General features: G+C 31.6%; 6 protein-coding genes across 7 annotated transcripts; 4 read left to right on the top strand and 2 right to left on the bottom strand.

Moving 5' to 3' along the window:
* The first annotated feature begins 10,824 nt into the window (after positions 1–10,824).
* LOC130811062 (cytochrome P450 76AD1-like) lies at positions 10,825–13,028 on the top strand. The gene is made up of 2 exons (XM_057677219.1): positions 10,825–11,792; positions 12,133–13,028. The coding sequence occupies exons 1-2, from the start codon at positions 10,893–10,895 to the stop codon at positions 12,739–12,741; spliced, it is 1,509 nt and encodes a 502-aa protein (XP_057533202.1). The 5' UTR covers positions 10,825–10,892; the 3' UTR covers positions 12,742–13,028.
* Positions 13,029–31,983: 18,955 nt separating this feature from the next.
* LOC130810662 (uncharacterized) lies at positions 31,984–32,586 on the top strand. The gene has a single exon (XM_057676804.1). The coding sequence runs from the start codon at positions 31,984–31,986 to the stop codon at positions 32,584–32,586; it is 603 nt and encodes a 200-aa protein (XP_057532787.1).
* Positions 32,587–34,854: 2,268 nt separating this feature from the next.
* On the top strand, positions 34,855–41,479 carry LOC130810519 (uncharacterized). Its single transcript, XM_057676617.1, has 5 exons — positions 34,855–35,745; positions 37,079–37,543; positions 37,829–38,206; positions 38,329–38,396; positions 40,985–41,479. The coding sequence occupies exons 1-5, from the start codon at positions 35,089–35,091 to the stop codon at positions 41,190–41,192; spliced, it is 1,776 nt and encodes a 591-aa protein (XP_057532600.1). The 5' UTR covers positions 34,855–35,088; the 3' UTR covers positions 41,193–41,479.
* A 1,845-nt stretch (positions 41,480–43,324) lies between these two features.
* Positions 43,325–50,666, top strand: LOC130811048 (actin-related protein 7-like). Of its 2 annotated transcripts, none has more exons than XM_057677197.1 (7): positions 43,325–43,652; positions 46,914–47,126; positions 47,496–47,637; positions 47,914–48,158; positions 48,644–48,827; positions 50,054–50,121; positions 50,221–50,666. In XM_057677197.1, the coding sequence occupies exons 1-7, from the start codon at positions 43,575–43,577 to the stop codon at positions 50,371–50,373; spliced, it is 1,083 nt and encodes a 360-aa protein (XP_057533180.1). In that variant the 5' UTR covers positions 43,325–43,574; the 3' UTR covers positions 50,374–50,666. The 2 variants fall into 2 exon arrangements, with proteins under 2 accessions (XP_057533180.1, XP_057533181.1); XM_057677198.1 differs by lacking the exon at positions 43,325–43,652 and adding an exon at positions 43,893–44,213.
* A 117-nt stretch (positions 50,667–50,783) lies between these two features.
* LOC130811047 (uncharacterized protein At4g06598-like) lies at positions 50,784–55,570 on the bottom strand. The gene is made up of 6 exons (XM_057677196.1): positions 55,437–55,570; positions 53,021–53,520; positions 52,350–52,628; positions 52,120–52,195; positions 51,852–51,978; positions 50,784–51,157 (listed from the first exon to the last, which is right to left on the bottom strand). The coding sequence occupies exons 2-6, from the start codon at positions 53,428–53,430 to the stop codon at positions 50,943–50,945; spliced, it is 1,107 nt and encodes a 368-aa protein (XP_057533179.1). The 5' UTR covers positions 53,431–53,520; positions 55,437–55,570; the 3' UTR covers positions 50,784–50,942.
* Positions 55,571–57,134: 1,564 nt separating this feature from the next.
* LOC130810439 (ran-binding protein M homolog) lies at positions 57,135–68,609 on the bottom strand. Its single transcript, XM_057676501.1, has 10 exons — positions 68,091–68,609; positions 65,936–66,082; positions 65,662–65,748; positions 65,196–65,241; positions 64,710–64,786; positions 62,388–62,550; positions 61,631–61,699; positions 61,050–61,109; positions 58,140–58,226; positions 57,135–57,636 (listed from the first exon to the last, which is right to left on the bottom strand). The coding sequence occupies exons 1-10, from the start codon at positions 68,444–68,446 to the stop codon at positions 57,355–57,357; spliced, it is 1,374 nt and encodes a 457-aa protein (XP_057532484.1). The 5' UTR covers positions 68,447–68,609; the 3' UTR covers positions 57,135–57,354.
* Between the last annotated feature and the right edge of the window lie 3,480 nt (positions 68,610–72,089).

Here is a 72,089-nt window from a genome sequence, read left to right as displayed (position 1 = left end):
TATTGCCCTACCTTCTTCAGCCTCTGCGCTAATTACATTCATATATACTTCTTCCCTTCTGAAATGCTTGCTATATTTCGGTTATTGGAACTATTTATCATTTAAGCTTATTTTGCATATTGCGGCTAATGTGTAAGCAAAAATATAGTCAAGTGAGATCTTGTTTGAATCGTCCTATCACATATTTTTATAATATTAACTTTTTATAATTTTTAGATGTGTATAGTTGAATTTAAAAATGAACAAAATAACACATCTGATAACGTAAAAAGTCAAATATAACAAGTATAACGGAACGGAGAAAGTATATATATGAATGTTCGGTCGAGTTTGAGATAAAATATATTTAGAATGAATAGTTATTGATATTGTGTGCGTAAATAATATCTCAATTATTTAGTTTTTTTTTTTTTTGAAAAGTCAATTATTTAGTTTTATTGAAAGTAAATTTATTTTAAAAATAAATCTAGTCATATGTAAGATTAAATTAAAATAACTTTAACAGTTTGAGTGTTTTAATTGTACGAATGTCATCAATCATATAGCTAGACAATTTTTTTACTTAACATTGAAATTAAAGGTCATTTATTTATACGATGTTTGTATTGTATGAAAATTAAATATAAAACCCAATTTTAACAATCATAACAAATGTATAATATAAGTGCTAGTTGTTATTAAGAGTCCGAGTTGCCTCATATGTGAATCAAGAATTGAGATCTCATGAATATTAAAAAATTAAACATTGCTTAGAAAGCCAAACAATATACACTTATTTTCTTAAAATAATATATTGCTTAGAAAGCCAAGTAATAGTATTATATCATAATTTTTAAATGAAACGGTCACACGGTAAAATCAAATTTATTATGTTGATCTAATATACACTTATTGTCTTAAAGTGATCACTTATAATTTTAAAGTGATTTTTTTATAGTCGCATTTGATATGCGGATAAAAAGAAATGAAATGAAATGGGTTCAGTGCAAAAAATAGTACCAATAAGTTTTAAACTTATTGATTGTTTGATATTAATATGACAAGGAAAACACTATAGTTATTTCTATTTTTTATTACTCTTAGAAAATAAGAAAAATCAATATAAAGGTAATGATCAATCCAAAGAAATAGAATGAGTTAAATTTTTGTACACAAAAACAATAACTAATAATAAAATGCCTTAACTTATTGCATTATCCAAGTTTAAAAAATTTATATTAAACACACCTTTATAATGATCACTTATAACATTTAAGTAATTACTTACAATTTTAAAGTGATTAATTAGAAAAATTGACTAATTATATGAACTCGTTTCAGAGCAAAATGGTCCATACAAGACATAATGTAATATAATATATATGGTATAATCTTAAATTATATGAATATTATGGAAAGGTGAGATCATACATAAATAGCATAAAAACTAAAATAGTGAAATAGATAATATGAAAGAGGCCAATTGTAGAAATCCAGGCAAGAACCCATGTTATACTTACCTAACTTGTTTATTTAATTAATTATTTGAATGTGACCCAATTAAATAGAGGAATAATTAGCTAACAATCTATGTGGTTCCTTACGCAAATTTGTAAGATGATTCTTAGATCTAAGACTTACAATATAAATATATATAAAATACTTCTTCGACGAAGGTGTCATCTATCTATGTATTTAATTTGCTACACTTTATAATATGGACATTAAGTAAAGTTCACATTATTATTTATTTTCATTTAATAATTATTTTATTAAATTATACAAATTTGACTTGGGGATAATTGAAGTAGTAGTATAACTATATAAGTCTCCTCTATTTATGAAGGTAGGTAGAATATATAAAAGTTACTGCCTCCGTTTTTTTTTATCTTCCACATTACTATAACGGGTAGTTTTAAAAGTTCTTCCACTTTAGAATACTTTTTATTTTTAGAAATTTTTTATCCCACTTTTACCCCTTAAAACCCCCATTTTCTTTTAATGTACCCCTTTTCTTTTATTTATAATTATTTTCTCTCTCATACTTTCAATACAATTATTACTTTACACTACTATTTAATTAAAATAATACCCACTACAACCTTATACTTCCAATACAATCATTATTTCACACTACTATTTAATTAAAATAATACTCACTACAACTCAAAGATTCTATCTTCCTTAATATGTGTGAAAAACCCAAAGTGAAAGATCAAAAAAGAACGGAGGGAGTATATTATAAAAAAACGGAATTTAACCCGTTATAAATATAAGGAGATGATAATATTTTTGTAAATATTTGTAAAAATTAAGAAGATAATATTGTTAAAACTATACCAGAGGCGGGCAGAGGCAAGGGTAGGCCCGGTCATTCGATCCAAACATGCTATATGTTATATTTTTAATCCAATCCCCTCACTTATTTATCACTATAACATAAGGGATAATTTAATACCATAAGACCAAGTAAATTGTTAAAATAGTAGAAATAAAACTTTAGTTTTATTATTCGAACTCTCTACAATATAATTTGCTTTTAGTGGAATATATTTAGTGACATTTAATTTAAATGTCGCTATTTTAAATTGCTAATAGTATATATAGAGGATTTAGTGACATTTATTAGACCCTTTAACAACATATTAAAAAATCACATTAAAATTTTTTACGACATAGGATCTAGTAATATTTCTCACAAATACCACTATAGACTATAGTAACAATTACATATGCCACTAAAGACCAAATAAAGTGTCGCTAAATTACTTTATGGTGGAACTTTAAATAAAAACCAATAATTATTACATTAAAAATATGGATTAGTGACATTTTTTTAATGCTAAATCTAATATCATAAAAAGTTAAATTACTTTATGGTGGAACTTTAAATAAAAACCAATAATTAGTACATTAAAAATATGAATTAATGACATTTTTTAATGCTAAATCTAATATCATAAAAAGTTAAATTTGTTGTAGTGACTTTAAATCTTTATACAAGCTATATATTCAGTATTTTGTTATAATTTATTAGATTTTTCTCTTATATTACGGATTTTTTCAATTTAAATATCGAAAAAATTAATTTATAAATTTAAATATCAGGCACTCTTTTCTTCAATGTTCAAATGAAATATTTAACATCTGAGAATATAGTTGTATATTGAGTATAAATTAGAACACAAGCAAAAACAAGGTGAAATACATAGATGAAGCAATGAGCACGTTCAAATTGCAGATCATTACATGGGTTGCTATTTTTTTGAGACAAATCATGAGTTTTCTGATCAAAACTCCTTTTTTTTACTTATCAAAAGCATGTTCTTCAATATTAACTATTGAGTTAAATGTATCATAAGTGATCAAAAGACCATGAACTTAGGCTAGATAGCTACATTATTACTCTCTTTATCTCACTTAATTTTTATTTTGAATTGTTTTATTTATTTTGCGTTATTTTTTTATTTGACATGGATCCCACCATCTTATCTTAATCTTAACCATGCATTTCAATTTTTTTTTATATCATTTATTCAGTTCATTTTCTGTCTTCATTTAATATTAATTTTTCACAATTTTCCATACTTTCCTTACAAATTACTATTTTTATTGCATTCTTTTCCTTCTAATAGAAATATAATTTTCAAGAAGATATTGCTAGAGTATATATAACATATTTTAGAATTTCAACCATTAGTTTAAATTTTTGACTGAGTTGATTTTTTGACATAATATTAGAAGTCAACTTGATGCAATCTCATCCAACCCTCAAATTCAAGTGGATATTTAGCAAAGTATCTAGAGGACATGTACGTCATTCACAATTCTATCGTTAAGAGCTCTTGTATAAGAAAGTCCGATTAAGTGTATATATATACATATCATGAGGCTTTGTCAGGTCCAATGGGTCAGTTCAAACAAATCCATATATAAAATATTGAATTAAAACCCAATGTTCAACCAAATAAGTCCATAAGCTTTGCTGTGATAAGTGACAAATCTAGCATGATATCACTGAGGTTAGTTGACATCACTTACATCCAAAATTAAATCAAATATTATAGCATGTAAATATATCCGGTATAAATAAATTGATTATCACTCGTTTTTTGAATCCGCCACTGGTAGGGATAGGTCCAAATTGGCTGGACCAAGCTTGCGAGCTAATATAACTCTATGTTACATACCAATTGATAAAACACATTTTTTAAACACTTTTTTACTAGAGGAACTTTATTAATTAAATATTTAATGAGCTATTCTTGTAAGATGATCTCAATACAAAAATTCATGTTATTAATTTGTATATTATTTAGCTATTTAATTCATATATGAGGTATATCTCCTGATAAGACCATCTCATATAAGAATTTCTGATGTTTAATTTACATAAAAGAGTTTTTTCTTATCATTATTCCTCTCTAAAACTCTGGCATTATCACACAATGTTTGATTAAGAATGACAAAAAAAAGACAAGGATACCTTTAGTTACTGTATTATTACTAGTAATTATTGTTAATGAATAATGATGGGTAGAAAAATTAATAGTTTATGAAAGAATGTTTAATGTAGGGGGTCCATGCCCAAACATGCCTTAATACTATTCTGTCATATACTCCTACTTACATTTACTAATTAATGGTAGATTTGAGTAATGAAATAGGAGCATTAAACCAATCACATGCTTCCAGCTTTTCATGTTGTACTTCATGGTACCAAATACCAATTTCATTACCAGTTTCTCAAGTATGATTGGAAGAATAAACCAATCAAGTATTAGATAATTTAGTTATTCTTATGAATCACTGTGATCTCTTGGTGAGACGATTTTCAAATAAGAAGTCTATATACTAGTTGTTTGTATTATTTGGCTATGTACTATGTATGATGTGCATCTCATGGTAAGATCATCTCATACAAGAATTCGTGTAAATGATGTAATAGTTTCTCTCTTATTTGCCTCTCGCACGCACGACATTTAGTTTACATTTTTAAGTTTTAATGATCATCATCATCATCCTACCCAATATATCCCGCTCTTAGAAAACTAAGGCCAGGGTATGGGGAGGGAAAAACGGCGGCAACTCTTACCCATAAAGGTGAGCGCGGCCAAAGGAGTCTCCCGGCTCGAGGAAGATAACGGGACGTGATTACATGTGAAAGATAACATAGAGGCCTATAAAAGGTAGAACCACTACAAAAGGAAAACAAAAAACTAATTGAAAAGAAACGATACAAGCAAGAGGTTAAGGACACTAAAAGGTAGACTGAGAGGACATCAGTAATTTAAGACATGGATATGGTGTCTCCAACTGCTCCTATCCCTAGTAAGGTCCGCAGAGAGGCTTAACTCATGCAAATCAACTTTTATTTGCTCATCCCAAGTTTTTCTGGATCTTCTTGGACTCCTCTTACCCTTTAGTATAATGCTTTCTACCCTCCTCACAAGGGCATCGAAAGTCTTTCTCTGCACATGACCGAACCACCTCAATCTATTTTCGCGCATTTTTCTAGATATAAGGGCTACCCCTAGTTTGTCCCTAAACTCTTGGTTCCTAATTTGATCCATCAATGTGTGCCCACACATCCACCTCAGCATACACATTTCTGTAACTTCCATCTTATGTTCGAAAATCTTCTTTATTGGCCAACATTCGGTCCCATATAGCAGAACAGGTCTAATTGTCGCCCGGTAGAATTTTCCTTTTAACTTGCTTGGGAATTTCTTATCACATAGCACTGCGGTGGCTGCTCGCCACTTGAGTCAACCCGCCTGTATACGATGATTTACATCTCCGTCAATCTCCCCATCCCTTTAAATGATCGATCCCAAATATTTGTACTTGGTTATACTCTTAACAATTGTTTCATCTATGGACACCTCTGGTTCACCTACCGGTGATGTCTCGCTAAATTCACAGCGCAAATACTCGGTCTTCGTACGGCTAATGCGCAATCCTTTGCCTTCTAAAGCTTCCCTCCACTCATCCAGTTTGTTACTGACCTTCTCTCTAGTTTCTACTACCAGTACAATGTCGTCCGCGAAAATCATGCACCACGGTACCGTCTCCCAAATAGATTTAGAAATCTCTTCCATTATGACAGTAAAAATGAAAGGGCTTAGAGACGATCCCTGATGTATTCCCACTTTAACCGGAAAAGGCTATGTTATCTCCACTGGTGTTTGAATGCTAGTCGAAACTTTGTCATATATATCATGCATCGCTTCAATGTACACCTACTACCAGTACAATGTCGTCCGCGAAAATCATGCACCACGGTACCGTCTCCCAAATAGATTTAGAAATCTCTTCCATTATGACAGTAAAAATGAAAGGGCTTAGAGACGATCCCTGATGTATTTCCACTTTAACCGGAAAAGGCTATGTTATCTCCACTGGTGTTTGAATGCTAGTCGAAACTTTGTCATATATATCATGCATCGCTTCAATGTACACTGAAGAGATACCTCTAGCCTTGAGGCTATCCCAGATGACACGTCGTGGTATGCTATCATACGCTTTCTCCAAGTCAATGAACACCATATGCAGATCTTTCTTTCGCTTTCTATATTTCTCCATCAGTCTTCTCAAAACATGAATTGCCTCAATGGTTGACCTTCTTGGCAGAAAGTCGAATTGGTTCTCTCTGATCACCGATTCCTGTCTTATTCTCCCCTTTAATTACTTTTAGAGACTATAACCAATTGATCGTATTGTCTTTTTTCATATGTCCTACTCTTGTGAGAGATCGTCTCTCAAAAAAACAATGACTTAATAAGGAGCATATATGCTAATAATTGTAGTAGTTTAGGTATTCAACCCATGTATAAGATACGTCTCATAGTAAGACCGTCTTACATTGTGACTATTTTATTATGTATTATTAATCAAGGAATTTTATTTAACATCTTTGATTATTAATAAAGAAAATTTAGAATTATTAAACATCAAACCATAATGAATTACATTAAAAGTGTAAATGTAAATATTAAAATGCCTATCAAATATTAAACCATTAAAAATAAATATTTTAAGTTGAAAAATTAATATTATAATAATTTAATTAGATTATTTTAGCTCAACTTAACACTTTGTTTCATAATAAGACCGTCAAAATGAGAATATATGTGAAAATTTGAAAAAAATAAGATTATTTAACAACTTTATTCCAAAAATAAGCTTCGTGAAAACTTTATTCCCAAAATAAGCGTCCGTACATCTAAACCTAGACTTGGTGTAATGTCGCTGTTACTAACAGCGAAATAAAAAAAAAATTAGTAAAGCCTCAAGTCGCTGTTAGTAACAACGACTTTAGGGTTGACTGTTCAACTCCTTAATCTCATAGGTTGGAAAGAGGAAGTAACTGAAATGACGAAGAAAAAGGAGAACCGGAAACTTAAAACGCATTAAGTCGCTGTTACTAACAACGACTTGAGGCTTTAGCGACTTAAGGCTTTACTATTTTTTTTTTTCGCTATTAGTAACAACGACATTACACCAAGCCTAAATTTGAATGTACAGACGCTTATTTTGGGAATAAAGTTTTCAAGGAGCTTGTTTTCAATATATGTAAACTTCTTTAATGTTGTAGACTTGTAATTATGGATATACTAACGTTGGGCCCATAAAGTTGTAATTGACATTATCAAAGGCCCATAATTCTAATGGAGATCGTTGACTTCAGCAACTGATGGTCTCAATCAAAAACATTGAATAAAATAGCATTTTTATCAAAATAATTCTTAAAATAAGCTTTTGGAATTAATTCTAAAAATAAGTGTTTACGTGTCCAAACCTAAGATCAAGGCATGTTCGTTATAAAAGAAAAAATTAGCACGACTTTGTTCGTCGTTACTAACAGCAAACAAAAAGAAGGCAACATCATAACATTTAAAGGAACCAAAAAAATTCTTTTGTTTGTTCATTGTTGATAAGAAACTAACATTTGTTTTTTTTGTCCTATCAAATGTTTTGACACTGTATTTCTTTTGTTCATTGTTAGTAACAGCGAACAAAATGAGTTTTTTTACTAGTTTTTTTATTTGACGTTAATAACAGAGAATAAATATTCAACCTTAACTTTGGCATGAAGATGCTTGTTTTAAAAATTTAAATTTTTCGAAGATTATTTTGAAATTATTTTAAATAATAATCTTATTTTTTCAGATTTTCCTCATAATCATTCGTAGAATGAAAGGGTCCTTTTTAAGTTGTAAGTGTGGGCTTATACCTAGTATATTTAACAGATCATGGGGTATTGCCCTGTTTCACCAATAATCTCATAAATAATTCATAACTCACAACTCATAATTTAATTGAAGATCCATTAATTCTACAAGATCATGGGCTATTACCCTATTTTACAATCTCAAAATATTCACTTATTATTCTGATTGCTTTACGATCTTAAAATAATCAATTTTAATTTCAAATAAAGTTTTGAAATAATCAATTATAATTTTAAAGTGATCAATTAGAGAAATGGGATAATTATATAGGGTTCATTTCATGTAGAGACATTTTCATAGAAGACTTGTTGATTTTACAATATAGAGAAAATTATTTACAAATTTTTGTATGAGGTTATATTATTGTGTGATACACTTTATATATGCTAAACAACTCGGCTTATACAAATTATGAGAATATAGTTACTTGTATAGTGATTGTTTCACTGAATGACGGTATTTCATTAATATTAAAACTCATTTAATTAGGGTTGATCCAATTGGTGATACTTTTGATGCTGAAAAAATATGTAAGTTATGGATGATAATGGATCCAAGAGCTTTGAAATGAATTTACAAATTAACATAAATTGACATAAAGTGGCAATGATGGAAGAAGGTTTTGGAATGAGGAGTATTGTGTTGATATATGATATGCAATTCCATGCTATCTTGTATCATGTCATTAGGATTGTGGAATTGGGCTTGGGGCAGGGGCTGATTCATGGTCAATTAATAGTATCTACTAACAGCATTTAATTTACACAAATTCTTGTGAGAAACGGTCTCTTTAAAAGACCATTTCTAATTTAGTCGGTCTATTATATATTTTTTAAAACATTGTAAATAGGCATTAAGAATGATGTAAATAGACATTTAAGATATTAAAAGTACGCATTAAGGATATGATAAGTAAGCATTAAGAATAATACAAATAACCATTAAGAATACGATAAGCAGGTATTAATCTTTAATGGATTGGACTTAAAATATGTCTCTCAAGAGACTAACTGCATTCAATTATATGTATAAAATTATATATTTAGAGATACTAATATATGTGCTAGTTATATTATATTAGTTGGAGAATCACTATGTTACAGTATTGACTCGGGTCAACCATCATTAAGCATTGGTTTTAATCTAGAAAGAATATTTGCATTTTATAAAGTCTCTTTAAGTTTTGATCAAATTTTAAAGTTCAATATTGTCTGTTTAACGTGTCTCTTAAAGCTCAATCTTGCAGTAACACCGGATCCTTTTCGAATTTTTTTTGGAAATAGTTCGAGGTAAAATTCCACATCGATAAAATAGTGGGTGAGCTAATTTTCCTAGTAACATATAGTTTTGGAAAACAATGAACCTCACCAAGTGTATGTGCCAGTTAATGCTCTTGACCCGTGGGTTTGTGAGCCCAAGCCCACGGGTGTTCCATTTCCACATGAGTGAGCCACAATGATATTATATGACGAATTGTCAAGGCCTAATATGATATCAGAGTTGAAGGCGGCTCCTGGTATGATGTGGCTCACATTTGAAAGGGGGTGTTGGAAATACTTCATATATAAGGCAAGATCTCACATCGATAAAATAGTGAGTTGTTGACTTATATATATATATATATATATATATATATATATATATATATATATATATATATATATATATATATATATATATATATAGTGGATGAGCTAATTCTACTACTACCATATAGTTTGGGAAATAATGAACCTCATCAAGAGTATGTGTAAGTTAATGCTCTTGACCCGTGGGTTTGTGGGCTCAAGCCCACAGATGTCCCGTTTCCACACGAATGAGCCACGATGATATTATGTGACGAATTGTCACTGTCTAATAATCTTGCATTCAATTTCATTGGATAGTATGAAATTATTTTCTATTATAACTTCATTTAACATTTTTACACTTAATCCTGAGTCACTAAAATTAAATTAATTCGTTTTAATTTTAAAAAATAGGATAATATCGTTATAAAAAAGCTGCAATATCTCCCCCAAAGTCAAAAAGAAAATAAATGTTCAATTAGCTTTTATGAGACTTTATCTTACGCACGCATTACGCCATAAAACTCACAAACTCGCAGAGTCATTTGGGAATATAGATTACGCGCACTTTCTGGTAACGATTAATATCACTCTAACAAACATCAAAAGTGACATCGATTGGTGGAAAGAAGTGATCAAGTGACGATTAATGCTGAGGTAAGTTTGCTTGACGACGTTAACGTACCAATATACTCCCTTAGTCCAATTAAATTTGCAATATTTATCATTTTAGTTTATTTTATTTAATTTACATTATTTTTATTTTTAGATAATAATGCATTATTTCCTTTTAATCTCATTTATATATTTTAGTTTTTTTTTTAATTAATCTCATTCATATATTTTAGTTTTTTTTTAATTACTTACTCTTTGTTTCAAACAAAAAGAACAAAGGGAATACTACAAATAAATGGACATCGAAATTGACTATCTATCTTTAATCAAAGTCAATTAGCCAACTATTTCTCCTAGAACATTAAAAAACCTTGTTCAGATTCAGCTTTTTGGTAAAGTTCACTTACTATATATAGATTCAGTGCTTCACCATAAACCTCATCAAACATAAACCAATCACCCAAAATTAATACCAACCAATTATATCCAAAAAAATATGGATTATTACTCAAATTTGTTGATTCTAATCTCATTTTTATGGGTTATATTTCATGTTTTCAAGTTTATTTCATTTATGTCAAAACTCAAAAATAATAGTAAATCAAAATTACCTCCAGGACCTAAACCTGTTCCAATTCTAGGAAACTTATCTCATTTAGGAGATAAACCTCACCGTTATATGGCTAATTTAGTCAAAACGTATGGCCCTTTGATTCATCTTAAATTCGGAAGTATCACAACAATTGTTGTATCTTCCTCCGAAGTAGCCAAAGAAATGTTCCAAAAACACGACCTAATATTAGCTAATAGGCAAGTTTCTGCCGCGGTTCGTGCAAACGAGCACGAAAAATATTCCATAGCATGGTTGCCCGTGTGCCCAAAGTGGCGCATGTTACGAAAAATCTCGGCCATGCAAATATTTTCAATGCAAAGGCTTGGCGCAAGTGAAGCCCTTAGACAAGAAAAGGTATCCAATCTTATTGAGTATGTTGGAGAATGTTGTAAAACCGGGAAAGCTATCGATATTGGTGGAATAGGGTTTACTACTTCGTTAAATTTGTTGTCTAACACGTTCTTTTCGTTCGATTTGGCTAGCTATAACTCGAGTGATGCCGGAGAGTTTAAAGAGGTTGTTTGGAGGATTATGGAGGAAATTGGAAAACCTAATTTGGCTGATTGTTTTCCCATGTTAAGGTTTTTGAGTATTTTATTTGTTAATCGTAAATTAATGGGGTATGGTAATAAATTAAATGAAGTTTTTGAAGATATCATTCAAAAAAGATTGAAAATTTTTGAGGCTAGTAGAAATGATGGTGATGTGTTGGATACACTTATTAGAATCATGAAGGAGAAAGACTCCGAGTTGTTTCTCGATGATATTAAACATCTTCTCATGGTGAGTTTGTCTATTTCACAATTTAAATTGAATAATATAGATAATCGGATTTTGTCTTAGTTGAAATGAAAAAATTATTTTTCAGAAAATATTTTGAGGTTTGATTCTCGTATAGCTCATCCCTTTCCTTAGCCTATCGCCTATCATCAACAATAATTGAATAATATAAAATATGTATAAGAGGATGGTACTTTTAAAGTGATGCAAATTTGCATAGGAATTGGGGTGTTTGGCGTTGATTATTGATTGTTAATTGTTTGTTTAAAGTGATGTAAAACATTATGAAAACCCATGATTAGAGTTCAAGTTATGTGCATCTAATGTATGTATGTGGAAACAGGATTTCTTTACGGCAGGAACTGATACTACTTCAAGTACTTTGGAATGGGCAATGACAGAACTTCTACATAACCCAGAGAAAATGGCAAAGGTTCAATCTGAATTAGAACAAGTTCTAGGCAAGAACAATAAGGTAGTTAGAGAATCAGACATTCCAAATCTTCCTTACGTACAAGCAATAGTGAAAGAAACATTAAGACTACACCCAACAACGGTATTTTTACTACCTCGCAAAGCAAGTAATGATGTTGAATTACATGGATACGTTGTGCCCAAAAATGCACAAATTTTTGTTAATCTTTGGGCTATTTCACGAGATCCTAACCATTGGGTAAATCCAAATTCATTTTCACCAGAAAGATTTTTAGAACACGAAATTGATTGGAAAGGACAAGATTACAATTATTTACCTTTTGGAGGAGGAAGAAGAATATGTCCCGGAGATGCATTCGCGTTTCGAATGCTAAATCTTATGTTGGGGAATCTTCTTCATGGTTTTAATTGGAAGATTGGCGATGGTTTAAGGCCAGAAGATTTGGATATGAATGATAAGTTTGGAATCACTATACAAAAAGCTATATCTTTACGTGCTATTCCAATGCCAAAGTGAAGAAACAAAATATTGTTTATTTATTTATTTAAATTACTTTCTACGTTTTCATTAATTTATCATATTTCAAACAAATAGTTTTCTCATATAATTCTGATCAAAATGTAATAAATAAAATGAAACCAAAGAATTATATAACATGTAAATTTATTATGTCTAACTATACTTCATATTATACTTTAAAAGTGTTTTTTTTTTTAATTTGCTACACTACAAAAATTAAGTGATGATTGTTTGTACTAAATTTAATAGTGAAATATATTTTATCAGAATACTATTACACAAGATAGTAATGATAGCGTATATAATATATATATATTATACTATAATCATCTGGTCAAGCTTTAGATAATATATATTGAGTTGGTTCGTGTTCACATGATAGTATTTGAAGCCAATATAATGAAACATTATGGTTTTGAATCTAATTAGCTTTTCATCTTGAAGTGTAGTATTTGGTGTCAGTATGAGGAAAATATATATATGAGTATATTTTTGTTGCATCTATACTTATAATTTTAAAGACGTTTGTAATCAGTAAGTATTAATTTTCGAATTCTCTTGCAAGAATGTCGACTAATAACTTAGGCCCTGCTTAGTTCACATTTAAAAAGTAAGTAATAAGTTAAAATAAGTTTTAATTAGTAAATATTAGTTTTAATCTGTAAATATTAATAAATATCAAATTTAATCAGTAAATATCAGTTTGAATCAGTAGAACTCAGTTTGAATCAGTAATAAACAATTGTAATGAATAAATAAAAATTAGTTTAAATTAGTAAAATTCAGTTACAATCAGTAAAATTTAATTTCAATCATTAAATATCAGTTTTAATTAGTAAATTATATTTTAATCAGTAAAAATCAAGTAAATTGTTAAAAAAAACAAGTCAATTAAAGAGTATCTTATTCCAATAAATGCTCTTTTGGTAGTTCCTTATAACACCTTCTAAGAGTTTGTGAATGTCAGGCTCCCCAACTAAAGAACCATCAGTTCGCCACCATAATGAAAAAATTAAAGTAAAAATCAAAAACACATTTAACTAAAAACCTCAACAACTAAACAACTATATTATTATACATATAAAATAATAAATAAATATATATAGCTAAAATAAAATAAACAACGACATTATTTTCTTTATATATGTCACTTTACAATAAATAATTTTTTCCTTTAAAATGCAATGATGATCATCATCATTATTAATATTATATTTTATATTGTTATTAAATATGATAATATTATATTGATTTAAATGGATGATTCTTTAAATTAGAGGAGAAATTAATATTTTAATTTATCGTAATAACAATATTAATTTCTTAATTTTCACACCTATGGTAGAAAGAAAATATCATCATATACAACAATAGCATGAAAATAACTAAAACACTTGTATAATAACTACTATACGTTAATCAACACTGTATTATATATTATAGTTTGTTCTTTGTGCATCAGTGTCGTTCTTGACTATTTTTGGGTCTTAGGCAAAAAATAAATAAAAAAAAGACCCTAATAAAGTAAAAAAATCTAATGCTGCAAGTTTGATTCATGTTAGAAATTACTTATACAAATACTGATTTTTAATTACAAGGATTAACTTAATTTGAGCTCCTTCATAAATTGGGCTCTAGACGATTACACCTTAAAACTACTTTTAAAAACGGCCCTATTATGCATATGTTAAACGTAATCATAAAATATTATTTAATTCGTCCTAACATAAATTTGATAATATCAACTTTTTGGTTTTATAAATATTTTTTTTACAATGTAGATTAAAGAAAGAAAAAAATAGTAACGAAAATCAAACTCAGATTTCACATATGAAAAATAGTATACATGCTCGAAGCCGCCAACTAACTCCTTTATAAGTTTATTTTGTGCGCAAATAAATGCAATAATAGCATGATAATAAGAAATCTGTGAATTAATTTGAAGTAGAAAAAGGATACATAGTTGCGTAATTATGCGACAGGCAGTGGCTAATATGAAGACCAAAAGATAGCGGTGGCGTTCCAAATACCCAGCAAAGTCAAAAGATGGGCAGTCAATAAGATAAGATGTGAAAGGATTGGTGCACATTAATATCTTTATTTCTCTCTATATTACAATACTAATAATTAACATAAATATAAAAAAATTTATAGAGAATTAGAGGCGTCTATTTAAATCATCAGATAAATTTCGAGTCAAATACTTTACGTTAATTTAAAATTAAGTTTTATATTTATATTGATTTTTACATAATTATTAATTCCATTTTTTATATCAGAATAAATTGGGTTAATTACAAAATCGGGTAATATAGAGTCATATTTTCTATTTTGTCTAATAAAGACACTATATAAAAGCATACTACAGTAGACAACTTCTTCGAAACGAGAGTTCTATATTGAGAAAGTTCAAAGTCTCGTATTTTGACCCAAACATTAATGCTCACAATTTAACCTACGTGTATATTTGCACACCGGTTATTACCGTAGTTTACTTCCTACATTTCAAAATACTTAAATGTTTATTTTTTTTATGCAGTTTAATACACTAATTTAATACTTAATATCTTAAATTAAATATAAAAAAAATTGTAAAAATTTTAATATTAATAATCTTTACATTGAGACGAATCAAATAAGATTCCGCTTAACTATTTTTACTTATAAATTAAAAACTAATTACAAATTAAGAGTAATAAATAAATAGTGTAATACTTTTAATATTCCAAGTAATTTAAAACATATGAAATATTGACTATCAAATTTCAGTAATTCAATATACCTTCTTATAGCCACTAGTCACTACTAGTGTATTCTTTCATTTCACTATTCCACTATATATTTTATTTTAAAATGCTTAATTTATTTGAAAAATTTATAAATGATACTCTTAATTATTGCTCATTGACTTAAAGTATTTCTTACTATTACTTCCTCTATTACTTAATACTTGCTACATTTCTTTTGCACGTATTTCAAAATATATATTGTTAATAAATATTTTTATTTTGACTAAATGAAAAATTATGAAAATTACATATTTAAAAAATAGGTTTTAGGAAAAATAAAACTAAATCTCATATGACGATGCTATTTCTTATGCATGAGTCGAAATTACCATAACAAGATTGGAGATGAATATTGTTTCAATTCAAATGTAGCGAATATTATATGGAACCAAAGGAAGTATTTAACTTTGTATACCCAAAGAGAAATACTTAACCATAAATACTATACATTTTCATTCGGCTATTTTAAATATTTGAGTCAATGAGCAATAGTCGAGAATATTATTAAAAATTTTTCCATATATTTTTAGGAGTATTATATTACATTTAAAACTTAACAGTGAGAATTCCTTTTTATGTCATTTACAAATCATTATCTTTTAATCATACATAAAAATATTATTCGTTTTATGCAAATTTGAATTTCTTGTATCTCTTTCTCTCACTTATTTCCTTCACAACGATTTACTTCCTTTGTTCCATTTCTATTATACTTCTTCCATTTTAAAATACTCGTATCCATTTGTAATATATTATGTGAAAAAATGTCACTATTATCAGTAGCAAGTATAGTAGAATGTTGGAAATAATTACATGTTATACAAGATCTCACATCGATAAAATAGTGAGTTGTTGACTTGCATACATATTTGATGAGCAAATCTTCCTACTACCATATGGTTTTGGGAAACAATGAACCTCACCAAGTGAATATGCAAGTCAACGCTCATCCCCGTAGGTTTGTGGTTCGAGCCCACGAATGTCCCATGTCCACACGAGTGGGCCACGGTGAGATTAAATGACGAATTGTCACAGCCTAATATGGTTTCAGAGCCGAAGGTGGTTCTTAGTAAGTGTGGCTCACATGTGAGGGGGAGTGTTGGAAATACTTCACATGTGAGCCAAGATCCCACATCGATAAAATAGTAGGTTCTTGACTTGCATATATATTGGATGAGCTAATCTTCCTACTACCATATGGTTTTGGGAAACAATGAACCTTACCAAGTGTATGTGCAACTCAACGCTCATCCCCTTGGGTTTGTGGACCCGAGCCCACGGGTGTCTCGTGTCCACACAAGTGGACCACGGTGAGATTATGTGACGAATTGTCACGGCCTAATATAGAGTAGAGGTAATATATGTTATATTTGACTTTTAATACAATTAAGTAAGTTATTTTAATATTTTATATGTTGAATTTTGCATAACTAAAAAAATTAATATTATAAAAATATAAGATTAGATTATTCATATATATATATATATATATATATATATATATATATATATATATATATATATATATATATATATATATATATATATATATATATATGCATAACTATAATTTATCTAATGGAGTGGATTAGGAGATATGTGATGCAAAGAAGTGCAGCCAAAAGGGAAGGGCTGAGTAATTTTGAAGGAGTGTTGATGTCATCTAACATCAAAATGATTGAAAAAAATGCAAAGGAAATATATGGTTTAAGGGTAATCCCAGTGGATGTGTGAGAGTTTGTGGTGGATGATAGTGACGACTCTTACGTTGTAAACTTGGCCAATAAGACTTGCCATTGTGGAAGCTGAAACCTTATTGGGATCCCTTGTAAACATGCCACGGCTTGTATTGTTCTTAGAAAATTATATGCCAACGAATTTGTCCACGAGGCGTATCTTGTAGAAACGTACGCAAAAACGTATGTCCAAAGTTTTATGGTATGCAAGGACACAAAATGTGGCCCACAACCACTTTAGCCAAACCACTTCCTCCACCATTTCGAAAGATGCCTGGAAGGCCTAACAAGAGGAAAAGAAAGAAGAAAGCTGATGAAGGAAAAGGAGGTACGAAGCCTGTATGTGCTGTTAGAGAATTCAAGCAACGGAGATGTGGTAATTGTGGTGACCTAGGCCACTACAAAAAAGGCTGCAAGAATCCACCCAAACCACCACCAACAAAGATCAAGTCAAAGGGTGGAAGGCCTAAAAAGGGATCTTCTTCTACTCAACAGTCTACAACAAATGATGTGCCTAGCTCCAGTAGTCAACAACAAACGCAAACTGCAGCAGCTGCATCTACTTCATGTGTAATGGATCAAAATAGACAAATATAGAGTTGTATAAGTTATTTACTGTTGAATGTAATGTGTTGAATTAATGTAAGACATATATTAGTATAAGTTTTATGAACCAAGAATGTATTGTGTTGAACTGTATGTAAGCAAATCAGTATATGAACTGAGAATGTACTGTGTTGAATTAAGTTATTGTGTTGAATTAAGTGCAGAAAATTGTTGTGTATGTACATCAGTTGACTAGTGGCTTGTATGGGTATAATATTGTGTTGTGTACATAGACATTAGTGCAGCAATATGTGGTGCAGCAGGAGAATTGAGTCAGTGCAGCAATACTAATGATACAATCAGTGCAGCAGTATGTGGTGCAGCAGGAGTGTCTATTTTGAGAACTTGAACTAAGAACTAGTGCTGCATTTGTTGAAAAAGAAAGCTGAAGAGCATTCTTGAGATCTGGGATTGTGTTTTGAAATTTTTTTTTGCAGCTTATCAGTGTAGCATTGCATACACATGTGTTCTGAATGAGTAAGTTCATCAGTGTTGTGTATATGTAGTGCAGAATCACATCGTTGTTTAAGATCAGTGTTATGTATATGTATGTAAGATCAGTGCAGTTGATCAGTTTTGAATCAGTGCTGAAATTCAGTTTTGAATCAATTTGAAATGGCTACTGAAGTTGATTAGTGCTGAAAATCAATTTTGAATCATTTTTGAGTATGCTGAAGTTGATTAGCAATGCAGTATTACATAGACATACAATCAATGCTGAAAATCAGTGCTGCATTACCGTTCATTAAAACACATTCAGTATACTGAAGTTCATTGGTGCAGCAAGCATTAGTGCAAGTTAATCAGTTTTGAATCAGTGCTGAAATTCAGTTTTGAAACACATTGAAATGCCTACTGAAGTTGATTAGTGTTGAAAATCAGTTTTGAATCAGTTTTGAGTATGCTGAAGTTGATTGGTAATGCAGTATTACATAGACATTGAATCAGTGCTGCAAATTAGTTCATTGAAACACATTGAGTATAGTGAAGTTCATTAGTGCAGCAAGCTTTAGTGCAAGTTGATCAGTTTTGAATCAGTGCTGAAATACAGATTTGAAACACATTGAAAAGGCTATTGATGTTAATTAGTGCAAGCAGTGTGTATACTGATGTTATTGCAAACATCAAGCAAATAGCAAACAGCAAACAACAAACAGCAATACCAAAAAAGAAATCAAATAGACAAAATAAAAACACATTTCATTCATCATAATCATGTTACAAAAGAAATCATCCTTCCATTGCATACCGAAATCACTAATACAAATTCTTAAATAGGTCATAAACTTCATTTACTAGCCTTGATTAAAACAACCAACACCAGCAAAAAACAAAAGAAAAACCCTAATACAAAGCTTGTAATCTAATTTCCATTCTTCCTCTCATTCATTCATTTCTTCTTAATCCTTTTAATTTTTGACATTACTTGTTCTTTTTCATGCTCCAAGCAACAAACCCTTGATGTCAAAATCTTGATTTCGGTTGCTAATTGTCGCTTGTCCTCCACAAGTTTGTTAGTAACTTCTCTTTGCCAAACGGTCATTTTAGGTTCATCAATCCATCTAAACTTTTTGCATACCCTCCAATTTGTATCAGGATCATAAAAAACGCAAGTCTTAAACCTTCTTCCAGGATTTTTCTTGGTCCATGAAACCCTCCTTGCAAAGGGAACTCCATACCCACATTTTTCAGGTATCGAATTTTCGGTTGAAGAAGAAGAAGACATTACTAATTAATTGAAAAAAATTGGGTTCTTTGAATGATTTAGGGATTGGAAATCAAGGAGAAAGAAAGAAAGGAGAAACACCGAGGATGAATGATTTAGGGTTCATCGCTGGAACAAGTAGTAAGAAATGAATCGAAAGAGGCTGAAATGAAGAAGAAGATGGGTTTAAAGAATCACGTGACGGTCAAGTGTTAAAGTTAACGGTCAAAGGCTAAAAACCGTTATAAGGTAGAGTTTTGCAAAGAATTGTATTATATAAGGTAGTTTTTTACAAAAACTTTTACATAAGGTAGTTTTTTAAAAAATAGGGTATAAATTAGGTAGTTTGTTATAATTTTGCCTATATATATATATATATGAACGCATTGTTTAGTTTTATGAACTCATTCGTTGATTAACCAACCCGAGAGCTTACTTGAGGATGAGAAATTAACACTTCATTAGGTAAACTTCCACTCAGAAGTATTAATTTAATTTGTTTTATCCACGTAAAGTGTGGTAAACAATACTGATTAAAGAAAAACATTTACGTAAATGAGAGAAATTAGTCCATTAATATCCTATTGCTTCTCAAGATAATACACTAATTAGTAATTAGTACTCCTTAATTATCTAATCACTATCACTAGTTATATTTTCACATTGAGTCAAATGGAGAATGCGTGGATAGCATAGTGATTGGTGACCAACTGCCTTTAATCCCGTGCCAAGCACGAATCTTAAACATAAACAAAATTAGTTTAAATTATCATCATATTAATTTGTTATGAAAATAATATTTGATGTGTAGAGAAATTAAATGTATCATTTTATATTTTCTAATGAATGTAATATCGAGTATTATAGTAATTACAATTTAATCTTTTGAATATATACTTCTATGTGTATTTTTGTATAAATAATATAATACTACCTTTATTTATATTATGTGTATTATAGTAGCGAGTATAATATAATATCTTAATTTTTTAAACTTATGAGTGATTTTGTGTATTTTTGATGACAAAAGGGAAGATATTTCATAAATGATAGTTTCAATAGATGTACTAGTGTAGGAAAATTTTGTTAATTGAGTAATTAAATGAAACTTATGTATGACGCTTAAGAGTTCTTACATCTTTTGAAAATATAAATTATTTAACATGACATTATATATAGGGTGACAACATCCAATATTTCTTTTTTATATGAAAAACACATATTTTTTTTTGATTGAATAAGAGTTGGAAAATGACAAATGACAAGCTTTTAAAATTTTACCAAAGAAATTTTTTTAATAGGTTAGAATTGTTTACTTGGCACTTTATTATCCTAAATTAACATGATATTTTTCCTTACCTGATTAGCTGATATTTTTCAAAATATGCAAGTCAAGCTTTAATATTCTTCCATGATTTGCTTACCTTATTAGCTGATATTTTTTCCTTTTATATTCTTATATTATTTTTATAATATTCCTTTAAATGATTTAATTGATTGATATTCTTGTATATTACATGTCTAAATATGAAATTTATTCTATCAATTTAATTTAGTGATGCAGTTGACTATTATAGTCTGATCAATTAGACAGGAAAATCTTCAAGCATAGTTTGACACATATTAATAAAATATTTTTTTTAATTTCTCTTTTAGTATATTAGTATAGATAGATAGATAATTTAGTTCCTCAAATTATATTCCGTTTTTATATGTTTTTCTCAAATAGTTTTACGAACTTTAGTGTCAAATTTTGATCATGATTTCTCATCAATTTATATTAAAAAACATATTTATTAGATATCTGATAGATTCGTCTCAACATATATTTTTTAAATATATCAACTTTTTAGATTTTTTTAAAAACTCACTATCAAAATAATTTGACTTTTAAATTTGCATTGGGATCTGCGCGGAAAGAGAATAGGAAGAACAAACGAAAATAGAGGGAGTAATATGGATCAAACTCTCAACTTTGCATGAGTGCTGAATCAATTTAACTATTATTCTATTGCAAGGGTGACGCCATATGAGAGGCTGGCAGGGCTCCAGCTCCCGCAATTTACTTTCGTAGTTGATTCTTATGACCTAACTTCTAGTTGAGCCCAATAAAATTTTCAATTGTATATTGCTAAAATTGAATCATAGTTTCTCGGGTCCCTTTAACTTTTATTTTCTGACTTCGTCCATGTTGTATCGTATTATATTGTATCTTATGTTACATGATTTAACATTGATAGAATTTTTAATTAAATAACCTGAGTTATTGCCTATACTAACCTCGACCTAAATTCTCCCGCTTCTTTTGCTTTTGATTGGTCACTAATGATTTTGATTGCAATGAAATCATGGAATTTTATACGCTTATCAACAAAATTATATGTTTCCATATGAACATGACAATTAATAGTGATTGGAATAATAGAGGATTAAGCTCTAATATCCTTAATAATCATCCATATTTGTCATAAAAATTTGCAGAAAGTTTATAATGTTCCTTTGATCCTTTTCACCGGTCACTTGAATTGAGAGCAAATATTTAAGAGAAAAATAAAAATCAAACTAAGAAAACAAAGTTAGTTAGATAGATGATTAAAGAAATTTAATTGTTAGATATGTGAAAGAATTAATTAGAAGGTAATGAAAAATGGAGAAAATAACAATTAGTCCTTTATGATAGGGTATAAATTTACCTTAGAGGATAGTGGTGGAATTTTTTACCTCTAAATAAGGGTTTGGAGGTTGGGAAAATCCTAACAGTCTATTTGGTAGGTGGTAATAAATCATATTAATAGGAATGAAACTGGTGTAATTTTGGTTGAAAAATCTCTTGGCTACCTTGATGGTCATGCTTGACAACCTTCAAGCATCTCATTTCTTTATGAAATTCATTTCAAATGCGTTACCACTGGGAGGTGGTTTTAGGTGGTCGTAAAAAAAAATTTTTTGCGATCAAAGTTTCAGTACGATGGGAATGATATAAAACTTTTGATGAAATTTTACACTATAAATCATTTTCAATAGCACCATTTAATACCACTAACCAAACGAGCCTTAAGATCAATGATTTTAGACTATAAAATCTCACCAAAAACAATGATCTTGGACTATAACTATGGGGGTAGTCGTTGAAACTTCTGTGGTGGTGGTAGGGGGAGACATGGTGGCAGGCTAGGTGGTCATGGTGGATAGCAGCACCATGTGCAGTGGTGAAATCCTTGGCACCCTTAAAATAATAATAATAATAATAATAATAATAATACTTGGCAATCTAATTTCCAACCTTGGACTACTCCTCCTAGTCCTTATCCATCTCAACATTAGGCTAGGCCCAACTCTTATTTTAATTTGAGCAAACAAAATAATATTAATGTAGATAATGGTCATTTTATCCCTATTAATGATTTTGAAAACACTACTTTATCTTTCCCTAACCCCTCTTTTGTCCTAAAAAATGTTCACCATGCTCCCAAAATTAATTAAAAATCTTATTTACATTCATAAATTTATTATCACCGATAATCATGTTTTTATTACTTTTGACTCGTTTGGTTTCTCTATGAAGGATTTACATATGAAGAGGACTCTCATGAGATGTGATAGTCAAGGTGACCTTTATTCGATCTCCGACATTCAACCTCCATCAAATTCACATTCATCATTTGCTGCTCTTACATCTACTCTTTGGCATGATCATTTGGGTTATCTGGGAACTTCTATCTTAGAAAATAAAATTTTATTTTTTGTCAAAAAATAAAGGACCATATTATTTTAAACAGGCCCATTTACCATCTCAACACATGAAAAGCCCGTCTACTCTTCATGATCACTTTTCTTCTTCCCTTATGCCCACTACTAAAAGCATGATATTTTTAAACCCAATCCTAAATACCATAAAAGTCTTCATACCCAAGCTACAAATCATCTTTACCCAAAAATCCCATAGTGGCTCTCCAAGACCTTAATTCGGAAATGAGAATGACCGAGAAATACAATGCTCTTATTAAAAATAAAATATGGGATTTAGTGCCTCGTCCACCTAATGTTAATGTTCTCTGATCCATTTAGATTTTTAGACTTAAAGATAATTTTGATGGATCTTTTGTATGACATAAAACTCGTCTTGTCGGTGATGGTATTTCCGTAACCCAACATTGTGGAGGATTGTTTTTGCCTCAATCTAAATATGCAGCTGAAATTATGCCCGAGCGGGTATGACCGCACATGTATAACCTGTTCTACTCTAGTGGATACTCAACCAAACTTAGTGCACATTCCAATAAACCATACGAAGATCCCTATTCACATTTTAGTCTTGCTGGAGCTTTACAATACCTTACTTTTTTATATTTTATGTTGTACAACAAATTTGTTTATTTATGCATAGTCCAATGGCATCTCATATGCACGTACTTTGTTGCATACTACGGTATATCAAGGGCACTACACTTCATGGTCTTCATCTTTATCCATCTTCTATATCTTCTCTTATATCTCATATTGATGCGAGTTGGGGTGGTTATTCCAATACACGTCGATCCAGACTATTATGTTTTTCTTGGTGATAACTTGATGTCATGATCGTCCAAACGTCAAGCAACATAGTCTCGTTCTAGTGCTTAAGTTGAATATCGAGGGGTTACTATTGTTGTTTCTGAATCCTATTGCTTAAGAAACTTGCTTCTTGAACTTCATTGTCTTATCTCTAAAGCCACACCATTTTATCGTGATAACATCAGTGTTATATATGTCTCTAGCAATCATGTCCAACATTAATGCACTAAACATGTTGAAATGAACATTCATTTTATTTGCAAAAAAGTAGCACTGTTTAAATTTGAGTTCTTTATGTCTTTTTGAGATACCAAATTGCAGATATTTTTACAAAGAGACTTCCACTTATACTTTCTCAAGATTTTCGTAATAATATCAATATTCACCACCAACCTCCCGCTTCAACTACGAGGATGAATTAGAATAGAATAATATCCCTAGATATTATTAATTCTTTGTATAAGTTTTGTGTTTTGTCTAATATTTTTATATCTTGCAAACTCTTTATTTAGGAATTATATCTTGTAATAATTATACTTTGTATACACCTTTTTATAAGAATAGAATACAGATGAAAATATCTTTTTGTAGAGAGCTTAAATCATTTTTTTCCTTAAAGTTTGCCCTATGTGATAGGATAATATTCCAATTACGCAGCAAGCTCCCAAAAGAGGCTTTTAAGTTTTGGAGGTAAATTCATCTTCATAATATTGACGAAAGAGGGTATGTCAAGGAACTAAATGCTTAAACTAATAGTTGAAGCCTCTTGATATTTATAAACTCTATCATGACATTATACAGATGCCTTTTAGAATAAAAATATGAATACAACTTATGCTCTCCTTTAATTTATTATTAAATACTTTTCTTAAAATAATGAGTGCATGAGATTCAAACTCGTGATTTTGATAATGATCGTAATGATTATTTTGATTGATTTGTAATAACCATGCCCCTAATAATAAAAATGAATTAAAAATAAATTTTAGAATAAAACATAATCAAAAATGAATTTAAAGCTAACTTTTGGATAAATTATAATAAAAAATAAATTTAAAAATGATTTATGAATAACATACAATAAAAAATAAAAAAATAAAAAAACTAATTTTAAAAGAATAAATTTAAAAAATTAATTTCAAAGATATATCATGTGTATGACCACGTGTACCGTCACACCAGAGCAATGACCATGTGTGTAATTACATTAACATGAAGTTCATGTGACCAACAAGTAAAACCTGTTGGTTAAAGCTAACTTCAAAGTTTGTTTTGATGAATGTAGTTATCAATGTTCGACCTAACAAATTATATTTGGCCAAAGTTTAGCGTGTCTTCTGTAGTTTTTCCTTAAATGTAAATCATATTGAGTTTGTTAAAAAATTGTTGAATTTAAGTTAAAAAATTTATGGTCACTCCAATTATTTACATTCGTTTAATTAGCTAGTTAATTTCAAGATTCCTGGTTCAAATTGAGAATCATGGGTTAACCCGTGATTAAAGATATACTCTTTCACTCTTATGACAATCTTTTAATTCTTATCACCTATATGAAGAATTAATTCTCTATTTTCTTACGTGTAAGGATTCTCTACCATACTTGCAAATGAAAAAAGAAAAGTGTACATGGTAGTAACAAAATTTAGTGAAGCACTAACGGTAACATTTCTTTTTCAATTTTTCGCATAGTGACAACAATGTTTTAGATTTATAAAAACCATAGCAAATTAAATATTTGTTAAAAATTATTGAAAAAACAAATATAAATATCTCTAATTATGCATGAATATCTATTATTGTCCCATTTGATTATTGTACGTTTGTCAATACACATATTCAATCATAGATATTTTAAATTGTGTTTAATTATAAATTATAAAACGTTGATGCTAATTAATTTTACTTTGAGACGAATCAAATAAGATCCCTTGATTATGTTTTAACTTCTTGATTTAAAATAAAATACAAATTAAGATTAATCAATAAATAATACTCCTTCCAATTCAAAGCAGATGTTCCATTTGATTATTTGACACCATTTGTCGATCACTTTTAATTTGTATTTTATTCTTAATCCAGATGTCAAAATATAGTCAAATATGATCTTATTTGATTCGTCTGAATGAATATTTTATTAATATTAAATTTTTATAATTATAAATTATGCATAATTAGAATTAGAGATATTAAGATTAAATTATTACATTGAATAAAGAGCTAAAAATAAATGGGGCAATTAATTTGAATCGAATGGAATATAAAAAACACATAAATAAAACAATAGTATAGGAGTAGTAAATATTTCTAGGAGGGAATATATATGACGTTCACTATATAATATATTGATAAAGTAGTATATACAACCTGTTTGAATCTAAAAGCATGATAAAGCTGATTAATCATTAAGAACAACACCCTTAATCCGCACTACTTTTCATCAATAATCCATAAAATAGACTATTAATAGTATTATTTATTCATTACTCTTAATTTGTAATTAGTTTTTAATCTATTAGTTAAAACATAGTCAAATGATATCTTGTTTGATTTTTGTCTCATTGCAAATATTATTAATATCAATTTTTGTAATTTTTTATTATACATAATTAGAGATATTAAGGATTGAATTAGTGCATTGGACTATGTGAAAAAGCAAATGTTGCAAGTAAATTGGAACGGAGGAATTATGTCTCTTTTCCTCCTCCTGTGTGCCTATACTTTCTGCCACGCTAGCTAGTATAACTTAGGGCTGTTCATTAGCGGGTACCTGGAAAGTCGAGTATTTGGTTAGTTGGGTACCTTTTTTAACGCCCCATATCCCTACTCAATTAATGTGGGTACCCGAATTTCGAATACTCGAATAAATCTGGTATCCAATTTTATTTGTGAAGTAATTATTTCTCTGTGTTTTTCACTTGGAAATTAACATTACCGGCATAATTAAGGAATATGATTTCAAAGGGGTTAGGACAACAAGTATAATTGATGGTAGGATTAAGCATTCATTACTAATGCTGTAATGCATTTTGATTGATGAAAGGGCTGGAACAATGATCACTTGAATTCCCAGTTTCAGTTTCTAAATTCTTCAATCTTCATTGATTGGTTTTCAGAATCAAAAGTGTATTCATGTTGGATTATGGCCTTTAGATTAAACAACATGACATAGTCTTCCCTCCCTTGAAATAAGAGTTTGCTTGCAATTCTCCAATCATTATAGCTACAAAATTGAAAATAAAAAGCCAAAATACACATAAAAACAAAAATTTCTCTTTTTAAAGCGGGTTATAATTTTTTTAAAAATTTGGCCCGCCATTTATGATGCAGTTCAATGGGTTTGGTTAAGTGGGTTGGGTTTTTCTAAACACCCCTACTAACTACACCGTTTTGAGAATAGTATTGTCTTTGTTGCTCACTCCTTGAGTCACTGTTTATTTTTTTCAGTCTACATCGTTCAAAACGACGTTAAATATCTTTTTCGATTACATGCTAAAATAATAGCCGAATTATTATTTATTTCAACTGGATTATTGAAAGAGTTTTCCTATAAAGATAATTGTCGACGTCTATTTTTTGAAAAAAATATCATTATGATGATTAAAAACGACGTTAAAGTGCTTAAACACAAGGGTACTATTGGTAGTTAGGAAAGTCAAAGGTGATTAGGGATGTTCAGCGAAAGTCAAAGGCAAAATTAGTAATGGTCAATGATCATTCAAGTTGGTTAAATGTCATTTGGGATTGTCAACGGTCATTAGGTCTGGATGGAGTAGACTTTGATACTTTACTTGCAGCTATTCGTAATAAACAAACTTTAATGCTGTAATTCGCAAAAGCCTTAAATTTGAAGGATGTTATTCGCAAATTACTCAACAAATAAACAAGAGCTAAATTTTCGCTCAATTATACAATCAACTACAAGGATTGAAAATTTTCACGTGGCATCCTTACAATGATTTGCCATCATACAATTAACTAAAATGATTAGAAAATTTCATGTGAATCCTTACAAAGATTTGTCTGTGGAATAATTAAATCAATTAATTGCTATATTTATTAAAGTAAATAATGTAAAATTGAATGACATTATATTTTTATCATATTTCTACTATATTAATTGATTGAAATCATATGATTAACTAAAAGAATTGAAAATTTTCACGTAGCATCCTTACAAAGATTTGCCATGTGAGAATAATTAAATTGATTAATTGCTACATTTATGAACCAAATAAAGTAAAGTTTATTTTATTCTATAACTAGATAGATTTTTGTGTAAAACCCGGATGCTATAAATATTTATTGATATGAATAATAATATTATTTTATAAAATTAATTCATTTACGACATAAACTTAATTATTAAATATTTGTATTTGTTATGATATTATCATTATCAAAGTGAAAAAATAATTTATTATACAATAATAACATACACTCATGTAGTAATTATTGTTGATTAAAAAAAATAAAATTTAAAAGTCTTTAATATTAATAGATAGGAGGGGAAATTTAATTAAAAAAAATAGCCAAATTAGTTAGCTTATTCATTATGTGATAATGATTTATTATTTAAATTAAAATAAAGATTTTCATGTATACTCTTTTTTTGTTTTATATAAGGAAATATAGTATTTCAATAGATTATCATATATAGTTATAGTCAATCAACAAATATTACATGCTCTATTGAGTTAATTATTTCCTTAAATATTAAATTAAATATTAAAAATTTGCCTGTTAATGATAGGAAAAAATGAGGAAAAATTTTTAATGACAATATGACACATATTTCAAGTCGTTTCTTCATTAGTATATTTTATATTTTTTTTATTATTGATTAGTTAGCTTATTCATTATGTGATAATGATTTATTATCTAAATTAAAAAAAGATTTTCATGTATATTTTTTTTTTGTTTTATATAAGAAAATATAGTATTTCAATAGATCATCACATATAGTTATAGTCAATCAACAAATATTACATGCTTTATTGAGTTAATTGTTTCGTAAATATTAAATTAAATATTAAAAATTTTCTTGTTAATGATAAAAAAGAGGGAAATTTTTTAATGACAGTGGAATATGTGTTTCAAGTCTTTTCTTCATTAATATATTTTATTGATTATTGATTTATTGATTATTGATTATTAATATGTCATTATATTTTATCATATTTCTACTATATTGATTGATTAAAATAAAACAATAAAATTTTATTCAACTAAATAAAGAGAAAAATAAGTTGCAACTACCCAATATATGCTAAAAAGATTTAACAAAAACTATAGCGATGTAAATGAAACTAAAAAAGTCAAAATTAAATTGTTAATTATCCACATTTTTTTTATAAACACTCAATCTCTGTTCACCATTAATTCAAAGGGACAAAGTAGTATACTTTGAAAAGTAAAGATTAATGGCTATCATCAAATTACTAAAATATAATTATATTAATTATAAAATTTTCCCACGAAAATTTCAACTTGATAACAATAATATATGATTATATCATTGTTTAAAAATCATAATACTTCCATATCCTAATAACAATAATTTCTTGCATCAACCCGTCTTGTATGAGCCGTCTTACAGTGAGACGGCATATTTCACGGTGAAACTGTCTCGTACAAAAATTTATGTTGGTGCATTGCATTTAGTTTTTATATCAATCTATAAAGACTACTAATGAAGAAACGAGATTGACACATGTCAGACTCTCATTCAATATTTTCCCGCTCAATTATGCTGAGTTGCTGACGTAGCAGTTGATTATTTATTGAAAATCATTTCCTAAAATACTAGAATTTATTTAAGGTGCAGAATAAGATCAAGACAACTTTATTATTTATCAATATGATTTCTATATTATTTTCAAATTGAAATGTGACTAAAATGTTAATCAATATCAATTTTCAATATGATTTCCAATACTATTTCCAAAATAAAAGAAAATAATATTTTAATATAGCAAAATTATTTTCCAAATTTGTTTAATAGCTGTAGAATAATATTGTTTTTAAATTTATAGACAGTGTAAATTTTTGAATAATATTGTGAAATCTGTAGAATAATGTGACTAAAATGTTAATCAATATCATTAATTTGGTAAGTATGTTAAAAATAATACAATATACTAATGAAGAGACGATTAGGACACATGTCGACTTTATAATAAAAAAATTTCGCTCTTTTCTTTTTTGTTATTAGGAAAATATTTTTTAGCATATCATGTAATATCTTTCTGATTAGATTTATTTAATTGATTAATTACAAAAGATTTTAAAACTTTACCTTATTTACTACTCCTCCGTTCTTATTTGATGTTCCACTTTGTGTTTTTCACACAAATTAAGGAAAATGAAATCTTTGGTTGTAGTGGGTATTATTTTAATCAAATAGTAGTGTGAAGTAATGATTGTATTGGAAGTATGAGAGATAAAATATTTATAAATAAAACTAAATGAAAAAAAAAATTCTGATTTATTAATGAAGAGAGAGAACTTTATATTTTGGAGGGAAATAAACAAACTTTCCAAATTAGGAAAATTTGAAGCTTCACAGCAACAAACAAACCCTCCATTCCAAAAAAAACAAAAGAGCCTTGTATTGGGCATTCTATAATTACATGGATTGACATTAATTTTTCATCAAATCTGAAATTACAAGCTTGTAATCCAAAAAAAATGACTTTACATATTCCTAATGACACACTATATTAACAGCTCACAAAATAATAAACCAAAATCAGAAGCAAATCTTGTTCACACAGCCTCAATTCAGTAGCCAAACTTCTTCAAACAGTAAACCAAAATCAGCAGCCAACACTTATTCACACAGCCTCCAATCAGTACCCAAAATTGTTCAAACAGTAAACCAAAATTAGAAGGCAACACTTATTCACAAAGCCTCAAATCAGTAGCCATAATTCTTCAAATTGTAAACCAAAATCAGCAGCCAACACTTATTCACACAGCCTCAAATCAGTAGCCAAAAATTTTTTATTTGCATCATTAGCCTTCAATGGCTTCAGGAATTGAAGATGAGCAACAAGGGGCTTGGTACTTTGGATCGAATTCATACGTTCCTGAGTGTAGTTCTGAATCCGAAGAAGAGCCACAGAATGTGGAACAAATAGGACCACAGCAACAAATTCAGTATAAGCGAAGACTCACGAATGAGTTAAGGCAACTTATTTTGCAAGACTTGTTGTCACTAAAGGTTAGTGACTCACTTCCTTATGGTACATTCAAACGCATAGCTCAAAAATACGGCTACACACATAGAATCATCCGAAATTTATGGAAACGAGCAATACAAACCAAGGAAGCAAACAAACCATACAATGTGGAATCCAAGTTCAAAAATTGTGGAAGAAAAAGAATGGTCATACCACCAAACTTACTTGAGTCTAGACCCATTGGCGAACGCACTTGCATTAGAGATGTTGCAACATGTTTAGATTTGGCACCGTCAACGGTGTGGAGGTTGATAAAAAGAGGCGAGATAAAGGCTCATTCAAATCCATTACACCCGGCTTTAACCGATGCCAACAAAATAAGGAGGGTGGAGTGGATTTTGAGCCTTATCCAAGAAGACACAATTCAAAAACACCCGATTTACAAAGGAATGTACGATTATATTCACATTGACGAGAAGTGGTTTTAATTAACCAAGAAAACGCAAAGGGTTTATTTAGCACACAAAGAAAAAGTCCCATATAGGGCAGCGAAGTCATCAAAGTTCATACCTAAGGCCATGTTCTTAGGGGCCGTTGCTAGGCCTAGATGGAATCGTTTTGGTCAATGCACGTTTGATGGGAAAATTGGAATTTTTCCTTTTATTAATATGGTGCCAGCACAAAGAGATTCAAAGAATCGACCAAGGGGTTCAATTGAAATTAAACCAACCGAATCAGTTAATCAAGAAGTTTATAGGAGTATGCTCATACAACAATTGATTCCAGCTATACTAAGAAAATGGCCAAGTGATGGACCTTTTATTATATTTATTCAACAAGATAATGCAAGGGTTCATATCACAAACGAGGATCCAATATGGCAACAACACAATAGGCAAGGGGGTTTTACTTTCATTCTTACTCAACAACCTCCAAATACTCCGGATTGTAATATTCTAGACTTGGGTTTCTTTAGGAGCATACAATCACTTATGCATAAAAAGATGCCCAAAAACATTACAGAATTAATCACAGCAGTTAAGGATGCATTCGGAGAGTTACATCCAAAGACCTTAACTAATGTGTGGATCTCATTACAACACCATTTAAATGAGATTTTAAAAGTTAAGGGGTCTAATGACTACATACAACCCCACTTTGGAAAGAAGGTTGAAGAAGACAATGGCAGGTTAAGGATTCAAGTGAGAATCCCAACACAATTTGTTAGAGAAGCTGTAGCTTTTCTTAACCCGAACAGGGAACAACAATAAACACAAGCATTAACAGAAAATGAGGATGCTGCACAAACAACAGAGATCATTCAAGAAGCTTATGATCAGGCAGTTGAAGAAACTCAAGGATGACAAACATCAAAGCCCCTCAGTTTATTTTGTTCAAATCATCATTAAAATTGTAGCTTTAAAAACTTAGGAGCAACAAATTGTTAATCACAACCCATGTTAATGATTAGCAAGTCACTTCATTATTTTACATAATTTCAGAAAAAAAGCCCCCTAATTCATCATAGAGGTTATGAAACCTCTCAGATTACAATTTATCATCAACAAATGAAGTAACTGAACATGCTAAAAAATCAAGTGACGGGTAATGGTTTACCAAATGCTACTCAACCAAGTAATCAAAGTAAATTTTTCAGAATTTAGAGGTTCAACAATTTGACATCACAGGGGCTTGTACACATAAAAACAGCAACAAACATCAACCCTAAAACCAGCAACATAATACCAACAGTAGAACCAAAAAAACCCCAAACCAGAAGAACACAATATCAAAAGCAACACAGTTAATCACAAACGAAAAAACAAACATCAAACATAAATACAAGATCATCATAATCCAGCATCAAACAACAACAGATAAAACCAGCTCCAATTTTTTCAAATTTAATTAACCAAAAAAAAAAATAAAACGAAATATCAGAACAACCTTACAATCATTAAGCACGTTTTTTGGGGTTCAATTTTGCCCTAGACGCAATAACATCTTCAGGAGTGTCAGGGACAACCACATTGATGTCATCTTCTTCAAGTACCTTTTCAACAATAGGAGAAGTTGGTGGAGATGCATTATACATAGAAGTTGCATCATCTTCAAGTACCTTTTGATATGCCTCAAGATCTTTTTTTGACCACCTCAAAATTTCATTGGAGTAGGAATGGGAACGACCATTGAGGGAACAAGAACACAACTCACCATAATCGCATAGGCCGTCATAAAGATATGAAGGAATTGTGGAGTCACTCTTAGACTCGTCGTTTTCCATTGAAAATACTTAAAGATTCAACAGGAAGTTAATGGAGGATTCAAGAACAGGGGGAAAGAACAGGGGGCTTAAATTTCGAACCTTCGCCAAAACAAACAAAACTAACCTCAAAATGATGAGAATAAACCGATCTACATTTTAATGCAGTTAAAATGCACTAAAAATGAAGAAGAAACAGGGGGAAAGGCCATGAAAATGGCGTTCATGAAGAGAGAGAAAGGACCGTTTAAGATGAAGAAGGAAGAAATGACCGTTCATGAAGGCAGTAGGGGTCATAATGAAAAATGCAAAGACCAAGAATAGTAATAAATGTATCCGGATGATTCCGGGTACATTAAGATAAAAGAGGGTATTTTAAGGGGTAAAAGTGGGATAAAAAGTTTCCAAAAATAGAAAGTATTCTAAAGTGGAAGAACTTTTTGAAACTATCCGTTATAGTAATGTGGAAGATCAAAAAAGAACGGAGGGAGTACTAACTTTTTGGCATATACAATCATCTAAAATATGAAATATCTTTTAATTACAATGGATCATTATCGAAAAACATATTAATTATTTATGTAAATTAATAATTTTCATTAAAATTAATTTGTAATAAATTAAGAAAAGAAAATAACTTTTAAAGTTTTTCATAAATAATCCTATATATTATTTATATGGCTATATTAAAAAACTGCACAAATTAAATAGATTACACATTAATTATTTAAGTAAATAATAATTAATAATTAAGATAAGATATCGGTGAAATAAATTTCAAATGATAATTTTATCACTTATGTTTGACAAGTTTATAATACATAAATACTTAAATTAAGTTATATGCTAATTATTATAGTAAAAAATATGTTCTTTAGGCTTAAAATATATTTTAAGGTTTTACAAAGACATTGAAAGATTTAAATTATTTTTATATTATTTTTTATGTGTAGAAATTTTCTATTATTTTATGTAATTACTTATAAACTAAGTTATTATTTAGTGTATAATTTTATGGTTATGTTTTATATAATAATATATTAATAATATGAATCTCAATTTAATAGTAATACTTTTACAGTTTTTAAAACAAATCAATTTATAGTTTCAATATACTTAAGAAATTAAGAGTCATATAATAACTTAATTACACATATAAGATTACTAATTTTATATTCAAAAAATTCATTAATCGTGCTTGGCACGGAAATCTATCTTGTATCCTCTAAAACAAGAACTATAGCTTCTCTAATATGGCAAATTGGCAATATGGCAATTGAAGTTTAAGCACGAGTAAAATCTGTATTCATTTTCGAATCGGCCATTTTGTTTATAATTTCGATAAACCCTAATCCATCCGCCGTAACTTTTAACTCAATTCAATTTCCAAACTCTAAAACCCTAATTTTCATTTTCTCTCTCTTCCTCACCCTTTTTTCCTTCTTCTTCCCGCCATTGTTATCCTCTGTGAAAAGCTGTTTTCTTCAGGAGATGCTAGATTTTTATTCAAATGCAGAAATTAGTTTTTCGAAGCCCTCCTGGCTCTCCTCTCCTTCTATGCTCTTCTTCATCTCCTTCCACAATTAATTCCCTATTTCTCAGTCCCATTTTCAAAAACCCTAAATTAATTTCCCTTTCATTTTCTTCTTCTAATTCTGGGCTTTCCACTAAACCTGAATTCATGGCTGTTTCTTCACCACCTACATACTTTAATGTTGTTCCCACGCCTTCTCCTCGACCATTATCTCCTCGCAGTTTTTCTGGAAATTGTCGGATATGTAAATGTTCCCTACTCGACAATATTGGGGGAAACCCGCAAAAGCCATGGGTTGTACTCAAGGAAACGAGAAGTGGGCCTCGTTTAGCTTGGTTGCATACTGTTGCTGGTCGTGGAAATGGGGATGGTAAGATTTTGATGGGAAATGAAGATGATGATGAAAATGAAGATGCAGAGGACACTGAAAACAATGGGGTTGAAAATGAGAATGAGGATACGCCGACAAAGGTACAAAGGAGAAGTAGAAGTTCTGGTAACAGCGGAGTTTCTTTGTTAGCCGGAAATCCTGATTTGCTGACAATTCCGGGCGTTGGACCGAGAAATTTGAGAAAATTGGTGGAAAAAGGCATTGGTGGTGTTGATGACCTTAAACAAATCTACAGAGATAAGGTTATTACTACTGTTCATTTGGAATTTTTAGTTTATTTTTTTTTTCTTGTGTGTTCAATGAATAATTTGATGATTTCTTTATGGCTTGCAATTGATTCTATGCTTGTACTCAGTGTGAGTTGAATTTGGGGGTTCTACTAGCGTAATTTTTAGTTTTTTTGATGGGTACATCGATTATTTTTGTATATTCGTAGAAGTTAGAATTGTATTGTGTATTTGCAATTTAGGATTAAATTTTGTGGATTAAATTTGTTTTGCTTGTGTGCATGTGAATTCATTGAACTTTACTTGTCTTGATGTATTGATGTTTAAACTTTCTTTTGTTGATGAATTTCATAGACTGAACATATGTAGACTGATTAACCTGAATTGAACTTTTGACTTGTGAGTTGTGACCTTTAAGCTTAACTTGTTTGAATGTCTAAGACTTGTTAGGTAAATAGGACAGCATGTTTAAATGATATATGCACGAGGGATTGTGGATAATAGAAGAGTTCGCAGTTGTGTTGAATTTCCTGAACTGTATTCTCTTGGAAGCAATAGACTTATTTATGCAAGTGAAATGCCTTGAATTGAACTTATGTGTACTGCGTGACCTGCATAAAACCTGTGAATTCAAGCTTAACTTCCTCGACTTGACCTTGTTAGCTTGTTTAGATGATGCATCATTGGTTGATATAGGGTAAATTGGAGTGTCTGCAGTTGCTGTAGTGCTTGTCATTGTCATTGTCATTGTCATTGTCGTGGGTTTTAATTTTTACTGCTGCTGGCGTTGTTTGTGTTATGTACTTTGAAATTTAACTGGGTTTGCAGACAACTTTGTTGGGGTGCGAATGAATTTCTTTATTTTTCTAGTGTTCATAAAATTGGTATTTACTTATCAATTTGGTGAAGAAAATTTCTATTCGATAATTGCCAATACTGGGTGTATTGCTGCTAGTAGAATTTACATTTGCCCTTTTGGATAGAGGTGATCGATACAATACTTATGTTATACACCTAAAGCCAACATGGCAGGCATCCATTACTTGTTTCTAGGACCCTCGATATTTCTTTTACCTGAAGAAAATGTCCGTCTTGTTTGATTTTGCTTTAAATTAGTTTTTGAATTTTGTAGTGTATATGGACGTCTTTGGTTGGCTTTTGCCTGGGTGCAATTTTGCGTGAATTCTCAAGTGGAACTCTATTACTGCTTTGCTTATCATATAGAATGCCACTTGTTTCATGTTTTGATTCCTGTCAAACATACCACTTGTTTCACACATTTTGTTTTCGCAATAATCTATTTCTGTTCAAGGAATTTGATTGTGTTATATTGGTTTTTTCTTAACAGTTCTTTGGCAAATCAAGTCAGAAGATGGTTGAATATTTACAGAGTTCTGTCGGTATCATTCACAGAAATCATGCTCAAAGTATAACTACCTTTATTCAAAAGAGTGTAGATGAGGAACTAAAAGAAGATGGGTCTGATTCTGGTGTCAGATCACATAAAAACAGGATCACCTTGTGTGTGGAGGGAAATATCAGTGTTGGAAAAACAACTTTTCTGAAAAGAATAGTTAATGAAACAGTTGAGTTGCAGGATCTTGTTGAGATTGTTCCTGAGCCTATTGATAAATGGCAGGATATTGGGCCTGATCACTTTAATATTCTGGATGCTTTCTACTCTGACCCAAAGCGGTATGCCTACACGTTTCAGAATTATGTTTTTGTTACAAGGGTGATGCAAGAGAGAGATTCATCTGTTGGAATTCAGCCCTTGAGACTGATGGAAAGGAGTGTCTTCAGTGATAGAATGGTACAGACTTCTAAAATTTTATTCTTTTGTTGACAATTACAAATCTTGTTTGTGATGCATATGTGGTATTTAGTAGAAGATTGGTACAATGTCATCTGTAAATGGGAACATTCAGTAGTTGTCTTGATATTCTTGGTTATACAGTGATATGATTGTGACAATATTACGGGATATGTAATCGGGCAGTAATTGATGTCTAGAGTTTGTGAATCATGAATCAGTGGAGAATCACCTCTTTCAGCTGAGTAATATGGATAAATTTATTGTTACTGTTGCCTACTGTAGGTTTTTGTTCGAGCTGTTCATGAAGCAAAATGGATGAATGAGATGGAAATCAGTATCTATGACTCCTGGTTTGATCCTGTCGTTTCATGTTTGCCTGGCCTTATTCCTGATGGCTTTATTTACCTAAGAGCAAGCCCTGACACGTGCCATAAGCGTATGATGCATCGTAAAAGAGATGAAGAAGGTGGAGTAAGCATAGATTATCTGCGTGATCTGCATGAGAAACATGAAAGTTGGCTTTTCCCCTGTGAAAGTGGAAACCATGCACCTGTGTCAGTCAGTAAGCCCTCTTTCCACTTGGATGATGCTGCATATTCAGCTATAAAAGAACGCGTATACTATTTGGAGGGTCCTCACATGCATTCAAGCATTCAGAAGGTAATATCAACATGATCCCTTGGATTAACCGCCTTCTTTTTCTTTATTTTCCCAATTTAGTGCTGCAATTACTTCAAAAAACTTGCAGTTAAGCGAATTTGTTTGTGTTTCTTATTTTGCAGGTTCCTGCATTAATTCTTGACTGTGAAAATGACATAGATTTCAATCGAGATATTGATGCAAAGAGAGAGTAAGACAGCCTCTTTAGTCTTTCATTTTTCCTTGATTGCTCTGTTATCTTAAGTCTTGTTTATCTCTTGATTCATGCAATGCTTCTGTAAGTCTACCATGTTTAGTTGTAGCAAAGTAGTTGTGGTTATGTGCATGTTTTTGAGCATGATTTCTTTTAAAAAATGTCACAAGGATGCTATCAATGTGATCTGTGGTTTTTATTCCCATTGTTTTGCAACATAGCTGCTGTTTCTGTGCTTAATACTAATCCCTTATTTTTCTCTGCATTTGATGAGCCATTAAATCTGAAAACTAGAAGCAAAATATCTCATTTCAAATGCATTGTGATAGTGCTGTGAATTCATTTGTGGAGTTGGTGAAATTGCTGCACTGGTTTATTCATTTGATACCTTAGTATGGCTACATTCCTCAAGGAGAACCATAAAGGCTTATAATTTTGTTAAAGCATTAAACTTATGTTGCATGCTTTGAGCCTTTGAGATTGGGGAGTAGAGGTGTTCAATGGGCTGGATACAGACTGGGCTGGACACAAGTAAAAATGGGTCGGTCTGGATATGGGCTCTATAATCATAATGCAGGCTGAATATGGGCTGGGTTTTAAAACCCATCTTTATCTTTTTTTACACAATATTGATCCTTGACTGCTTATCATAAAACCATATTAATTTAATTTATTACATAAAGGGACATTCTCATCATACATATGTTACTTATGAAAAGAGACATTTTCATTATACACGACTTTAACAAAGTTAAAATGGACAATTGTATTCTTTCTTTAGTCTTCTCCACCTTACATGCACTCAGCATACGAAAACGTCTCCCCCACTGATTCTTCATGACGTTCCAATTGTCATGAACACTTCAGAAAATACTACCATGAAACCTTGAGCGAAACACGAATCCAAAAAGCGAATTAGCTAGCGAATTAGGTAATACTGGATAAGCCATTAACTCTGAAAACAAGAAGTGAAATATCTCATTTCAAATGCATTGGGATAGTGCCGTCAATTCATTTGTGGAGTTGTTGAAATTGCTGCTCTGGTTTATTCATTTGATACCTTATTATTGCTACATTCCTCTAGGAGAACCCATAAAGGTTATATATTTTGTTAAAGCATCACTTATGTTGCATGCTTTAAGGTGATCAACGGGCTGGATACGGACTGGGCTGGTCACAAGTAAAAATGTGCTGGTATGGATACGGGCCCTAAAATCATTATGCTGGCTGTATATGGGCTGGACTTTAAAACCCATCCTGATCTTTTTTTTACTAAATGGTGATCATTCACTGCTTAGCATAAAACCATATAAATTCAATTATTACTTAAAAACATTCTCATTATACATATGCTACTTATGAAAAGAGACATTCTCATAATACATGAGCTTTTAAGACTCTTTAACAAAGTCAAAAAAGACGAAAAAAACAATTGTATTCTTTCTTTAGTCTTCTTCACCTTACATGCGCTTAGCATATGGAAACATCTCCCCCATTGATTCTTCATGACGTTCCAGTTTACATAAACATTTCAGAAAATACTACCATGAAATTGGACTGTTTAGCAAGCAAATCTAAAAAGAAGAATGGAAGTTTACCTTTGGAAACAGAAACATTATGATCGAGATCAATCTCGCAATTAGTGATGGAGATCGAAAATCGAGATTTGAGCAATTGAAGAGAGACAAAGTTATTATATTGAAACAATTTAAGTAGAGGTTGAACAAAATTTTTAGTAATTGGGAATCAAGAGAATTGGGGATAGGATTTATGTTTTGGTGTTGGGTATTATGGCTTGTATTTTGTTAAATATACTAATAATGTAAATAGGGTTTGTTTTATTACTAATATGTATCTTGAATTGCCCTATAGAACTGCGAATCCCTTTCACATGTATCTTGAAAGGTCTGTTGATTGCCGTTTATAAAATCCAGCGTGCCCAAGAAAAAAGACTACGAATCCCTTTCACATTGACCGGCGGGGGTAGCAAAACCCATTTTCATCCCTATTTTAAACTCTTATCAAGCCCAAGCCTCATTTTATACCAAGGCCCTTTCTTGCGCAGCCCTCACTAATCCCTCCTTAAAATGGCCCTATTAAGGTTGAAAATGGGCCCATATCCTCTAGTGGAGGGGGAGAATAAATTGAAAATTTTATTATCTGGTTGGTAATCATGTAACATTTTTTGCTAGTTGATCCGCTTTATTGAATTTGTGATTCGTGTATAATGGCTGAAAAATAGCCCAAAACCAACCAAATTTTTCTGTTTTCGATTTGTGATTCGGGAGGAGATTAAGAAATCATTTGATTGCTGGTTTATTTTATTGAAACTTCTACACTACAAATTGAAGTCACTCATGATCATGAGTCATGGGTTTAGTAGCCTATAGTTCAACACCTTTGAATTTTGTTAGGAAAAAATTATTGGCACGCTTCTTAGTGATGGTGAAATTTGTGAGAAGGGAATAATAATAACAATATCCTGTGCGTGTTTTAGATTAATTTCGGCAAACTGTGCATTCTTGTTTGTACACAACTTAATGATGCCTTTGCATGCTAACCTTTTCAATTTATACTTATTGAAGCTATGCTCGCCAAGTTGCCGAGTTTTTCGAGTTTGTGAAGAAAAACAAAGAGCTTCAACCTCATCCTAAAGCTGGTGAAGAAGCTGGCAAGCAGCAGATTCTGCTTCCTCGTAAGGACGAATTGTGGGTACCCGGAGGCAAACATTTCCCCATGTCGGCCCTCAATTCTTTGGATTTCAGACAGACGATGTCAATGTTTCCCAGCTAGTAGTGTCTCTCCTATCAGTCTTGCTGATGTTATATGTGTGTGAAGAGGCACCAGTTTTGTGTAGTACAATATTTAGCCTTTAGCTGGCGAGTCTCGCCTTTCCGTATTTTGTTCTAACCCTTAACTTTTGTGTTGGGTAGTTTGTAAATAGGGCTGTTTTGGCTATGGATGCTGTGATTCGGGTTAGTGATCGGTTGGATAGTTGGACGCGTAATGTACTTGAAGTGCTTGTTTCATCTTTGGACTTTTGTTCAAGCCTTGTTTATAGTGTATGGTTTGGTTGCGTATCTTTTTCTATTTAGCACAAAAATGCAACTTTCGAATCTGGCTTATTGCCTGCTGCGTATTCTGTCTTGGATAAAAGCTACACTTCACAACAATCTCGGGGACCTAAGGTGGACACAAGAACCAACTCTGAAGCTACACTTCACAACAACACTCTCGACGATCCAATGTAGATACAAGACCCACATTGATGTAACTCGACGTATCAAAGTTGAACTCACAAATAGACTTGAATGCATATCTCTAAACAATGAATCCTATGGAGTTTACTTAATCTTGTGCAACATGAATGTCTTCTAATTATACAATCACAATTTAAATTATTGAAATCATTATCATTGTAAGTGATAGATTAGCTTTTGTATATCCTCGTTTATTTGATATAACTTTCATCGATGTGGTCTTTTGATTTAATGTAGTTTTCATATAAAACTAAATCTAATACGATTGTTGAAAATGTGAGATTGACTTTTTTTTTAACACCGCAAAAAGCTTCATCAACAAATCATTGTTTACTATAAAAAGACATAAAAATCCAATAAATAAATGAAAATAACTCAATAAATAGATACAATTACAAATCATACAATAACTTCACATAGTATGAAGTTTTATATTTTAAAACTTTACAGAAAAATACATTTCTAATGAAGTTTAGTTCTATAATTTTCAATTTCTAGGAAATTCATAATGACCATGTTCAGCATATCACTTTAATTAGCTGAGCTGTTGGTGGTTTAATGATTTTATAACACTACTTTTCAAAAATTGTCATTGTTCGGTAAACAATTTAATATTTATTATAACTGCAATAATAGTTATATTAAAGATACAATTTACAATAGGCCACTGTTTTATCATTATTATAATGAGAATTATAAAAAGCACTTAGAATTACAATTTTCATGAATGTAATAAAATGTGTATCAAGAAATAATTAAAATGTAATAAAATGTAATACGGCCTTTCTCTTGAAAGACCGTCTTTTCTAAAGACGGTTCTCAAAAGCCCAGCCCATTATGTTAATTTAAAAAAAAAATTGACGCGCGCGTGTAAGTTTAATGTGAAAAGTCACATAATATATTTGGAGTTATAACAACATTTATTTGGGGTTATAATATAATATATTTGCTGTTATACCAGCATATATTTGAGGATTATAACATATTTTATTTGGGGTTATAATATAATATATTTGAAACTATAACAATATATATTTTAAGGTTATAACATAGTATATATGAGGTAATAACAACATATATTTGTGGTTATAACATATTACATTTGGGGTTATAATATATATAGTTCGGTATATAATGGTCTGTGTTTGAGGGTATACTAATTTTATAATACCAAATATATTATGTTATAACCCCAAATGTATGTTGTTGTAACTCCATATATATTATATTATTATTTCAAATATAAATTGTTACAACTCTAAATATATTATGTTATAACTGCGAATATATTATATTAAAACCACAAATATATGTTGTTATAACCCCATATATATTATGTTATAACCTCAAATATATGTATTGTTATAACTTTAAATATATTATGTTATAATCCAAAATAAATTATGTTATAAACTCCAAATATATGCTGGTATAACATCAAATATATTATGTTATAACCTCAAATAAATGTTGTTATAACCCAAAATATATTATGTGACTTTTCACATTAAATCTACACGCACGCATCAGATTTTGTTTAAAATTAACATAATGAGCTGGGCTTTTGAGAACCGTCTTTAGAAAAGACGATCTCAAGTAAAAATTGTTGAATGTAATATTATGCAGGAGTTATTCAATTTACTCGTGTTTTACAACAAAATGAAAAAACAATACATTGCACGAAATTATCTAATCTTATAATAATAATACTAATAATTATTTTCAATATGTTACAACTTGTTACAAATAAAAAAATTCGAAAAATTGGAACTTTCAAAATTTAGTTCTTATGTTACAAACTTCACCTTAAAAATGAAAAATCCCAAAAGAATGGTACAAAACTACAAATCGGGTCATAGTATTCGCATTTCGGAGTTCCGCTAGAGAGAGAAAGAGAGTTAGTGAGAGCGTGAAAATGGAAGCAGTGGTAGTCGATGCAGGATCCAAGCTTCTCAAAGCAGGCTTCGCCATTCCCGATCAACCTCCTTCTGTGGTATTTTCTTTTCTTTTTCCCTTAATTTTTTGACGTTCATTAGTTTTTTTCTTTCTGGTAAAATACAAAAAGAATTTTTTAAAATTTTTTTATGCTATAATATTTTTATAATTCATGCAATTTTTTATGCTGTTGAAATTGAAGAAGTTAGAAGAACAATGAAGCATCTGGGATACTGACAAATTAGTGAGTAATTGAGGGGTTTCTCAATTATAAGAGAAAGTGACACTGTGGGTCAATTGATATTTCTTAATTTTTGAGAGGAGCCCACTTTTTTTTGATCAGTAAATAGGATTGAAGTATTGGATTTTTTTTGCCCTCTTTAATGATTGTGGAGTGAACAAATTAACACCAAACACCCAAAGATCAAAGATTAAGTCTCAAGAACAAGCCACACACAAACACCCAAAATAGAATCAATTTTGCAACCCACCAAGAAACCCGATTCAAGCAATCATAACAAAACCTACGCAAAAATTTACGTGGTTCACCCCTAATTGTGCTACGTCTATGGTCTTAGCCTAGATGTCTTTATTGCGTCTTCAAAGGTTCTGCCAATTGGTAAGAGAACAGGGAGTGGAGAGATTTTGTAGAGAGGTTAAGAAAGCATACTCACTAATCTATGTGCTTAGCCCTATTTTATAATACATAGGGTCTAAAACACTTAAATGCAATCCTAAGGAAAAAAAAAAAGAAACTCTTTCTCAACGAACTCAAGCCCATTGTCGGTCTTCAAAGTCTTGATTCCACGCTCCATCTTCTTCTCTATCATTGTCTTCCAATTAATGAAGACACCCATAACCTCATCTTTAGTCTTGATAAAGACACACCCAACCTTTCTTGAGTATTCATCAATGAATGTGACAAGATAACTACCTCCACCCAAAGACACCTTTCTTGATGGACCCCAAAGATCGGAATGCACATAATCAAGAATACCCTTTGTATTGTGGACAACGGGTTTGAAACTCACACATTTGTGGTTCTCATAAACGCAATCTTTGCAAAACGGCAACACTCCAAGCTTCTTCCCACGAAAGACTCCTTTCTTGCTCAACACGTTCATCCCTTGCTCACTCAAATGCCTAAGTCTCATGTGCCAAAGTTTGGTTTCTTGCTCACTCATAGTGGAGGAAGTCACGTTCAGCAAACCGGTAACTAGAGACCCTTGTAACACATACAACCGTCCCACTATGCTACTGTTCATCAAAATTAGTGAAACCCTACAATATCTTCATTACTTCACCTTCACAAGTGCACCTACACCCTACAACATCCAATGTACCCAAGGATATAAGACTTTTCTTCAAACCGGAATCATGTCTAACATCACTAAGCATCCTTATCACCCCGTCATGCATCTTATTAGCAACAGTACCAATGCCCACTACTTTACTAGTGTCTTCATTACCCAAAGTAACTTTCCCACCATCTCCCTTTTCATAGGTAGAAAAGAACTCTTTGTGGGTAGTCATTTGAAAGGAACATCCTGAATTAAGAATCCATTCTTTTCCCCCTTGCACCCATGTGTAACCACCAAGGCTCCACCATTGTCGCTATCATTAACGTAACTAGCATCACCAGGTGTAGATTCCTTCGACTCTTTTGCCTTTTGCAACCTCTTGAACTTCCAACAATCTTTTTTTATGTGTCCCTTTAACTTGAAATAGTCACTTATCTTTGCTTTGTCGGACTTCCTAGACTTTAACCTACTGTTGTTCTTTCCCCCAAAACTACTTTCATTCATTCTTCCCCCCACAAACAACCTTTCATTGGTATCATTCTGTTTTTGAGTCAATTGCTTCTCAATTAGATCTCTTTGAACCAAAGCATTCTTCACATCATCACTACTAAGGTTCTCCCTTCCATATAGAAATGTCTTCCTAATGTTTCATCATCACTACTAAGGTTCTCCCTTTCATATAGAAATGTCTCCCTAAAGTTTTTGTAAGAGGAGGATAAAGAACACAACAAGAATATAACCAAATTTTCATCATCCGCCACCACATCAATGTTGTGTAGATCCATGACTATTGTGCAAAACTCATCCAAATGTGCCTTGAGAGAACCCCCTTCTTTTAAGCCTTAGGTCATACAACCTACTCTTCAACAAGAACCTATTTGTGACACTCTTGGCCATATACAATGACTTAAGTTTGTCCCGAATTCCCTTTGTAGTAGATTCCTTCACAACATCTCTAAGAACTTCATTTGAAGACAAAGTTGAGTTGCACTCTAAGCTTTTGAGTCAATTTCTTCCCACTTAGCATAGTCATCCTTTGGGGCGGCTTTTCCACACCATCCAATGCTCTTTGTACTCCATGTTGCACTAATATAGCTTTCATCTTCATAATTGTTGAAGTTAAAATGTAAAACGAGGCAAAAACCATCCAGATGGTAAGCAACGAGTCATCGCTACAAGCAGTGACTCGTCACTTCCTTCTGGAATGAATTTTGCCAGTTCAGAACACTGGCTACGAGTTGTGGCTTTTGGCGACGACTCGTCGTTTTTTCTGAAAAACATTTATCGTCTATTTTGTTAAAACATATATATATATATATATATATATATATATATATATATATATATATATATATATATATATATATATATATATATATATATATATATATATATATATATATATATATAATTTTATCCTAGTTCTCATATATGATTCTCCTTCATGGACACATACATATGTAGAATTCTTTTGACCAATTTTTTTGACACCTAATCACAACTTTATATTTTTTTCATGAAATTTATGTGTACATTTTATTTATAAGACATTCACAAGCAATAAATCAATAGCTAGCAAATTACACATTTGTCATGAATAATCCATTTTATAATAATTTACTTGATTAAATACACAACAATACATCCTTATACCACAAACAAGAATATGATTTTATCTTATCAATTTGTTATAACTAACAAAACTTATAGAAGTTTATATAGAAAAGATGAAGATATTATGGATTGCTTTAGAACACCAAGTGAGTATAAATGCCTAATTCCCTTGCTCCCTTCCTATATATGCACCGAAATCTATACTCCCATAACACCCCAAAAGTTTCTGAATTTTTGTATTGCTTTGTGATGAGATGCTAATGAAAGGTTTTGGAATTGGGTTTCTATTGTGAGTATCTAAAACATGTAATATCAATTTTTGATAACTCATAAAACCTTTGGTTTAGATTTTGTTGAGTGAGTGTGTCAATGGGATTTATTCTAATTTCTGATTTGTGGTTCAGATCATGCCTACTCAAATGAAGTGTGTGCCAGAGGAAGCAATAAATGATTTAAAGTTATCGGAAGAGATCACCGTTGATCCTATTGTGCGGGGTTTTATCAGTGATTGGGACGCGATGGAAGATTTATTGCACCATCTTGTATATAATAGTCTTGGATGGGAAATCGGGAATGAAGGCCATATATTGTTTGCTGATCCACTATTAACTCCCAAGGTTATTGAAAGTTTTATCTCATTTGATCTTCAAAGTGTGTTATTTTATTATTTGAATATGAATTCCTTCCTTCTTTGTTATATGTTTCTTTTTTGTTTTCCCAAATATATGATATTTCAATTTTTTTTTAATAGTAATGCTATCTTATGCTAGGTGTGTGTTCTTGTTCCTTTGTGCCCCTTGCTAATGCCCTTCACTCGAGTATTAACTACTGCAAACAATCTTCAAAGATAAACGAGTCCCATGCTTATCTTTTTCTGGGTGAAAGTTTTTCCAGTTTTGCACCTTAATATATGAAGGGCTCATACAATTTTTCTTGTCTATATTCATAATTTAATTCTTCCGATGGTTAATATTTGTTTTGTATAGGCAGTGAGAGAACGATTGGTCCAAATGATGTTCGAAAAGTTTAACGTAGCAGGCTTCTATGCTACCGAGCAAGCCGTATTATCACTCTATGCCGCAGGGCGTATTTCTGGTTGCACGGTTGATATTGGTCATGGCAAGATAGGTGTGTTCTAATACTTTCTTTTGCGAAGTAAAGCTCTTGAGTACTTTACCTTTTTGTCCGTCACTTATGCAAGTACTTAATGACTTTGTTCATGCCATATTGGTTGTGAGGATTCATACTGCTAAAATCTTGCCCTTGTGTGCATATATTTGGATACTTGAGCTTGTGCTTTGCTTCTCTGTGCATGTAGGTGCAAGCATGCTAATACATAAATAATTCCAAGTTTCATATAGCGCTAGCATAGTTGATTGAACTTTTGGTTTGTGCAATGCACAGATATTGCTCCGGTTATTGAAGGAGCTGTTCAGCATATTGCCTCCAGAAGATTTGAAATTGGAGGTGCTGATTTAACCAAGCTGCTTGCCGAGAAACTTGGGAATTCTAATCCTATGGTGAATCTCCGTATTGAAGATGTTGAGAAACTTAAAGAGCTATATGGAAGGTGTGCTGAAGATGAACTTGCCTATGAGAAATTCCAGCAATCATGCCCTAATGAACAGCATACTCTACCTGATGGCCAGGTCTGTATACGTTTTTTCATCTTGGTATCCATTTGGATTATGGATTTTGTTCCACGTTTTTAAACAGCTATGCTGTATATAGGTCAGTGTTTCATAGTGAGCATATAACATGCCGTTAGCCCAATGTGAATTGGCTCCTAACTAGGGGGGGTCGGGGGATCAGATGTACGCAAGTTCACCTTATAATAACAAAAAGCTTGTTTCTGATTGACCTTTGATTGAAAACATCTCCCACAACGTCACATAACGAAAAATAAATGATTTAATGACGCTCTACAATTCATTTTATTGTTTTTTTTTTTTAATGTTGACGTCTTATTTTGTTGACAAACTTTTTTACATGTGGTTGACCTTTGCTAGCTCTTCCTAAGTGAGTAATACCAAAACCAATGTTATATCGTAGAATTTGGTTGGCTTGCATTTTCATTTGCATTTGAGATAGTATACTGTGGCATTGATGGTGGTGTTGTACTGATTTCTTCTAGGTAATAAATGTTGGAAAAGAAAAATATGCTGTGGGTGAAGCTCTATTCCACCCTTCCGTATTGGGTTTAGAGGCACATGGCATTGTTGAGCAGCTTGTTCGCTGTATATCATGTGTACCTTCTGAGAATCATCGGCAGTTGCTGGAGAGTACTGTACTATGTGGTGCAACATCCTCCTTGACTGGTAAATTACCACTCACCTTCAATTATGAATTTTGATGTAGCAAGGTGTCTATTTTGCATTATAGTTACGCACAATCTTCTAGTTGAGTATTACTTTGTGATACATTTTTTGCAGTATATTCATTAATTCTAAAATCTTCTTGGTCCAAAGACATGGACACTTTCGTGCAGCTAATCTTTTCTTAGCTGTCCAAATTATTAGGCCACTTACTAATATGATGTAATTTTTTAACATACTATGTTATCCTTCAATTTTAGTGATACCTTTAAATGTATACTCTAATAACCGTTAACTGCCAGAATGGTGGACGTATGAACTAGATATTAGGCCTAGAACAACATGCAAATACCCCAAAGTCATATACTCCTCTTAATAAACTATTAACTTGAATCTGAGCAAAGGACAGTTATGGGAATGTATTTGTAATAAAATGTAATGCTCAAGCTTCTACCAGTTCAACAACAATGCAGAAAATACAGAAAAAGAAGAGAATTAAGAGAAGAAGAAGAAGAGGAAAGGTGCAGAAAGATGGAATGCTTGTATATTATGTGAACTAGATGGTGTGCCTAGCTCAACTCTTTGAGCGGTTGAGTAGCTCCTTAGTGATAGTACACCGTATGATTTATTACAAGCATGAATTTACCAGTAAAATCTATCTCTATATATAGATGATTCATAACAGAAAAAGCATAAATTTCCAGCCCTATTTTGTATGACAGAATTTGTTAGAGTATAGCCCCTACTGAGAATATTCCTTCTGCCAGGTGGATATTTTAACTTCTCTTGTTTCCCATCTTTGCCCTTCTTTTGTAAGTAATGATTGTGCGAGAAGTTTCTGGAATATTCATCACATAAAATTCTTGATTGTATTTGCATTTACCATTGCAAGAATTATATCATCTTTCTCGTGGTGGAAAATTACCACCTGATGCATGGATCAAGATCTTTATATTGTGCCATTAATGCCATTACTAGAACCACTAAGTCATTTCACATTGTAATTACTCTATCCAAGAACTCCTGTAGTAGACTTAAGGTATTGTTTACGGTTTATACCTAGGCTACGTATGTCGTATAGTGTATTTCCTGCAAAACTTTGTTTACAACCTCTTTGTTTTTACAAGTGTAAGGTTGCGTACAAGTACAACCAACTCTCCAAAGCCGCTTAGGTTATTGCGGAATGGTAATGTTTGCTGATCTCTATATGCGTGCTCTGTTACTTGCAGGGTTTGAGAGCAGATTCCAGAAAGAAGCTAATTTGAGCTCATCTGCTATTCATCCTTCGGTGGTGAAGGTACTATTTCGATCTCTATCATATGATATGTTTATTATAATCGAGAATTTCCTTAATTTAACATATGATTCATGCTTTATTTTTCTTATCTGAATACAGCCTCCAGAATACATGCCAGAGAATCTGTCTCAATATTCGGCCTGGGTGGGCGGTGCTATACTCGCCAAAGTTGTCTTCCCTCAAAATCAGCATGTAACCAAGGCAGACTACGATGAAAACGGACCTGCTGTTGTTCACAGGAAATGTTTCTGACTGATATCTTTGGCTGCTGCAGTTTTGCTACTCTGCTTACTACACCTAACACTGACAAAGCGAACAGAGGTTTGAACGAGCAAGAACAAATTATTGAAGTCTATTTATTTACTACCTGTCGGTAGGGATCGTTTTAGAAGCATCATCGTCAAAAAGAGATGTGTCGCGGATTGGTAGCTATGTGATTTATGTATATTGCTTAAACCAACATTAGTTTTTTTAATGTAGCTATTTGATGGAGAGAACCGTGTACCCCTTTTAACTTCAATATTTAGTGAGAATTATATCGCAAAGCGCTAAAGCGGAAATATTACTATAAACGGAATTAAATTAAAATGTAAACATCAATTAGAAATGACGGAAAATTATACAAATATAATATGAAGTCAGTTAAATAAATCAACGCGAGAAATCATCGCTAATATGAATATATGATCTTACAATATATTGCTATTTTAGAGTATCACTTCATAATAAACCTTTCATGTACAATTGCCCCAGTACTACCTACTGTCAATAATCATGTTAATTTACAGAACCCACCAAACCCATTGGTGTAGAGTACTTATTTACTGAGGGGCTCTATGGCTGGCTGCAACAGCCCTTGGAGGATTAAAACCGAGCCTGACAAGTTGAGGATCGAGGTCATTAACACTTCGGCCACGTCGATGAACTGCATGATTCTGCTTTTGAGAGTGTCGATGCCGTTGATGGTTAAAATTTCGCTGCAAATGGTACAAGTATTGAAGCCTACCGAGTTCTTTGTCCAAGATCTGTTGTTCCACTGAGACATGTATGTTTTTGTAAAGCTAAGTAATTTTTGTATTAAGTATAAAAGTCATACGACTTGTATGATCAAAGGAATCAGAAACAACCGAAAAGTCGAATATTTGACACAAACTTAACCATCAAAACAATGAACTAAAGTCTTACCAAAGGTTGAGAATCATCGGTTAGCCCAGTAGTTAAGGACTTTTCCTTTTCATCTTTATGACAAACAGGGAGTATTAAATTCCTCTTCCCTTACCTATAAGGATTTTCTAGCCTACCCCAAATTAAAACGAAAAAAGCTTACCAAGAATGATCTTGAATGGTTTTGCATTTAGAACAAATAAGATCAATCATATTTATTGTGCTGTCTACCCTATACTTTCCCCATTTCCCAAGGTGTCTAGCCCGCTAACACAAGCTGGCTTGACCTGTAAGAGATCTCCGTCTGGACTGACCCTTAACTTATCGTCAAAAGGTGCCAACCTCTTGTTTGTTTCCTGTTTACAAAACACTATCCTCTAAGACGATTCGTTAGTAAACAGTAAACGGTGACATTGGGTTCGATGTTTTCTGATCGATGTAAGCAAAACTTCCATTCAATTAACACAAAAACTCATACAATCAAAAATAGCTTGAAATAGGCAGACGAAAGTGATCTCGTTATACAAAACAGTAACGAGTTGGCCACAAAAAAATGTTGTGCTTACTTGATTTGATAAAATGCTCCTGTGATAAACTGTCTAAACGTTGCTTAAGAGCTCGATTCTCCATCCCTAGTATCATATTTTGCTGATCAAGAAATTCTAGCTGTGCCGATACTTCAGCTCCTGCTGCCTGCATTAGCACATAAACACGTAAGATTGTGCAGTCGATGCAGGGTGCAGACGTTCAATATGTAAATAATCCGACAAGGATACATATAAGAAGAAGTTAGTCGAGTAGACAAGAAAAGGCGAACAAAAAAAACATATGTACCTGCAAAACATGGGCGTTTCTTTCCAGCTCGGCAATGTATTGAAGCTTTCTGACACGAGACCTTCGAGCATTATGCCTACATCGTAACAGAACCTTAGAACTTGAACGCTTTCCTTGCGACCCGTCACAGTTTTTTAGAAATTTAACACGATTACCACAGAAAATTTCTGTTTACGTATTGAATCAGTACGACCTAGCCTAATTTCGGATGAAGAGAACAAATAACTTACTGTTTACGTTTTGCATCAGTATTAAGTGTAGAAACCGGTTTCATGTGGGAGGGATCGCTTCCTGACGAATTTTCTGAGGGAAATGAAGCTTCAGGACCTAGGTTATTGTCCGATTCCTTCGCTGCAGCAAGTCGTATTCTATCTGGTTCAGGTGAACAAGTCATACCCAAGGCCTGACATTCTGCATCTTCCTTAGCATTTATCAATCCATTTGATAACTTAGGATAAGTTGAAGGCGGCAATCGCAGCTTATTATCTTGCAGTCTAGAACCCGGTGCCCTGTTATTAGATATAAGGAAAAGACTATGTAAATAGGGTTGTTACTTGTAACCATATTATTCATTACGGGTCTATTTGGGATTGGCCGTTGGCTGTATTGACTGTTTTGAACAGCTGGGAGTATTGGCTGACTTGATGTAAGTTGTTTAAGTCAGCTATTATGGAGATGTTTGGTAAAAGTTAGGTGTTGGTTGTTGGTTGTAAGCTAAAAGCCAATGAAAAAACCTACTTATGCGTAGTTCTACGGTTTTCGCTTTTAAGCCATTTCCCAAACACATTTTTGTCTATTTGACTAAGTCAAGAGTCAAAAGTCAACCAAAAAGCCATTTGTCAAACACCTCATAACGACAAGTTATTCTAGCTAGTTTATATTGCTCCCAAACTCATAGTACCTGTCAAATGAACCTGGAGGCACACCATAACGACAGTGAACCGGCATCTGAAAATTACAAGCACCATCAGGTCTTCCGAAAGTGTTCCTAGACCACGACTCCTTATCTCTGCAGCTACTTTCAGGAGCGGCTAAGTATCCAGATGAGTCACTTGCTGAACGTCGATGATGAGGTTTGTTAACAGGAGAGTCCGGCTCATTTAGGAGATCTTTAAACCAAGCAGGTGGCTCCTCAGAAAACACATCAGTGGAACCAGTTCTTGGCATGTTATCGACCTGCTTTTCAGTGTGAACCGGACCACAATAGAACAATTGCAAAGAACCTTTCTGAGGCAGAGCCATTCTTTCCCTACATGGTGCGAGTTGGTTGTTCGTGAACCCATTTGGGTTCGGCATATATTCTGTAAGCATTTTTTGATCGACCAAATAGTGTTTAACAAGCACAAAAAGACCCAAATGGCAGTTCTTAAGCACCTTGTCTCTTCTCAGTGTTCAACAATCCTGATTGTATAACAAAAGGCAGATTTTTCATCAAAATAAAGTTTACTATTTGAAACTTTGAGCAATGATATATAACATTCCAGAGATTTATGTTCAAGCCAAATCTATCCACTACTTGCATAAAATCAGTGTTGAGCTTTCATTCGGGTCATCAAGTTGATTTCGTATCATGTGTTTCGGGTCGGTTCAAAATTGGATTTTGTCCATGTTGATCTTTACATATTTTAAAATTTATTTTGAAGTCAGGTCAAGTTGGGTTCGGTTACAAGGTCGGGTAAACATTGGGTCATGGGGTCTGTTTTGAACACCTCGCTTGAGTTTAATAAATTTGTAATGACAACATTTCATTATCCCAATGTGATTAAGTGGCTCCCACCCAGGTGGGATTTGGGAGGGCCGGGTGTACGCAACATTACCCTTGTTCATGATAAATCTAACAAAGAAGTTATTTTCCATTGACCTTTGGTAGCATATGTCATGTGCAACTTCATATAAATAAAGAGTGCACTTGATTTTATAAGTCATTTTACTTTAGATCATTATAATCTAAAGCCAAAAAATTATAAATCTTTGATTCCATCAAAATAATGGACGAAGCCCTAAATTATAACACTAAACAAGCATATGTTCATTGTCTGCGAATTCGAGCACTTTTTTCGCTTTGTCTCCTTAAATGTGCAACACTATATAATAATATAATATAGTAAATTCAAAATGTGGTAAGATGTAGACAACAACAAATTTATTGTCAACATCTTTATCGCAAGCATGTTAGAAACTAATTAAGAAAAATCTAATAAAATCTCCTAAGCTTGCTAGAAGTGTCTAGAATAGTTAAGAAATGAAATTACTCGAATAGTACTATTTACTAACAATTTTTTTTTTGGATTAGTGGGTAGAGGAAGAAAAGAGAAAGGGTGAAATCAAATCCAAAATCTTATTTGAAAAAGTGATACTTGTAGTGTAATTAAAATAAGATTTGTTATGATGTGATTGTTAATTACCGACATAATTTTTTTTTTCTTTTGAATATTATTGACATTAGCTTTTTCACTTTATCAACTATCAAAGCACATTTTTTTAAAAATCATCCTTATTTAAGTAGTAGATTTCAATGGGAATTGGTTTAAATAAACAATCATTCTTGTTAATTAAGATTATAGATAGAATTTCTTATAGATATGCATATATGATATAATATATTGAACACTTTGTGAAATTAAGTAGAGCAATGTTAACAATAATCAAAATTGTTAGTGTTTTTCAATATATTTTAACAATTTTATCTGGGCGAGTATGAAAAACACAAAGTTCTTTAACACGTGTTTTTTCCTCTCTTTCTTTCTCCTACTCATTAATCAGTTTTTCTCAAAATTTTCAATTATCTCTTCTTCTATTAATCTTTAATCAAAATACCAACTTTTAATTTTTGTTAACAATGATCTTAAAGTTTACCGGTTCCGCATGAATTCGAAAAATCGAGAGAGATGTCTATAATTCACTATATAAATGTACACGAAAAGAATGATGGGTTAGGCTTTTATCTCACGTTTATGACAAAAGTTCAATTCTGACCACGTGCATGAGAATTTTCTCTTTTCAAATATTTCTCTAACGTATTCCAAATAAAAAATACATGCAAAATATAGAAGTTCATCAAAATTTTAAAATTGTACCCTTAAAATGCAAATTTCAAAACATAATTTCCCCTACCCTACAAATTATAAGCGATATATAATAAATTCAAAAAATAACACACGTACAAATATTATATTATTCCTAATATGCAAACACAATGTCAATAAATGACCCAACAAATTGTAAGAAAATCATTATTAAAAATGTAATAAATAAAAAAATACACCATAATTAAAACATAAGAAAAAATTTGGAAAATGGGGAAGAAAGAGGAGTACCGGAAAGTGTTAAGGCTGGTTTTCATGGGGGTTTTGGTGGCGGTATATAATCTCTTTATGAGCACCGCCGCTATATTTTTTATTTTTTATTTATTTTTTTTGGGTTTTCTTTTTTATTTTTTTTTCAATTGATGAATTTAATGGCCATTATTTACAAGGAATTAGAAGAAAAAAAGATGGAGAAAATATAGTATTAAAGATGGGTTTTCTCCGCAACCAAAGCTAAACGTTGTAAAGTTTTGGCATTTGTTTTGAGATCCATCATTTTCGTTTTAAAGTTTTCCTTCTTATTTTGTCATCCTAATCTTTTATTTTTATTTGAGGTCTATAATTAAATTAAAAATTGACAAATAGTCAACAAATATTCTACATGTAAGAGGGGATGAAGTTAACCTTTGTTTAGGCGGTGAAAATAGAATGTCTGTTATAACTTATGAGAATAAAAGGAAAAATTCTTAATTACTCGATTAATTGGAGATTCTCAACATATTTATCTATCTATTTATTTTCTATGTAGTATATAAAATAATTAATAAATGACATATTATAATCATATTTATTTATTTTCCACCTAAAAATTTTTAAGGTAGAATTTAAGAAAAATAAAGCATGGTGTATTAAAATAAATATATCAATTTGATTTATATATAAAAAGCTAACACTAATGTTTGAGAAATTAAATTACACCTTCCATGCACAGGAAGTTAAACTTAAACGATACCTATTATAAAAGATAAGAAGAGTTACTCCAATTGTGAAATGAAAATGACAATAGTTATAGGAGATTAGGAGTAAAATAAAAAATAATATTACATAGAAAAATTATTGTTAAATTATGATATCATAAATAATTTAAAAACGTAGTACTTTCTAAATTTATAAATACTCTACCTTTTCTTTATTTTTATGTCAACGTTTGTATTTTCCAAAGCACGATCGATAGTTTGAATGTTTGACCACAAATACACATTTAACAAATATAACAACAATTGTATTGATCACATTTTGGACGTTGACATTTGTTCACAAATTGTTAATTTGTATCGACAATTTAAGTTCTTAGTAAAATTCATAGAAATTTATTAATTATTTGTTTGATACTAAAATATACTCCCTTTGTTTTTTAGAAAAATTCTCACTTGCCATTTAGGGTATTTTATTTGTTATTCTTATGTAAAGTCTTTCTATTTATATCACAAATTTTAGACAAAAATAATCTTATTCATTCCTATTTTAATATTTTTATAATGTTTATGATCTTCGTATATATTCTACTAACTTCATTTTAACTTTTTTATATTTCTTATGGTCCCTATATATTTCCCCCTAACCTTGTAAAAACATTTTTTTATTAATTGTGCTCCGCATATTTTTTCCACTAACTTTCTTTTAATATTATTTTAATGTTTATGACACCAACTTATCTTTTATCAAATTTATTATTCAATTAAATAACAAATCAACTATCTAAAATATTCTATTTTTCTTTTTCTTAGAAGTATTCTATACCATAAGAAGTTCAAGTGACGAAAAGATGTATCTTTGTGCATGATACGTGAATTCCTAGAAAATGTGGAAATTCTAGATTGCAATGACTTAATTATTTTGTTAATCAAAAAGACTCAAAATAACAACTTATTAGGAAGAGAAAAACCTACTTGATCCAATCCATGCATGTCATGAATGGAATTATCAAAATGTATGAAAGGTTATATTTCCATTACTCGTTTGTTATGTTCAATGTAAAGATTCAACATGTAAATTAATATCGACTTTGCCTTCTCTTTTAAAACTTTACAGGGAAGTAAAAAAAAGCCATAGATTCAGTACAAATGTTACGCTTGTTCAAAGCTAGGGCTGACACTCATTTGATTCCTGCTTGCAGCGTCCATCAATACGATCATATATTTCTAAAAATCTAATGTGTGAACTTGTTGACACTGTTTAACACTCGATGTAGATTGAAAGCTTCACCTTGATCTCCATATAAAGATCGTCTTTCCAAGCTGCAAGCAGTTAGCTGCCGCAGTAATTTCTCAAGCTGAGAATGCAAGCAGCTCAGTGATTCTTTCAGCTCAGGATTAGCTGATAAGATCATTGCATTCACAGCATCAGCAACAACTTCACGTTGTGCTTCTCCAAGAAGATGTCCAACCGGGGATTTTGAGGGTTCTTCATAAGCCAACAGGGCAACACATTCCTAGAAGTAAAATGTAAGTTAAGAAATCTCAGAAGGTTCAAGAATCTCAACCACATTTGTACAGAGAAAAAAGAAGGCAGGTTTTCTTAATTAAAAAGGACTTCTAGCCATCTAGGGTAGATGTGTTCATTCATGTGGGGGTGTAGAGTTGGATTTGGAGTTCGGTGTTTCACAACAGATCCTTTTGGCTTTTTGTGTGCCAAGTCAACATACAAGTTCAAGCTTTCTGAGCAGATTACTTGGATCCGGAAAATCAGGGATGGGTTGGGTTGGGTCATACTCATGTTCGGGAAATTGGGTCCAAGATAACCATCTCTATTTCAAGGTGCTGTTTGAAAAGAAATCAAGTACATATAGGAATAGGAGATACAAGTGATACAACTCATCTCAATCTTAAGAAAATAGGCTGGATATCAGATACTAAGCATACATCTCTACATGGTAAACCCAAGGCTAAGCATGCAAATGAATTTGGTCACAAAATAAGTCAAATAAAAAAATACCTTAACAAGTTCTTTATATTCTTCCAGATGAAAATATCTTTCCAGCTCTTTCCTTCCATATGTGATAGCATTTTCCACATTTCCTACCTACATGACAAGGTTGACAACATAAGAATATAGCAGGATGCAAATGAATACATCAGGAAAACAGATTAGGTATTTGTGACAACAGGAGCGCAGGATAAAGTAATCAAATAGATTAGGACAATGAACTCTAGAAATATTGTTGCTGTTTGTAGCATTACTACTTACTAGTCTGAGGAACATAGACTACAGGTCCCATTTCCAAAATGTTTGGGTAAATAGAAAGAAAAGTTTCTCAGAAACTAACAACAAAATCAAGATTTTTCTCAAAAACTACCGAATTTTTTTTTTCAAAAACTACCTTGAAAAGACTATTTCGTTGTTAAAGACTATTAGTTATCGATAGACATTCATATTTGAAATAACTTTTTCTAGGTAGTTTTTGACATAAACCCTATTTTTGTAGATAGTTTCTAATAATTTTTCTTTTATTATATTATACAACAAATTTAACTACATAGGAGGGCCAATGTAGGCCAAATTATATAATATGTCAATTGCACAAGAATTTAGCCTGCAGTTTAGTAATAGCAAACTTGCAAAAGATTTGAGTGAACTAAATCCTCACTTTTGCTATGAAATTGGAAACATTGAGCAACTTAGATCTTCAAAAACTTTTATTCTTTTCTCATTTTTTTCTCATACTCTTTTGACTACACCAAGCTTTGGAATATTGGAATATCTAACAATAAGATGATAATACAAAGAATAGGGGTTCTCCTTTGTGGATATATCTATTCTGAGTCTTCTAACCTTTTTCCTTCTCTTTGCGGAAGGAAAATTTATTTGTCAAAATCTACCTAGGTATTTTTTGATCCTACCTAGAAAATGTTATTTAGATTATCAGTTATTTCTTAGGTAAATTGCAAGTGACTTGCACACATGGTATCAAAACTCAGCCGAGTTAACTCGGAATGCCCGAGTTGACACGGTTTTCCAATAAACCGTTCTGAGATCACGCAATTTGTAACGTCCTTTGGAAAATTGGCGCATTACCACAAATATCGCCCGATGGGGGCGAAATTTTACCCAGAAAGTACACACCAAGAAGGTAAAACTCAAAAAAATAGAAGGAAAAGGTTACAAAACTTACATCTGTTTATTTCAAAGAAAATATTGAAGAAAAAGATCAAAATTCAAAACTCCACCATTAAAGCTTAAAGTTGAAGATGTATGTCAGTGAACAATTCTTGGGAATAATAAAAGTTGGGTTTGAATACTTGTGGGAGATGACTTATTTTTTCAGCTAGTCTCTTGAGAGACTGTCTCTTTGAGAGACATATCTCAAGCCCAGCCCATCAAAGATTAATGCCTACTTACATTACTCTTAATGCTTATTTACCGTATCCTTAATGCCTACTTTCAATATCTTAAGTGTCTATTTACATAATTCTTAATGCCTACTTATAATATTTTAAAAATATATATAATGAGACGGCCCAATTAGAGATGGTCTCTCAAAGAGACCATCACTCACAAGAATTTGTGTTATTTTTTTTTACTTTTTAATTGTTTTGAATAAAAATAAAGCTAATTTTGAAAATATTAAAGGAGGAGTAATTAGAGTATGTTTATAGGTATCACTCAGACCACCAATATAATTTTTTCTCAGCAAAATTATTATTCCCTCCAATTCACAACTATTGTTCCAGTTTCTTATTGGGTAAGTTTATATCAATTGTCCCATTTCCTTTTTTGTCAATGGTTTTTTTAACTTAGTTCACACACGTAATTACGAAAATACTCCCACTTTTACTACTTACCCAATTAATCCAATCACTTAAAAAATCCCAACTACCACCTTTTTGGTGGACCCCATCCACTCTTAATATCCGTGCCCAACCAAATGGGACAATAGTTGTAAATTGGAGGGAGTATTATTTATTTAAAATATAGATTGTCAATAGTCTTGTCTTGTCATATGTATGTTTATTGTTACCAAATGTAATGTGGATAGGTAAAAGAATTTCTTATGTAATACTGAAGGGATTTCTTATATAATTGACTACTTATTCCATTAATTTCATATTTTAAATTTTAGGAAAAATTACTGTGAATAATACAACATTTTGTTAATTTCCCTACAATAATATCAACTATTGATTAACCATGAATAATACCAACTTAGGGGTTTTTTTCCTAGAATAATACCAACTTTAGCTTATTAACTAATTTACCAAATTTTTTTGTCATATAATATCCTATAGTTTGATTTTTAACATGTTAGGTATATTTTAAGGAACACCGTCCAAAGTTGGAATTATTCATGGTTAATTAAAAGTTGGTATTATTGTAGGGAAATAAACAAAAGATTGTATTATTCCTAGTAATTTTCCTAAATTTTATTAATATATGTAATGTCATAATTAACTAATAAATAATAATAAAACATTCAAAGAATATATTTTAAATATATAAATAAATTACCCTGTATAATTATCGCGATCTGTTCCTCGACAACGGAAGTTTTTCCATTCCCGTGACCCACGATCAATCGTAACAAAGAAATAACTTTTTCTTAGTTTTTGATAACAAAAAATTTTCGAGGTAATTTTTGACAAAAACCCTAATTTTGTTCCAAATTGAAATCACCCTTCAAGTTATAACATGGGTCCTGTACTGTAACTATATGATGCTCCCTGGAGGATCACCATGGGTCCTGTACTGTAACTATTTGATACTCCCAAGAGCACAAAACAGAATTAAGATAAGCCAGATATAAATCAAATGAAACACATTTGTACATAATCATGACAACAAACAGCAACAATAGAAAGCATGCAAACAGCTATTAGCATAATTATAAATAGACAAAACAGGTCATACCCGCATCAATTCTATGAAATTTTGAGAATGAAGCAAAAAAGAGACGGGAGAGATTGTATCCTGCAAAAGAAAAAATTGGACCGGAAGCCAATCAATATACTAAGTCCAAACAGAATAAAGGAATAATGATTCATAAAAAGGCATTGCTCACTTATGATACATGCTCACCCTCCTAAGGCAGAAATATCATACTGATTTTATTCCCAGAACTCAGTAGAGCTTAAAATAACAGAAGAAAAACAAGGAAACCGTATTAAATTAATCCAGGAAAGAATTGAGAGAAAATATGAGGAGTCGATGAAGATTGAAAGTCAAATGACTGATTTTACAAGCAGATGCAAACCTATGAAGTTGGGTGAAAACACAAAACCACAATAATAATCCAGCCCCAAACATGTCTAAGAAGGTGATAGTGAGTGCTGCCTCAAGGGTAGCTCAATAGGCAGAATGAGTGAAAGACTATTAAATAAGATAAAGGGTACACAACTCAGAAATCAGTACTACATGTCATGCATATGGAGAACTAGATGTGATAAAATTAACAAAGAGCAATTTCAATTTTAAAAGGCAGACAACCACACCTTAAAAATCTGAGGATACCATTCGCAAAGATTACGAAAAGCAGCATCAATCTGCCCCGTCCTGATCAACTTCATTAACAAAATGAACATGTCAAAGCCATATTTAAAAGAGCATCTGACAACAAGAATGACAACTAAAAAGGTAACAGAGGAATGAAAATAAATCAACCAATGAAATCAAAATATTCTGCAGATCAGGCAACATCAGAAGCAAACATTTGTTTTCAATATCAAAGTAGAAGCATGAATTTGAGTAGCTGTTATAGGCCCTCAAGAGAAGACGATTGATCAAATTTAAGATTAGACCCACTTTGGAAGATTGGACTCAATCCTTTTATTTCAAATACGCTGCAAATAGAAGCATTTTGAGATGGACGAATGCACTACAATCATAAAATCCAATATATATTTGTTTCGAACAATTAACATAATCTGCATGTTCTTATAAGTCATTTTACTTGTTAAACAACTAAATAGATGTTGAAAATTCATCTAACCAGACACTTCTATAAAAACCATTAATGCGATTGGTTAGTCAAATCCATTAATTCAATCCACTATAAGTTGATGTAATGTACTATCAACTATCAAATATCCATTCTCTGGGATACAGGGCCATAGACTTATAAAAGAACGATTAGAAGCAAACACTAGGCCCAGAAAAATAGAAGGTCAAACTCAGCAAAAGCATCAGGTGAAAGAATGGCATGAAGGAAAGAAAATGCCAACCAGGGAGGATATATGTAGATAACAATACCTGACGAAGAGTCTTTCTTTGACTGAGCGCAAACGTGTTATCTTGCTCAACAAACCCATTTTTTTCAGATATGCTGATGGGTGGAACAGAACTACTAGTGGCCATGTCGAACACATTAAGCGTATCTTCATAGCCATAATGTATCAAATATGATCGGACAATTCTGGCATTCCACAAACACAGGTCAGACAATTTCAAAAATTTAGTAAAGGAATCAAATAAGGTCAGACAATTTTGCTCACCAAATGATCAAAATCCGAAAAAAATTGGATGATCATCCATCCCAAATCCCAATCGAGAGAAAAAAAAAGCACACATGGGATGAGTAAGTCCGGAAATACCCATCCCATGGGTGAACCTTTCACCTCCATCCACGTGAAGAGTTTTCCACAAATTTACACTGTATTTTCCGATTTATATAAATTAAATAAAGACACGAATGAACTGCGGATGACAGCCTTAAAATTAAGGCCTTCTGCAAATTGCAGACTCGATGTTTTTTTTTGCGAATTACAGCCACCAAAGTATCAAAGTCTACATCAGTCAGGCCAACTCATCAAATTCCAACTAATTAACCTCATAATGACTGTTGACCATTGCTAATACCTTTGTCTTATTTTTGATTTTATTAAATAAAAAGAAAAAAATCACACAGCCCTTTACACCACCGACCCCCTTCCCCCTCCACCACCTCCCCTTAAACCCCCCTCCCTGGCCACCCCATTCCCACAACCCCTCCCGCTACCCACTCTCTCCACTACAACCCCCTTGTATGAAGTTGAATTTTGGCGATGAAGGTTAAAAGAAAGAAAGCTTGTTCACTAAAGCTGAATTTAGAAACTTCACAAAGATAAAAGGAGGGGGGGGGGCATTAGGGTTTATAATTTCCACCAATTGGTATGATTTCTTGGTAACATTCAACAATTCAACGAATTGAAACAGCAAAGTGACAGTAATTTGCGATGGTTGAAGAAAGATTTAAAGGGAGATTTGAGGAAGAGTGGAGTTAGGGGCGGGGGAGGGGGGGGGGGGCATTTAGGATTGGATAAGTGAAGTGACGAGGAAAAATAAAAGGGAGAGTTGGAGTGGAAATGTGGAATGATTAGAAGGGAGTAAAAAATAGAGGTTTCATGGTGCGCGATGGGGATCTGAGAGAGAGAGAGAAGAAAGGGTAATGGGAGGGATTGTAGGGGAGGCGGTAGGTTGCAGAGAAGGGCTGTAGGGAAGGGTGTTGTAGGAATAGTGTGGCTAGAGACGGGAGTTTCAGAGGAGGAGGTGGACAGGGAAAGGGGGTAGGTGGTGTTAAGGGTAGTGGGAGGGTGGGGTGGTGTAAAGGGTTGTGGAAGGTTTTTTTTTTTTTAATAAAATCAAAAAATTAGAGTGAAAGGTAATTAGGAATGGTCAACAATCATTACAAGGTTAATTAGCCAAATCCAGTGACTGGGCCTTAATGGTGTAGACTTTCATACTTTGGTGACTGTAATTCGCAAAAAAAAAATAATATTAATAATTTAACCTTTTGCTCGTCCGTTGTAAATAATCAAATAATCCAACATTTGCCCTTAGTTCGCTATGAATAGTCCAACTTTTGTCTTAGTTTGACGGCATAACCTATTATTACCTATTATTAGTTATATGGTATGTTGTGGGCAAATATACGGCAAGGATAGATTATTAGAAAATAATCCAAAGGTAGGATTATTCACAGCGGAATGGTAAAAGGTTGAATTATTAATGTCAATTTTTCAAAAAAAGAAAACATTAAGGGTGTAGTTTGCAAAAGGCCTTAAATTTAATATTTGTAGTTTGCAATTCATTCTAAAAACATATACCAAAATTCATAATCTTCTTCAATATAAATAAACGCCCATTTTGCATATATTTATTAAAAAAATCTCTTTTTTCAAGAAAGAAAGTGAATAGTGGTGAGTTTTTTTATCATGAGTGGGATAAAGATGATTTTTTCAACCATGAGATGGAGAAAAAAATCATGAGATAGAATTTTTGTGGGTATTTTACCTATCATTGGAGATACTATGAAGAACACACCGGAGAGGTACATAAGTAGTAAAGAACATAAAGCTGATATTTGTCAAATATAACTAAAAAAGATAATCTACAAGATGACAGTTTAGAAGACAAGAAAAATGTAGTCTTTAGAGCTTTGCAGAAGAAATGCAATGCACCATGAGAGAACACAGATACAAGCGCTTAAGAGTTTAAACAAAGAGCTATCATGTCAATTATATTATCAGAACCAAAAAGAACTTATCCAACAAATGTTCTGTTAGTAATGATCCCTTAAACAAGCAAACCACTTACCCATAACTAACATTCTGTGGTAAAGACATCTTTTCAATCATGCTTTGCTGCTTCAACCTTTCTTCTTCTTCGTGAGCCTAATGGACGGTACAGAGAATAATGAAGATTAATAGTGATCAGAAAGGCACACTAAGGGTAGAAAAGGAAAGCAACCTATTTGAAAGACAAAATTAAGGTTTTAAAAAGGATCAGGTCTGGAAGCTGAAATTCTTGGTCATCGTCAAAAGCACTATACAGAAAGTTCAAGTAATTCAAAACTAAGAAGCATGCACATCAGTGCATGGTAAAAATTATTCTATGACAAATATTATAAGCAGCAGCAGCAACAACCCCTCCGTAGCTTCCCTCCCCCTCTCTTTTTGCAGGTTGGGACGCACATTGGAACATGAACAAGAGTGGCTATATAACTTCAATTAACTTGGTAATTAAATGCAACAATCAACATCAGCACAGTTGAGACATTTGCCTTGCATAAAGAGGGCTCACCTTAACATCAAAAAGGAAGGGTTCCTTCCCAAAGTTGACAGTAACCCTGCACAGTTAAGGGGAAAAAATTATAGCAGTCAATCCCAAAGTTGACAGTAACCCACTTACTGGACAACTTAAAGATACTCATAAAGGTCGTCGAACTGTTTATTTCACACCAACCCAACCCAATAATGATATGTTTGATTAAAAAAAGTTAAGCAAGAAATTCAGTTGTTTAATTGAATGAGTTATACAAGTTTTTTCAAGTTAATAATTTTGACCTTAATCTAACTCATTGAATAACCCATTTAATTAACAGATAGGGTACGGTCGACCCAATTACTTAATTAGATCAAAAATCTCAACCCAAACACGCTTATTTTGAGTTAAGTTCAAGTCGTATTAACAATCAGCTTTAGCTAGACTTGCATCACAGTCAATGTTACTAGATCATTATCAATAGTTTTTTGGAAGGAAAACATACTCTTCATTCTGGCTGTGGACGGCTACCGTTGGAAACAATTGACACTTAACATCTTTGTACACCTTGCCAACAATGGTCCCGTTTTTACTGGAAAAAAAGTCCATGAGCAACAGATACATAAAACAGCAGAAAATAATGACCATGAAATAACACGGAACATAAATCATTTATAGAACGTTATGCTTGCTAGGGAACTAAAAAACTACTTGTAAGCTTCATTAAGATGAATCTTCTACTTTCCTTCTAATGCAAGAGAAAAATTTAGATGTCTTACGTAAAAAATATTTCTTGGGAAGCATAATTGATCCCTCCACCAACTGTATCACCAGTAGTGAATTTTGGGCCAAATTGCTCTCCTTTCCCTTGACTATGATAAAGCAACCCATCATCTCCATGATAGCCATAGCTGTTTAATTCCCACCTGTCCAATTTAAAGGAAGAAAACAAGGCGAATTGAAACTGTTAAACTACAAGCTTCTATCAACCTAACTAGGTCGCACGATAGGGATTGAAAAAGTTCAACAACTAGAACCAAGCCAAGACCTAAACCCATTAATTATTAGTGGACACATACTCAAACCCAAGGTCTGAAAATTTTGGGCCCAAACCAAAACGTTTTGGGTTTGATGGGACAAGGGTACTTAATGGGTCTCAAATTATTCATACTTTGATTGAGCTCGTTGAGATCTAGAAGAAGGGGAACCCAAAGAATGATGTGCTTGTGATTGAACTTTGGTGCCGAATAAACCAAAGTGAGTTCATCGATCATTAATCATAGGAGTAGAAAATTGATTAAGACAAAGAAGTGTCATAACAATCCAAGGAAAAAGTATCTAAGGAAGACTTGAAGGCATGTAGACGTATAGGGTAGAAGCATGTCGAGAGATTTGTTCCACCATCACAAAAAGGTCGAAGCTTCTTTTGGAATAGAGTGGAATGAAGTGTGTTGATAGACGAACAAATGAAATCGGAATTGATATCAATAAAGATAAGAAATGATCAACAATGGAAAGCAAATTTAAATGTTGTCAAGTGACAAACCATATGCTAGTGCAGTAGTCTCATGTATGTCATGTCTAAGGTAAGTATAATTTTGCATGTGTCGTAAGCATAATAAGTTGGTATGAGCCTAAGTTTGGAAGATCAATAAATGGATATTCGTTTTTAACTGCACATCTTTAATAGGACTTTAATTACAACTTCAATGAATGTTGTTCGGCTTGTTGACTCTTACTACACAAAAGAAGTTCACCGTCAAGTCATATCTTCACGCTTTATTCTTGTGCAACAAGTTGGAAGGTCTCTGCAATATAATTAATCTAAAGTACAGTATACCGCCCTTATAAAAACATGAAAAAGGCTATATGGTTGCGAGTTTTTATTATGGACCTTAATGTATGACCATTTTATTCTCAAATAACCAAAGTGTTGTCTTTCGTGCCAACAATGATGCACAACATTTCAAGACTAAACATATTCCAACCAAATACCACTATACATAACAAAATAAAAAAAATTATAAAAAAAAAACACTATTGTTGAAGGAGCAATTAACTCAAGAAAATTATTTTCCTAATTCGGATAATTCAGCTAATACTCACATTGTTATACCCTAATGCTAAGTTTGATCATTGTATGGATTTAATAAGCCTTCAAACGTGCTAGGCTCATGCATGCTAAGACGGAGCATAACCCACTGATTTTGTGAAATTGTAAAATTGCTTATTATGAACCAAAACTTTTGGCCTAATCAACAATTACATGTTTGGTGCTCTCTCTTTCAACTGAAAGCACCAAGGTGTTCTAAACACTTCTAAATTTACCTGGCATGATCAAAATAATCAAAGAAAGAAACAGAGATCTTAAAACTTTGGAGAACATTCTAAATTTTTAACAAACCACTAAATAAATAGGATTTGTGAGATTCATTTCCACAATCAACATCATACAAATACCAATTCCACATAAAAAGAATCCTTACAATCCCACTTTGTACACTGCACACACTTTCACCCTTGTTTTCTTCCATCCACTACTGCATCTACTTTGTAAATTTGTTATTTTCTCCATCATCCTAATATGATAATAATCAGGGTTCTTACAAATACCCTCATTTAATACAGCGCATTTTCATTTTGAGTGTTTCTTCATTCCTTATCTTGTATCAATCCTCTATAAATATCCCAATTCATCCATACTTCCACATATGATTCTACACCTAACCCAAATCAAAAACGCAGTTCACAAACAAGATTTCCAAACCTTCAATAGACATTCCTAACATATAGCGTTTATAAAAATTAAGCAAATCTCAATCAAAAACCACCACCTTCACTCGAAAAACCCAAAATAAAATCATCATTCCAGTTCAATCCAATTCATATAAAATTCGCCAAATAAAATTCAAACCTAAACAACAATCGACTTACCCAGGTTGTCGACGCATCTTGAAATTTTCAGAAGTAAAACCAATAGCAACCTGACCTTTAGTTCCAGCATTCTTTACAGTCATCTCAAAATAATACACGAGTCGTTTCACTGGAGCAGGACAATTGGCTTGAATCACACCGACATCATGACCATGTAAGTTAACATTCGTATATTTCACCGTCAGCTTATCAGTAGAAACTACTAGGAATCCACCGGAACTATTAATGGTATTTAATTCCGTCGGAACAGGTTCGGATTCATCATCATTCATATCAATTTCTTTGCTAGATAAGAAGTTGAGTTTCGCTTGTTTTAAGACGTAATTGCTGATTTGTTCTTGATGATTTGCCACCATTCTTGCTTTTCTTTTCGCAAAACCCTAATTGATCGATGCAAAATTGAGGAGTGTAAGAAATTGGCTGATTGCTTGAAAGGAGGGGAAAATTTAAGATCTGGCCAAATATTTTAACAGTTGAGGAATAAGAGCGGTTAATTTTATTCTGGACGGGTAATAATGTACACCTATAATCTCTCTCTCTCTCTCTCTATATATATATATATATATATATATATAAATTTAATTAATATTTTTGACATATATTTAGAAGATAAAATATATCTCGTTAGATTCGTTTTAATGTATACTTTTTTATTATGTATTTCTAATAATTTTTTAATATGTGTATTTAAAGATATTGAAATTTAAAATTTGCTTTAAAAACCGTGCAAAAATTAAACGAAAGGAGTATATAACTATTACTAAAACAAAATATTGTTGACATCATCACTATTTCATATTGCTTACGTGTCACAACTTCAACAAAAATTTTCCCTCTAAAACTCAATAATGATGTCATTATTATTTTGACTAATATTTATATCTTTGACTTTATTAATTTTTTTAACTATAGCTATAATATTATCTATATTGATTTATTTTAAACTTTTTACGTCACATCATTTAATGTATTCGAAAACCATACATTTTATTTCATTTTTTTCACTTATATATAAAATCTTATCAATTTTATATTTGTTAATGAATATTATTTAATTAGTGTATTGGATATATTTGAGATGATTAAAAGATATAATATATATTAGAATTTTTTTATTTACTTAAATGCAATGCTTAATTCTAATATTTACATATTTTTATGTTAAGTTGATTTTGAAGTGTGTTATTAATAGTTGTAATACTCTATAAATTAAAATATTTATTTTTGTTTGCATAAATTGATATGTTATTTTTTAATTACATATACTCATAATTTTGTATTGTGTACTTCATGTACGAACTATTTGCCCTTTTATTCAAAATAAACAAATAGAAGTATAAATATAATTATGTTAAATATATAATCAATTTTTTTGTCTTTTGTTATAATTTATTTGTCATTAACTAAATTTTCACAATCATCTACACGCATAATGTAAAGTGTGATATAAACCATACAATGTATGTATGTATACAACTATTGAGAGTGAAATGAGATATAACTTTAATGTAAAATTTATTTCTTAAAGTTTTAATTTCTTAAATTATACAAATATGTCGAAAAATTTAATAAAGCCACGCATCGAATAGGCACTATCTCATTTTTTACTTTATTAAAAGTCAACACCTTTTTACTATGTTATCATCTTCATAAATCAAATTTTTAATATTGCCCTTAATTTTTATTAAAAGTCCTCAGTCTAGGCTCACTTACAAATTTTTTGCCTCTTTTTTTGCATTATTTAATAGAAAAATTATCAGAAATAATATGGCCTTTTGCTTATTTCCCTATAATAATACCGACTTTTAATTAATCATGAATAATACCAATTTATAGAGGTGTTTCTCTAGAATATACCTAACATGTTAAAAATCAAACTATAGGTGATTATATGACAAAAAAAATTAGTAAATTAGAAATAGTTAATAAACTAAAATTGATATTATTCTAGGAACCCCCAAAGTTGATATTATTCATAGTTAATTAAAAGTGCGTATTATTGTAGGAAAATTAACAAAATGTTGTATTATTTACGGTAATTTTTCCTTATTTAATTTAAATTTTTTTATTAATATATGCATGACAGCTTTGAGAACTTAAGTGACGATGTACATTATTTGACTATAATTTTTACAGATACACCATTCAAATCAGTTGATGAATTGCATGCTTCGGCGGATGTTAGCTATTGAAATTAATTTCATTTTACTCGTGCGTCGTATAAGCAAAAAGACGGTCTAACTACTATTAGTTTATATCTAGGATGTCATCGTTATGGTAGGTTTGGTGGATCAATTGCATGATTTAGATAAACCCCCTTGATCAGGTTCTTGAAGTAGGGTATGTGGTTGCTACTTGCTAGTATAGCGGAACAAAGTTTAGTCTAAACAGCAAACCAACTCAGACCAAACAGTAATTTTAATATTAGGTCTGGTATTCGGTCTAAGTGGTCTAATTTGTCTTTTTTCAAAAAAAAAAAAATCAAGGTTTACGGTCTAGGCTCAATTTTTTATTTTTCAGGCTAAATCAGACCGCAAACCATACTATGACCGAAAACCATAATTTTTTTAAAAAAAAATAGGTTGCTACCTAGATATTTCGAGATGTACTTATTTTTATATAGTAATAAATACTTGAATGATGTTGATGCAATCAACTAATTACAAATTAGTATATTTGGTGATCATAGATGCGAAATATTTGCATAAAAGCATATATTAATTTGGAAAAAATATAAAAATAAAAAACCGTATATCATATAAGATAAGACCATTGTAGAGCTGTTTTAGAATGGTTTGGTCTAGGCCGATCTAGATCTTAACCGTCCTGACCGATCTGGAAAATTTTCAAACTTGAATTTTTATATTTGGTATGGTATTAGTGTCAGATCAGACCACATCGAATTATGTTCAGTTGTGCATCCCTAGTTGTTGGTTTTATGGTAATAAATACACATGAAAACTAGGGGAAGGACTAAAAATGGTGAAAGTGCATCTTGTTGATAAAGTAAAATCACAATCATTCATTTCTAGTTTACAAAGATGGTCATGTATAAGTATGTAGGTTGATAGCTAATGTTTAAAAAACATATAAGAGAGCTTAGTGCTATCAACATGCAACTTGGCTTTTATAATGACTTCAATCATACATCAATTTCTACATGCGTGCATTAGCTAGGCCCAAATTAGCCATTGTGATTAGGGATGACAATGGGTATTGGACCCGACACGGATCCGTAGATTCATATCCGTTTTCGAAGGTCTAGATCCTAAAAAATTAAACTCGTCGGATCCGGGTCGGATTTAGACCCTTTTGTGTTTCACGGGTCCAAATCCAAATCTCAACAAAATACCCGAACCTGCACCTGTGGATTTGGAGGACCCTTTTTTTTATGAACCCTAAATGTTTCTGGGCTATATACCCAAAGCCCAGTCTAACATTCCTTGTGTTTGTAGAACTGCAAGTTTTTTTAGTGAGAGGCTAAGAGCAGGCTTGTATTCTTAGAATGCCCCTGTTGAAGAAAGATATAAAGAGAGGACATGTGATACTGTATGAGATTAATGATCTCTACTTCTGGATTTTGTCTTACTGAGTAGTTAGAAACGTATTAAGGCATATTAGATCAAACAACACATAAGCATTAGTGCATGAGATGTACTATTGTTTTCTTTATGCTTGTTTATATGTTTTTTTTATGGTTGTTTATATAATTAAATGCAAAAAACAAGCCAGACTCTTTTTGGACCCAGAGCTGGTATTAGATCAGGATATGGGTCCTGAAAATCTAAACCTGCGAAATCTGGACTCAGTCCAAATTCAATCCGTTGGCATCTCTACTTGTGATACGTTAGCAGTCGATCAGCTTCTGTACACGACGTGTGGGCTCACTTAAAAGTTGTAAGGGCACGCTTTAATTAAACCCCGCACGCAACAATACCGTTGCGCACATTCAACTGCATGAGTTTCTATTTGAATGAAGCGCAAGCTTTTAGCAAACTG

The sequence above is a fragment of the Amaranthus tricolor genome, chromosome 4 (genome assembly GCF_026212465.1).
Source record: "Amaranthus tricolor cultivar Red isolate AtriRed21 chromosome 4, ASM2621246v1, whole genome shotgun sequence".
NCBI lineage: Eukaryota > Viridiplantae > Streptophyta > Magnoliopsida > Caryophyllales > Amaranthaceae > Amaranthus > Amaranthus tricolor.
The sequence above is the reverse complement of the archived record's forward strand: the minus strand, read 5'-3'. Positions and strand labels throughout refer to the sequence as shown.

Bases quoted from the DNA above. Each gene is read 5' to 3' on its own strand.
- LOC130811062 (XM_057677219.1), top strand. From the start codon at position 10,893: ATGGATTATTACTCAAATTTGTTGATTCTAATCTCATTTTTATGGGTT. The intron at 11,793-12,132 runs GTGAGTTTGTCT...ATGTGGAAACAG, and splicing joins ATATTAAACATCTTCTCATG to GATTTCTTTACGGCAGGAAC.
- LOC130810662 (XM_057676804.1), top strand. From the start codon at position 31,984: ATGGTGCCAGCACAAAGAGATTCAAAGAATCGACCAAGGGGTTCAATT.
- LOC130810519 (XM_057676617.1), top strand. From the start codon at position 35,089: ATGCAGAAATTAGTTTTTCGAAGCCCTCCTGGCTCTCCTCTCCTTCTA. The intron at 35,746-37,078 runs GTTATTACTACT...TTTTCTTAACAG, and splicing joins AACAAATCTACAGAGATAAG to TTCTTTGGCAAATCAAGTCA. The intron at 38,397-40,984 runs GTAAGACAGCCT...TACTTATTGAAG, and splicing joins GATATTGATGCAAAGAGAGA to CTATGCTCGCCAAGTTGCCG.
- LOC130811048 (XM_057677197.1), top strand. From the start codon at position 43,575: ATGGAAGCAGTGGTAGTCGATGCAGGATCCAAGCTTCTCAAAGCAGGC. The intron at 47,638-47,913 runs GTGTGTTCTAAT...TGCAATGCACAG, and splicing joins TATTGGTCATGGCAAGATAG to ATATTGCTCCGGTTATTGAA. The intron at 50,122-50,220 runs GTACTATTTCGA...ATCTGAATACAG, and splicing joins TTCATCCTTCGGTGGTGAAG to CCTCCAGAATACATGCCAGA.
- LOC130811047 (XM_057677196.1), bottom strand. From the start codon at position 53,430: ATGCTTACAGAATATATGCCGAACCCAAATGGGTTCACGAACAACCAA. The intron at 52,196-52,349 runs GTAAGTTATTTG...GTTACGATGTAG, and splicing joins ACTGATGCAAAACGTAAACA to GCATAATGCTCGAAGGTCTC. The intron at 51,158-51,851 runs GTAAGCACAACA...TACATGTCTCAG, and splicing joins GGAGCATTTTATCAAATCAA to TGGAACAACAGATCTTGGAC.
- LOC130810439 (XM_057676501.1), bottom strand. From the start codon at position 68,446: ATGGTGGCAAATCATCAAGAACAAATCAGCAATTACGTCTTAAAACAA. The intron at 65,242-65,661 runs GTATGTTTTCCT...TTAACTGTGCAG, and splicing joins GTCCACAGCCAGAATGAAGA to GGTTACTGTCAACTTTGGGA. The intron at 62,551-64,709 runs GTAAGTGGTTTG...GTGGAATGCCAG, and splicing joins CCACAGAATGTTAGTTATGG to AATTGTCCGATCATATTTGA.